At 41.8% G+C, this 72,089-nt stretch overlaps 3 protein-coding genes and 2 pseudogenes across 3 annotated transcripts; 3 read left to right on the plus strand and 2 right to left on the minus strand.

The window, feature by feature from the left end:
- The first annotated feature begins 6,698 nt into the window (after positions 1-6,698).
- On the plus strand, positions 6,699-7,649 carry LOC124959035 (olfactory receptor 5A1-like; annotated as a pseudogene).
- Positions 7,650-19,765: 12,116 nt separating this feature from the next.
- On the plus strand, positions 19,766-26,060 carry LOC124960360 (olfactory receptor 5AN1-like). Its single transcript, XM_047519092.1, has 2 exons — positions 19,766-19,779; positions 25,136-26,060. The coding sequence occupies exons 1-2, from the start codon at positions 19,766-19,768 to the stop codon at positions 26,058-26,060; spliced, it is 939 nt and encodes a 312-aa protein (XP_047375048.1).
- A 14,868-nt stretch (positions 26,061-40,928) lies between these two features.
- On the minus strand, positions 40,929-45,270 carry LOC124960316 (olfactory receptor 5AN1-like). Its single transcript, XM_047519039.1, has 2 exons — positions 45,257-45,270; positions 40,929-41,853 (listed from the first exon to the last, which is right to left on the minus strand). The coding sequence occupies exons 1-2, from the start codon at positions 45,268-45,270 to the stop codon at positions 40,929-40,931; spliced, it is 939 nt and encodes a 312-aa protein (XP_047374995.1).
- A 194-nt stretch (positions 45,271-45,464) lies between these two features.
- On the plus strand, positions 45,465-47,523 carry LOC124959036 (pre-mRNA 3' end processing protein WDR33-like; annotated as a pseudogene).
- An 8,393-nt stretch (positions 47,524-55,916) lies between these two features.
- On the minus strand, positions 55,917-56,869 carry LOC124958216 (olfactory receptor 5A1-like). The gene is given in 2 exon segments (XM_047516045.1): positions 55,917-56,476; positions 56,479-56,869. Coding segments are annotated over 2 exon segments (951 nt in total).
- Positions 56,870-72,089: the final 15,220 nt, after the last annotated feature.

A 72,089-nucleotide genomic window follows, 5' to 3' on the forward strand; every position in this document is an offset into this window, starting at 1 on the left:
GATACATTATCATTTATCATTTATTATTATTATTATTTGGCTTTATTCTGCTGCAGCAAACCAAGAAGCCAGTAGCTCAAAACAGCCAGTAGGCTCATTTCCTACACTACATAAGGGTCAGTTACCCCATTCAACTCCAATACCACCCCTAATAGAGCAGCCACTGCCTTCAACATTACCCATTCCAGTGGCCAAGGGGAAAAACAAACATGACAAGTCTGAACTATCTCTTAGGGCTTTTACCTAGAAGCTACCTAACATCTCTGCTCATATTCCATTGACCAAACATATCTCAGAGGCACAAGTTGTTCTGAGCATTTACAAATTGTTACTCTGACAAAAGAGAAGAAAGTAAATATGGAGGAACAGTAGTCCGACGTCCTCCCATCTGTCCCTCTAATCACATACTGTTTGTTTCTTCCAACACTGTTCATGTCCTCTAGGAAAGAGAGAGCCCAAACTCCTCTCAGACACTGCTTTGTGCTCAGGGTTCAGGATCTTTGAGGATTCCTAGCAGGCTCTGGTGGTGCCTCTGTAGTTATTCTAGGTTTGCAGAACTGTCAATGAAAAGAAAAATTATTTGTCTTCTGCACACTTGATAGTCAATTGTGGAATCTGAATAGAATAATAACCATAAGACTTCTCTGCAGAAAGTGAAAGACTGCAGACGTAGCCCTCAGGGGTCTATGGCAGTTCCAAATGTCACCAGGCAGATTGCACTAGGAACCGCCCACATCAGGGTGTAGATTATTGGGTGATTCGAGACTCTTCATTCTCCATAGCCTCCTACTTTCCATGCCACTTAGCTCCACCTTCTGTAGAGCTCCTACTTTGACATTTTCCCACCTCGGTCACATTTGAAGAGGAAATTGAAGAATCTCTACCTGTTGGGCATCTGAGCACCTGAGTCTGCTCGCTGGTCATTGAGAACTGCTCACAGATATTTTTGTTTTGTTTTGTTTTAATCAAGGATTTTTTTCAGTCTAACATAGTAAAATTTTTGAGTGTTCAGATTAATAGTTGTTTTCTTTGCTACTTTATACAAATCAGCCCTAGAGGTCAATAGCCATGTATAGAATTCTTTTCCTGACATCTCTCATCTCTCTTCTCATTTCTGTTCTCTCTCCATCTCTCCCTCTCCCTCTCTCTCCTCTCTCTCTCATAGAGATATATCTATATACAGAGATAAATCTCTATTTCTTTGGATCTTGCTTGTTCCCCTGAATTTCAAGTACCTGAATAATATCAGAGAGTGTTACACTCTTTGAATATGTTTTCTATAAACCATTTTGTCCTTTTGAAGAGATAACTGAGCATCACAGAAGTTTCACTAACAGACTTCAGGATCATATTTGACCACATGCTTGAGTTGTCCATTGCTGCCAGACTGAGTCAAAATGGACTTTTCCGATCACAGTTCCTTTCATTTTTTTCTTTTTTCATTAGAGAAGATCAATTTTCTTTTCTAACTTCCCAAGTCCCTAGATATCTTAACATGGTCTGCCATCTCATTCATTCTTGCTTACAAACTGTTTTGTGAGCTTGCCTTTTGTGGGGCCTTGTTGAACACATACAACAGAAACCGGTGCGTGTCACAAGCATCCTGATGCCCCTGCCAATGTCACTTGCAAAGGTGTTCTTCACAGTCTCAGCCTGGAAGCAATGTGGGCACACGGCCAACACTGCGGGTTTGTCTCTGTCCCGTATCTCAACCTTGCCCTTGGCCCTCAGGAGAGCAGAAAGCAAAGGCATGTTTCCAACCAGGAAGTCTCTTAAAGGTGTCCTGAGGGGCCAATGAGAAGAGAGAAGCAATTAGTAGAAGACAACATTTTCCACTAATTATTCTCAAGAGTGTTGGTTGAAGGAAGTGAGTGGGAAAATTTCTCAGCAGGTTCCATTTTTGCATTGTTATATGGGCCCCTCAAGATCCAATTAAGAATCATCAGCCACTGAGAGCTTCAAATGCATAGACAGTGTGACCACTCCACATGTATTAACTCAGTACTAAAAGACTGGGTGCTGATTTTTATGTTGACTTCATAGCTGTGAAAACTTGAGACAGAGGGATCTTAAGTGGTCTGCCCTAGACCACCTCCCCAGTTGCTGGCAGAGCCAGGCATCAAACTTAAGCAAGATAGCTGCAGAGCCTGCTCTCACCCAATATGCTCTCCTGGTTCTCATGCCTTCAAGTTCTTCATGCCTATCAAGTTCCATGTTTCCTTTCTAACTGGAACTAGAAGGGACCTTCTTGGGTTTGATGATTAAGGTTGAGTTAATAGCCACTTGGAACTTAGTAAGTGATACTGTCACTTTCCTAGTGTCCAGTAAAAAGTACCATGGTTACTTTTCTAGTTTTTGGTAGGGATTTCCATTATGAATTGGAACTATTCTCTTTCCATGGTCATTTAAAAGTCATTTAAAAGGTTTCATCGCCATGATGCTAACGACTGTGTAATCTGTTATTTGATGCTCATTAACAGTTGAATATCACTCATCATTCACATTACTTTTTTATTTGTTCTTTTTAGATGTACATGACAGGAGTGTGTTTTGAAATATTACACACACGTGGTGTAACTTATCTAATTAGGATCCAGTACCTGTGGTTGCGCATGATGTGGGCTTACACTGGCCACGTATTCATACATGAACACAGGAAAGTTACGTCCAATTCATTCTACTGCACCGTTCATCTTTCTAATCAAATATTGAGTATCATTAATGGTAACTCAGATCTTGGTTCTCAACTCTACATGTATAAGCAGAATTCACCAGGAGAATCAACTCATGTAAGTATGAGATCTGAGGTTATGATTCCTTTTTTCTTCCATTTTTTATTTGTTCTTTCAACATATACATGAATGAGGTTACAATTTCTTTATTGCAATCTACTAAGACACGCTCCCTTCCCGCATGATTGTGTAAATCCAATATTTTCATAGGTTCCCTTTGATAGGACTAGGAACACGCCCCAGAGGGGTTGCAAGAAATGCTAGCATGTCCTCCAGGACATTGCAGTTTGTCATTGCCATCACAGTCAGAATTATGTTCCAGGTTGCAGCCTGTTTTTTTTTTAACCCCTTTATTTTATTCCTAAATTCCAACAGGGATTGTTGATATTAAGTCTTTAATATAATTACCAAAATTTTTACAGGAAGCACAGAAATACTGTGTTGAAGGGAGGTGCAAACAGGAAGGTCTCATTTCCATGAGCCACACCTAGCCACACGGGTCCACTTGCCAGTCATTTCCGCTTGGCCTCCAGGGTCCTGAAGGTAGCACAAGTCAGCTTACTTAATCCAAGGTGGCCACCTGGAATGGACTGTCCTGCTAAGGGAGTAGGTTCCAAATGCCCAAGGCCCACGTAAAAGAAACTATCTGATACTATCGACTGAGTCCGTCATGTCTATCCTAAGAGTCAGGATAAGGGTGAGGGTGAGAGCTCAGGAAGCACCTATTGTGAAAATTTTAATGAAGTTCTCACTGTCAAGATAAGGCAAGTACAGGATTCAGAGTTCTAGCTGCTAGGAATGGTTTCTGTTCACACTGATGGATGTATTAGTCAGGGTTCTCCAGAGAGGCAGAACCTATGGGGGATAAGTAAAAGTGACATATGTGGATGGATTCACTGGAATTGGCTCACGTGACTGCAGGCTGAGAAGTCCCACTGTACGCCACCCACAGGCTGCTGGATCAGTCACACTGGCAGCCTGGCTTCTAATCCAAAGGCCTCTGAATCAGGGAGGGCGATGGTGTAATTTTCTGTGGCCAAAGACTGGAAAAACTAAGGGCCACTCTTGCAAGTCCTGGGGTGCACTGCCCAGAGAACCTAGAGTTCTAACGTTCAAGGGGGGGAGCAAGGGTTGTCCCTGTTCCCAAAGGCAGACAGAAAACATAAACAAGCAAATCAAAGACCTTGTAGTTTTTTAGAAAAACTGGCCAATTTTATGCTGAAAATTAAAAAAAAAAAAAAAAACTTGCAAAAATACTGCTGAATGCATATTTCTGGGACTATGATGGATTATACATTCACAAAATCCATAAATCTAATATGCCTTTTTCACGGTTCAGTAAGTGAGAAAGCAAATAATTCCTGGACTTAGATAAGAAAGCACAGACCTCAGGTCAGTAGACTGGGGTGGGCCTTCTCCCAGGAGAATCTACTAAACCCTAGTGGCCTAAGGCCTGGGTTTTCATAGACATGTGTATGAGCAGCCAAGGAATCTAGTCTGTGGGGTTGGATGCCAGATGACCCCAGGACACTAAAGCAGAGACTCCCTAAAGATGATCATCTCCAGAGAAGAACCTGCACCACAAAATCCGTGATACCACAATGCCCTCAGATTTAGACTGGGAAATAGATAAGAAGTTTGAAAAGAAAGTCCCCCTGATAATCCTGGACCTCAACCACCCACTTATTTAGATATAGAGACCACATCTTATCACTGTTGTGGCCCTGAAAGACCACAAGCACAATTTCTTTTTAAAAAATGTCTAGATTGATATTTCCCCCCAGATACTTGAGAGAATTAATATAAGCCATTTCTGGAGGAACACGTATTGAAGAAACTGAAGCCCCAATGAGTCCTGAAGATAAAGTTCATAAGAACATGAACTTCTGATCCAAATTCATTCAACTCACAAGTAAATAGGGCACCTTGAATTAGAATCAGCCATAACATTAAGATAGAATCAGACTAATAAAATTATACAATTAAATTATTAGGTCCTACTTTAAATTATTTAACATGTTTAAGTTGTTGGATGATTTTTAAATCCTTAAATAATAATTTAAAGTGTTTTAATATGTTTCAATAAATGATGCCTTTAACAGCATGATAAAAGAACATGAGATGGGGCTGGGGAAATAGCTCAACTGGTAGAGTGCTTGCCTCATAAGCACAAGGCCCTGAGTGTTCAATCCCCAGTATCGCAAAAAAAAAAAAAAAAAAAAAAGAACATGAGATGATTGGAATTGAATATTTGGGAAAAGAATAGAATGGAACCCTTCACAGAGAAAGCAAACTATTATGACTGAAATTTACAACTCAATGGAAGAGTTAAATAGGCAATTAACTTATGATATAATGAATTTTTTGGAGTAGAGAACTAAAATTAAACAGAACACAGAAGAGAAATATAAATAATGGGTATGTCAATACTAAGGAGAACACAGCAGGACCCAGCAAAGATCTGATTGGGAGTCAAGAGACAGACACGTAGTAGAAGCATAGAGGCAATTTTTTGAATGTGAGTACTGCGTTTAGCAAACAGAACACAGGGCCTAAGTTTGCATATTGAACGGTGGGAAAGAGAGAAAGTCGTGCAAGTCTTCATGAGCAGATGGGAAAGATGAGAATGTGTTCGAGCTATCCAGTGGGTCACCTTATCTTCACAACTGCTGGTGACGATGATGATGAAAAAGACAATGAAGAGAATTTTCTGCACTTTTCCACAAGGTTCTCTCTCCACTTAGTCTCATTAGGGACCAAATCAGCCCTAAGTCTGGGTGGTGAATGCATTGGCCATCTCCTACCATGACTCCTTCCACATCAAGGACAAGCACCTTGACCTTCTTTTCCAGTTAATCACCTCATTTTCCTGAACACGCCTCAAAATGGTATTTCAGGAAACAATAACTGAACTAATTCTGGGAATACACATTGCTCTTACTTCTCTGGGCATAGCCTTATATTTCCTTGGAGTTTTTCTATTTTTATACACTGTTGGAACTAGGACACTGGAAAATGAATGGAGAGAAGGAAGACATTTTCAATGGCAGATTATGAAAAATAGTTGTAGTTCATAGAGATAATTCATTACAGACATTTCACAGACGTTCTTAAGGTAAATGCCCAAAGTTTCTTCTTGTACCCTCAGACACCCACTCAGACTGTTTGACAGCTATTTTCTCTTTTCAAGGATTCATGTGAGTTTTCTTCCTAACTTGAGCATAACTTGATTGTTTTGGCTTGGGGAGTTTCTACTCTCTAGTCAGCCTGGTACCCATAGCGTTTGGAAGAGAGCATATGGTGTTCCCTGCAAAGTATTCTTTGATTTAGTTACCACTTGGCTTGGAGACCTGGTGCTTCACCTTTCCTAGACTGGCTCCTAGGTTAAAAAGGGCAAAATTTTCTTGAAATGCTGCCTCAGTTTCCTAATCCTGAGCCCTCTCCTAAGGTCACTACCCTTACATGAGTTCAGTGCTGCTCCCTCATAGGTTGAGTTATGAACCTAGAAACCAGAGTGAGCTTCTGGATATGGAGAATCTAAAACCCCTGCATGCAAAGGTGTGAGTCGTTGTACCTTGCTGGGTACAGAGTCCAGAGATCCAAAGGATGTTTTCTAAGTATCAAGAAATTCAAGATTTATTGTTTTAGACAGTTTATGTCAAAATAACTCCCTGCAGGGAGGAGAGCACAATGGTTCTTTCCACCTTGCCTCGCCTACCTCCTCAGGAGACTTCTAGAATGACACGGGTTCGGTCACATCCATCACTTAGCTGCCTCACGGTGTCTGACTTCTCATCATCTCCTACATTATCCTTACAGTTCTCCAGGCTTTATAAAAGCAGAAATGCTCAACGTTCATGACTCAAGTTCATATATTTATTCAGCATCATTACTTGAAAAGAATGGAGTCTTCCTTGTTCAGTTTTGGAGTCCAACCATTTCCTTCTGTCACCTTTTTCTCAGCAGATGACACCCAGCAGGTACATGGAAGGGGATGGAAACCACACCTCCGTGGCCACGTTTGTCCTCCTGGGCTCTCACATGACAAGGAACTGCAGCTCATCCTCTTCTCAGTCTTCCTGGGGATCTACCTTGTGACTCTGACCTGGAACCTGGGTCTTATCATCCTCCTCAGGTTGGACTTCCACCTGCAAACACCCATGTATTTTTTTCTCAGTTTCCTGTCATTCATAGACGTCTGCTATTCTTCCTCCATTGTCCCAAGGATGCTCGCAGACTTCTTAAAAGATGAAAAAACAATTTCCCTCATGGTCTGTGCCACTCAGTACCTTGTGGTGGCCTGGATGGCTGTGGCTGAGTGCTGTCTCTTGGCCGCCATGGCCTATGACAGCAATGTCCCATTGGTAACCTTTGCAGTACTCAGCCGTCATGGCCCCAGGCCTCTGTCAGAGGATGGTGGCTGGGGTCTGTGGCAGTGGTTTCCTCAGCAGTTTAGTTCAAACTTCCCTTTGCTTTCACCTCTACTACTGTGGGCCAAATATTATTCGACATTTCTTCTGTGACATACCTCAGATTATGACCTTGTCTTGCTCTGATCCTTTTATTAGCCAACTGATTCTCTTTCTGGCAGCTGCTTTTGTTGGGTTTGGCTCTTTCCTTCTCATCCTGTTGTCCTATGGCTTCATTGCTGCCTCCATCCTGAAAATCTCCTCACTCCAAGGCTGTGCCAAGGCCCTCAACACCTGCACCTCCCACCTGGCAACGGTGACGCTCTTCTACGGCACAGCCCTCTCTGTCTGCACCCATCACGGCTCCAGCCACACCACAGAGCAGGACAAGGTGCTGTCCGTCTTCTGTGTCATCCTCATCCCCATGTTGAACCCTCTGGTCTACAGTCTGAGGAACAAGGAGATCAAAGAAGCCCTCAGGAGGGTGATAAAGAAAGTAGCATCGTGATCTCAGTAAGAGTAAGAGTGGGCAGGGATGACGGTCCCTAAGAGGAGAAAGGCAGTGAGAATATGTGCTGGATCTTTGACCTCTTCTAGCTACGTAGAGGAATGTGTGAACCGGGCTTCCTTATTTCCTGGAGTCATTGTGCTCAGATGCCACCATGTCTGACACAGTGTCACCAGCACTAAACACTCTTTAGGGTTCTGCTTTTGTTTTTATTTTTGGTACTGAGGATTTACTTCAGAAGCATTTTACCACTGAGCCAAATCCCCAGCCCTTTTTATGTTTTATTTTGAGACAGGGTCTCATTAACCTTTTTGGGGCCTCACAAAGTGGCTGAGGCTGGCTTTGAACTCATAGTCCTCCTGCCTCAGCCTCCCAAGTCACTGTGATGAGAGGCATGTGCCACCACAGCCAGCTGAAACCCAGATTAATAGCCAATTTCCGGGACTAGAATCCTGGTGGATAAAACCCTAACTGGTGGTTGTGTTTCTGAGAACAGAGGTGCTGATGGGTAATTATAGGTCCAGAAATGACCAACACCCAGGGAGCCACACCTCCTCTCGTTTTGTTCACCAATTTTATTTCTTTATATTAGCCAAATAAATTACTCTACCTATTTAAGGTTCACAGCAGATGTTATGGAATAAGGTAGATTAAAATAATTATTACAGTGAAGCAAATCAGCATATTTTTAATCTCACATTTTTACCCATTTCTTTTGAGGCAAGGGACTTATCAAAAATCCCTAATAGAGTACAATTTTATTAACTATAATCCTCATGTATTTCTAGACTTGTTCGCTCTATGTGTCTGCTAACCTGTATCCTTTAACTTGCATCTCCCCATTCCCTTCCTTACTTCCCATTCCCTAAGACTCCCCTACTTCCCACTCTTTTCTTATTTCTCTCTATGTTACCTGTTTTTCCAAGTTTCCACATTCAAGTGAGATTGTGATATATTTTTCTTTCTGTTTCTGCTTTAGCATAACGTGCTCCTGGTCTGCAATGTGGCAAATGGTAGGATTACCTTTTACAAGGGTGAGTAGTGGTCCACTGTAGACATACACCACAATTTCTTCATCTCTTGTCCATTGATAAACACCTAGCTTCTTTGCATCTCTTGACCATGGTGAATAATGAAGCACAGGTAACTTTACAAGGTGGTGATTTTATCTGCTCTGAGTATGTCTTCAGAAGAGGCTGCTGGGTCATGTGGTAGCTCTAATTTCAATTCTTTTGGGAACTCTCTTCTCTTTTCCAAAATGGCCACACTAATCTACACTCCCGTGCATGGTGTACAAGTGCGTCTATTTCCTCCCTGTTCTGGACAGTTTATGTTATCTCTTCTCCTTTGAATGACAGGCAGCACCCTCACCTCTGGGAGGTAATGTCTCATAGTGCTTTTACCTTGCATTTCCCTGATGATTAGCGATCTTGAACAACTTTTCGTATACAAGTCGGTCATTTTTAGATTTCAGATGTGGCTCCTTTGCCCATATTAAAATGTTGTTTGTTTTGTGTTATTAGGCTTTAAGTGTTCTTTATAAATTTTGGATGTTGTTCCTTATTGGACATATGGTTTGTAAATATATTTTCTAGTCTTTAGATGGCTGGTTCGTTGTGTGCTCTGCTTTACAGTATAGTTTTAATCAGTGTGATGACTCCAACTCCTTTTTCATTCTCAGTAATTTTTTATGTGTGGTTCAACACGTTTTAATATTTTTTGTATTTCTGTGAATAATGGCATTGGTAATTTAATTGAATCTTTATATTGCTTTGGGTAATATGGACATTTTTTACAGTATTCATTCTTCTGATCCATGAACATAGGATATCTTTCCATTTATTTGTATTCTTGTCACTTTCTTTCATCAATGTTTTATACTTCTCATGTACAAATATTTCACCTCCTCTATTGTTTATTCATAAGTTTCTATTCTATCATAAATGAAATTGTTTTCTCAGAACTAGATTATTATTTGCGTATAAAAATGCTACTGACTTTTGTGTGTCTATTTTATAACCTTTTGTTTCTTTTACTAACTGAATTCATTTATTAGTTCTAAGAATCCTTTGTGGAACATATGTGATCATGTCATCTACAAATACAGATGATTTCACTTCTTCAATTCCAATTTGGATGCCTTTTTTCTATTTCTCTTGTGTGATTGCTTTTGCAAGTACTTCAAGGACCAAGTTGAACAGAAGTGGTGACACTGGGTATCTCTACCCTATATTGGATCTTAGTGGAAAATATCAGTTGCTCCCACTGATTATGATGTTGGCTGCGAGGTTTTTATAAGTCTTATATTATGTTGAAGAACTTTCCTTTTATACCAAAATACTCACAGTTTTACCAAGAAAGGACATTGAATGTTCTACTGAGATGATGATGTGGTTCTAATCTTTTATTATGTTACAGTGAGGCATCACAGTGATTGATTTGCATATGTTAAACTAGCCTTTTATGCCAGAGATAGATCCCACATGATCATGATCTTTCTGATGTGCCATTGAGTTAAGTTTGCTAGTATTTTATTGGGGACTCTTGCATCAGTTTTCATCAGTGATATTAACCTGTAATTTTGTGTGGCGTTTTTGTCTAGCTTAGTTAACAAGGTGATACTGACCTCATTAAATTTTTTTGCAGTATTTCTGTATTTTTGGAAGAGTTTGAGAAGTATCTGTAATAATTCTGCATCAAATGGTAAAATTCAGCTGTGAAGCCATCTGCTTCTAGACTTTTCTTTGTTGAAAGATTTTTCATGACCGCTTCTATTTCCTTTTCTTCCTTTTTTTTAAATAGGACTGTTCAAACTTTCCATTTCTTCCTGATTCTATCTTGGTAGGTTACATTTTTCTAACATTTTTTCCACTTCCTCTAGAGTGAAATTCTTCCCACCAGTGCTGTGATCCCTTTTACTTCCGAGGTGCTTTGTAGTATCTCTGACTTCTTTTCTGCTTGTATCTGTTTGACTTTTCTCTGTATTTTTCTTAGTCTAGTGAGGGGCATGCTAATTTTGTTTTCTCAAAGACCAACTCTTAGTTCTATTGATTTTCTCCTATGGTTTTTCTGTCTCATCTGTTCGATTCCTTTCTGCTCTGATCTTTATTATTTTTCTCCCCTGTGTTAATTTGGAGTTTAGATTATCTTTTCTTTTTTTTAATTTCCAGTTCCTCGAGGCATATGGTCAGGCAATTCTTGGGGACCTTTCTTCTTTTCCATGCAACACTTATTGCTACAAACTTCAAGAACAAGTTTTCCTGCATCCCACACATTTTGTTATATTGTGTTTCCCTGGTCATTTGTCTCAAGGTTTTTTTTTTTTTTTTCCTTTAATTTCCCATTTTAATTTATTTTGGATTCATTGCTTTTTCTGGAGCAGATTGTTTAATTTTCACATGCTTGTGAATTTTCCAGAACTGATTCTGCAGAGTGGAATTCCAGTTTCACATTGCTGTGACTGGAAACGACACGGGGTATGATTTTAGTCCTCCTGAATTCGTTCAGACACATCTTGCAACATGACATGCGGGCCATCCTGCAGAGCGTTGCCCACGTGCTAGAGGAGAATGCAGGTTCTGCTGCCATTGGACAGAGCGCTCTGCATGTGGCCTCCGGCTGCATGCAGTCCACCCTACAGTTCAAGTCCAGGTGTTCCACATTGACTTTCGGTCTGACTGCTCTATTACAGAAAGCGAGTGGTCACAGCCTCCTCCTCTTATTGTACTGCCTCCTGTTTCTACCCTCACGTCTATTAATACTTATTATTAATATTAATAAACTTTGTCTCTCTTGGCAGTTTTGGGCTGGAAGCCATCCTTGCTGTCCTCTGGGTACTGTTTACATGGAACAGCGTCTTCTATTCCTTCGTTTTCAGTCTCTGTGTGTCCTTGGAGCTATGATGGATCTTTTGTAGGCCACATGTAGTTGGACCTTGATGGTTTTAATCCCCTCCGCCAGTCTATGCTGTTGATTAGAGTGTTCATCCATTTCTATTCAATGTTATCATTGATAATAGAGCAGACTCCTGTCATTTGCAAATTGTTTTCTGGTCATTTCTTTGTTCCTTTCTTACTCGATTACACTCTTGTCTGCCTTTGTGTTTTCTGAACTGTTGAGACTTGATTCCTTTTTTTTCTGGTTGATGAATCTGCTATAGCTTTTGCTTAATGGTTTCTATTGGGCTTACATGAAGAATCTTATGATCTAAAAAAAAAAAAAAACGATCTTATGGTCATAGTAGACGATTTTAAGCTGATTGCAACTTGTTACATATAGATACCCTAGATTTTACCTTCCTACTCAAATTTATATTTGCCTTGCCACAACTTACATATTTCTATCCTATACTATTCCTTCACAACTGAATGTTGCTATAGTTACTTTTGGTCATTTTGACTTCAAACCTTCTTACTAGAGATCTGAAGATGTACACACCACAGTTGGAGTAATGGGGTATTTTGAATTAGATTTTGTATTTACCTGTACTAGGGATATTCAGCTGTTCTATGTTTTCACAGTAGTACTGACTCTTCTTTTGTGTCCAGCTGAAAAACTCCCTTCAGCATTTCTTGTGAAATAAGTCGAGTGGTGATAATTTTCCTCAACTTTTGAATATATTTTCCTTCATTGCTGAAGGACAGCTTCACTGAGCATCCTATCCTGGGCTGGCAGCATGCGGGGTGGATCACTGCATTCTCTCTTGACCAACAGGATTTGCTGAGCAATCCATGGGTACTCCTGTGGGGATTCACTTCTGGGTCGCTTGACACTTTTCTCTTGCTATTCTTAGAGTTCGCTCTTTGTTTTTGACTTTCACACTTGGCTCTCAGTGTGATTTGGTGAAGAACTAGTTGGGCTAAACATGTTTGAAGACCTTTGAACTACGAGGATTTGGATGCCCTTATCTCTTCCAAGATACAGGGTGTTTTCCGTAACTATTTCATTAAATAATATTTCTGTACCTTTTTCACCTGGACCTACCATAATATGAAAATGTATTCAATCAGTGGTGTCCCATAAGTCTGCAACTTGTCTTTGTTCTGTTTCATTGTTTGTCTCATATTTTTATCTGACTGGGTGGTCTTCCAGTACAGTCCGTTCAACTGCTTGAGATACGCTGCTTTCAAGCTATTATACTTTATTTCATTCATTAAATTTTTCAGCACCATGAATTTAGTTTCTCTTTTATGCTATATTTTTGTTGAATTTCTCTTTTTTAAACTCTCAGTGAATTGCCTCCCTGTGTTCATGTGCAGCTTACTAGTTTCCTAATAATCAGTATTTTGAATTCCTTTTCAGGCAATTCATGAATTTCCTTTTCTTTGAGGTCAGTTGTCAGAGAATTCACATACTCCTTTGGTGGTGTAAATTTTTCCTGCTTTTTCCTATTTCTTCAATTCTTGTATTGATGTCTGTGCCTCTGGTGGAACAGTTACTCTTCCCCAAATTCCTAGTGACTTTTAAAGGGAAATTTTCACCTGAGTCCTAGAATGTTGGTTGGGAAGGGTGCCTTGGAACCAGGGCAGGTACAACAGTGTATTATCCATGAGCCTTTCTGGCTGGGATGGTTCTCAGTGATGACTGTGGATACCTCGGTGCCCCTGGGCACAGGAGTTTGATGACAGTGGTTTGGACAGGGCTGTTAGTTGGGGTTCTCAGTGGCAAGACTTGAGGGGTCCTCTTGTTCTCATATTCCCCACATGGGACAGGTAGAGCTGAGGGGATCCCTCTTGCTGTCAAATCTTTTACAGCGAAAAGCAGCCTCTGAGGAGCCAAGTTCCAGGACACAGAGAGCCAGAGAAAACTGCAGATTTGGTGTCACATGGTCAGATTTTGCTAAAGTACTGAGATACCTGTGACGTGAGCTCAGCTTTATTCCCTCAAATGTAGGGACTGTGATTAGGGGCACTCCCCAGTAGCTTTGGGGCCAGAAAGCAAGGGTAGAACTGTGACACTGGTCCTGGGGATTATGGGTCAACAACGGCACGACTCTTGAGATGAAGAAGTGTTTAGAAACTCAGATTCTGGGACATGGGCACCATTGCAATCTGAGTCCTGGAGCCAGCAGGATACAGTGCTACCTTGCGCACTGACTGCATATTGCATAGTGGTGACTCCAGACTTTGAAATCATGGACGTCTTAGTGGCCCAGGGTGTGCAAGGATAAGAGCGTCAGCAGCAAGAACCCAGGAATAATGAAGCCCACTGATGGCTTGTTCTGAAGGAGGTGTAGAGTGTTGGAACAGTGGTCTGTTCCCCAGGGCAGAGAGAAACCTGAGGATCTCAGACCTCAGAAAGCCAGTGCAGACCCAGGGAGGTAGACCCAGTTCAGACCCAGGGAGGCACTGCTGTTGTGTCCAGAGGGGAAGACGGAACGGTTCAGCCAAGCTTGTATTTCCTTGGTTTGGTGGAGACAGCACCCTGGCAGGTTTGGTGCTTGAGGTTAAGGTTGGTCCTTGGCTCTGGGTTCACCATTGCTCCCCCTGGCCATAGGTCTGGGATCCTGAAAGCTGAGCATGTGACTGCATCAGTGGGCAGGGTCCCTAGTCCCTGGAGAAGATGGGTCATTGACTTGGCTCAGGTATAGCTGTATTTCTGGCATGGCATATGGAGCCCTAGAAGATGGGGCACCGAGTGAACTCAGTCGCTAGGAATGTGGTTGTTCCACTGGACCACAGATCAGATTCCTAAGGAGTAACATGTTGGCTGAGGCTCTGGGTTCAGGGCTGCTCTAGGCTGGGACTTCAGGTTCCTGGTGGACAGGGCAGCATATTGGCCGAGTCAACAGGACCTGGCTGCTCTGCTGATTTGGACTCAGAATCCCAGGCGCAGGGCTCCGTGGTGGCTGAAGCAGTGGGGGACATGGTGACTTGCTGGGCCTCGGTTCTGAGTTGCTGGGCTACAGGGGGCGCCTGGGATGGGGCAGATGGGGTACATCTGAGGCAGCCTGTTTCCTGGGCAGCCGCTTTGCTGGTGGACGGCACACTGGTGTTTGTGGTATAGCCATGGCAGGTCAGCAGGGATCAAAGGATGCAGTGACCAGCCCCCCAAACAATGGTTCCAGCTTCATAATGAGGCAGCACAGGAGCAGCTTGGGCCACAGAGGGTGGGACACACGTGGGCTACTTCTCTGGGGTGGTCCAGGCTTTGCACGCTCCCTAAGGGGTGCTCAGGGACTGTGAAGACTGGGGACGCACCAGGAGCTAAGAGTCCAGATGTCAATGCAGCAATGGGGACCTCTGGGGGCCTCCTATTTACTCTCCCCCACAGGGAGAAGTCCCTCCAGGTGCTCGTTGATCCCCAGGGGGCAGTGGGACAGCAAAGCAGGTGTGTCCTCCCTTGTCTACGCGGCCATCCAGAGCTCCATGCTCCCTGGGGTTTCTGCCCCTCCCGTGCTGCACGGTGGCTCTCTCCTGTGGTCACCAGGGTCAGACTGTGCTTATTCATTGTTCTGGCTCTTTCTGGTGGAGTATGAGCATGGGAATTCTCTTACAGACATCCTGCTGATCTCACTGTGAACCTGTGCTGCGTTTCTGGGACTCGTTTCTTTATTGTGTGGCACTGGGTCAAACCCAGGCTCTCCTGCCTGCTGACAAGGATCTGCCACTGTGCTCGTCCCCAACCCAATGCACTTGTTTTTAATTCTTTATTATTTTTATTTATATTCCAGAGAAAAGAAAAGTAAACACAGTATAAACTTAAAATTAAGCCTATTGAAGTTAAAATAAACTTAAAAGGAATATTTTAGGACTGTAGTCTTCAACAGAGACACAGAAAGAGAGTGACCAAGTAAGACAGAGAGGAAATGGAGAACAGAGAGGAGGGAAGGAGAGAGGAGAGGAGGGAAGGAGAGAGGAGAGGAGGGAAGGAGGGGGGCCAGAGACGCCAGGAATTCCAGGGCTTGCAGTCTGAGCAGGGAGGAGTAGACCAACCAAACTACTAATTGGACTACTAGTTGGACTGAATCCAACTAAAATAATTTTTTTCTTTTTCTTTTTTTTTTTCAACTAAAATAATTTTTTTTAAAAACTTTTGGAAAGCAGTATGGAGATTCATTGGAAAACTAGCAATGGAACCACCATTTGACCCAGTTATCCCACTACTCCACATATACCCAAGGGACTTAAAATCAGCATACTATAGTGATGCAACTACATCAGTGTTTATAGCAATAGCCAAAATAAGAAACCAACCTGGGGGCCTTCTACAGATGAATGGATAAAGAAATGTGGTATATATTCAATAGCCTCGAAAAAAATAAAATACTTGGGAATCAATCTCACAAAAGAGGTGAAAGACCTCTACAATGAAAACTACAGAACACTAAAGAAAGAAATTAAAGAAAACCTTAGAAGATGGAAAGATCTCCCATGTTCTTGGATAGGCAGAATTAATATTGTCAAAATGGCCATACTACCTAAAGTGCTATACAGATTCAGTGCAATTCCAATTAAAATCCCAATGATGTACCTAACAGAACTAGAGCAAGCAATTATGAAATTCATCTGGAAGAATAAGAAACCCAGAATAGCTAAAGCAATCCTTAGCAGAAAGAGTGAAGCAGGGGGTATCGCAATACCAGATCTTCAACTCTACTACAAAGCAATAGTAACAAAAACGGCATGGTATTGGTACCAAAATAGACAGGTAGATCAATGGTACAGAATAGAGGACACGGACACAAACCCAAATAAATACAAGTTTCTCATACTAGACAAAGGGGTCAAAAATACGCAATGGAGAAAAGATAGCCTCTTCAACAAATGGTGCTGGGAAAACTGGAAATCCATATGCAACAGAATAAAATTAAACCCCTATCTCTCACCATGCACAAAACTAAACTCAAAATGGATTAAGGACCTCGGAATCAGACCAGAGACCCTGCAGCTTATAGAAGAAAAAGTAGGTCCAGATCTTCAACATGTCGGCTTAGGACCAGACTTCCTCAACAGGACTCCCATAGCACAAGAAATGAAAGCAAGAATCAATAACTGGGATAGATTCAAACTAAAAAGCTTTCTCTCAGCAAAGGAAACTATCAGCAATGCGAAGAAAGAGCCTACAGAGTGGGAGAAAATCTTTGCCAATCATACTTCAGATAGAGCACTAATCTCCAGAATCTATAAAGAACTCAAAAAACTCTACACCAAGAATGCAAATAATCCAATCGACAAGTGGGCTAAAGAAATGAATAGACACTTCACAGAAGAAGATCTACAAGCAATCAACAAACATATGGAAAAATGTTCAACATCTCTAGTAATAAGAGAAATGCAAATCAAAACCACCCTAAGATTCCATCTCATCCCAATTAGAATGGCGATTATCAAGAATACAAGCAACAACAGGTGTTGGCGAGAATGTGGGGAAAAAGGTACACTCATACATTGCTGGTGGGGCTGCAAATTAGTGCAGCCACTCTGGAAAGCAGTGTGGAGATTCCTTAGAAAACTTGGAATGGAACCACCATTTGACCCAGCTATCCCATTCCTTGGCTTATATCCAAAGGACTTAAAATCAGCATATTACAGAGATACAGCCACATCAATGTTCATAGCTGCTCAATTCACCATAGCCAGATTGTGGAACCAACCTAGATGTCCTTCAATTGATGAATGGATAAAGAAACTGTGGTATATATATATACAATGGAATATTACTCTGACATAAAGAATGATAAAATTATGGCATTTGCAGGCAAATGGATGAAATTGGAGAATATCATGCTAAGTGAGATAAGCCAATCTCAAAAAAACAAAGGTTGATGACCTCTCTGATAAGCAGATGATGACACATAATGGGGGGTGGGAGGGTTAGTGTTAGGGTTAGAGTTAGGGTTAGGGAGGGGGGCAAGAATGGAGGAAGGAAGAACTGTATAGAGGGAAAAGAGGGGTGGGAGGGGTGGGGGAAGGGAAAAATAACAGAAGAAATCAAACATTACCCTATGTAAATTTACGATTACACAAATGATATGCTTTTACGCCATGTGCAAACAGAGAAACAACATGTATCCCATTTGTTTACAATAAAAAAAAGAAATGTGGTATATGTACACAATGGAATATTACTCTGTCATAAAGAAGAATGAATTATGACATTTGCCAGTAGTTGAATGGAACTGAAGAATATCATGCTAAATTAAATGAGCCAGTCCCAAAATACCAAAGACCAAATGTTCTCTGTGATATGTGAATGCTAATTCACAATAAGAGAAGATGGGGAGGGGAAGAGTAGTAGTCCACTGGATTAGACAACGGGGAATGAATGGAAGAGAGGGGAGAAGAAATAGGAAAGACAATAGGATGAACGGGTTATAACTTTCCTATCCTTGGATGTGAATACACGACCAGGGTAACTCCACACCATGTACAACCACAAGAATAGGATCCCAATTAGAATAGGTTATCCTCCCTGTACGTACATATGTCAAAATATACTCTACTGCCTTGTGTATCTAAAAAGAACAGATTAAAAAATTGAATTAAAAAAAAAAACTTTTGAAGAGATACTTCTTTCGACCACAGTTAATGGACTGAATTTCATGCGCATTACATTAGTGACTACACACCACTTTTTACTTCATGCAGAAATTACATCACATGGGATATTCTTTTTCTTTTCCCGTGTTCAACTGGCAGGAGAGAAGCTGTTCCCATCTTACTGACAGACCATTGGTCTTATAAAGGCCTGCCATGCTCTTCACCAAGTGAGCAACCAATATCCAGACTCCTTCAAATTATGTGGAACTGGCCAGGATATTTCCTGTTATTGACCATTGTGCCCCAACTTTATATGCTTGGTGCAATTCTTTAAAACTATGCAATAAATTATTCAGTGTGTTTGTCCTTTTTTCCTGTTAAATGAAATTTCAGCTACTCTTGTCACAGAAGCAAACCAGTAACTCTGAGATGATGGATGTGTTAATTTGCTTTACTATATAGTAACTATTTTAATATAATAGACATCTCATACTTTCATGTTGTGTATTGAATACATGAAATACAAATATTAAAAAAAGAAAATATTCAGCTTGAAGCAGTAACTGATGCTGTCCTTATCCGGGTAACATAGGTACAAGTACTAACAGAATCACAAGAACTAAACCACTAACATGTTGCCCCCACCAACCCCTTTCTCCCTGCAAGATTGGTGGAAGTAGATCAAAGACTGGGACCTGTCCAAACATCTCTGTGTTGCTAGTAGCAGGAAGAGCAGATGAGCCCCTCCGTCCTGCTCCATCCTGCTCAGAACCTCATCCGAGAAAAGCCCCAAGGTTTGTAGGAATGACCTTAAGCAGGTTTTTTTTTTTTTTATCCTGCAAATCAATTATATAAAATAGAGGCTTCCCTGGGTGTCTTCATGCATGCACGTGGCACAATGGGATCAGTTTCACTCCCCTCCAGCTTCCCTTCTCCCTCCCCTGGTTCCCTTCCTCCACATAAAGCCTCTGTCTTCTTAAGTAGATATTTTTAACAAAGGATTTTAGTAAGTGATTGGAAACGCAGCATCATGTGCTGGAAAGATTCCCAAATCGCAGCATATAAATTTCACTTTCCACTACTAAGTGGGAGACCTGGTGTGCCTGCCTGCTCCAATGAGTGCCTCAAAATCTGCATCTCCTTTTGTTCTATGAGAACTACTCTATTAATTGGCTACGACCATGAGCCCCATTTTACAGGTGAAAATACTGAGGCTTAGAGAGTTTTATTTGCACAACCAACAAGTGGCAGAGCAAGAGTCCATCACAAAACGTGGTGCTTGTGACCAGGGTCATGATCAGTGTGTCAGGACACTGCCATGGATCTGTGAATCGCTCACTTCCCTGTCATGAATCTGTGTCTACCTTAGCGCCTTGGTGTCCTCGATTACACCTAGGAAACAGGCAGTGTCTGCCTTGGGACCACTGTGATAATGAGTCATATCAGAATCCTGCAAAAATGTATAAAATAAACGTGCATCGTGAGCAGGAAGTGTGTGCACGTGGAATTATGCTTATCAAGCTATCTTACCATTGTGCCATCTTGGGAAAGTCCCTTAACCTCTCAGACCTCGTATCCTTCACCCACTCATTGAGAACTGGAGACTAAAAAACACTGATGTCCTTTCCAGCCCAAATGACTCAAGGTCAGTTTAAAAAATCACAATTTTGAGATTGCAATAGGACCACAGGGAAGTAGGGAGTCAATCCACTTGGCAAAGCAGGGCATGAAATCAGCAGGGACAGAAACTCCAGAGCAACCCCGACCCAAGAGGGAGTCCCTGCAGTTTCCCTCTAATTGGCTTCTCTCCTCTCACCTCTGCTCTTGGTGGCACATTTAAGAGGATCCCCAGTGTGGCCGCCGCAATGGCTGTGAGTGGACGGCCAGGTTCACGGTCCACAGCACCCAGCAAGGAGTGCCGCAGGCCCACTCAGAAACGTCTTTGGAAAAGAAACAGGCAGTTTCAACTTGTGACAACAACTCTCCTCTGTTGGGGGATCTGTGTCAAGGTCAGAAGATCTGGGTCAAGGTCAGAGGGCAAGACTCAGAGCTATCTCCAGAGAGATCCCTGTAGTTTTGCAGTAGGACCCCCGTGGAGCCAGGTTTATGGACGTCAGTCTCTCCCTCCTCTCCCTCACACCCGCGTCCTGCACTTAAGGTTCTTTCTCCTTTTCCTGATCCTCTGCCTTCAGTGAAAAGAATAATCCCAAACCTAAAATTTCGGGTGTTACTCTGGGGCCAGGGGTAGGTGTTGAATTCTTAAGAATGTGACCTTGAACTCTGTTCCTTTCTGCTTTCTCACTGGTACAATGGGGCTCATGGAGTCAAAGAAGATGACATCTATAAAGCCCAATAGATTTTAAATCAGAAATTGAGATTTGGAACAAAAAGAATACTTTACAAGTTTCAGGGGAACTTCCTGAGATGAAAACACACCTGCCTAGGTTTCCTAATTTTCTTCACCCCCAGAACTCTTTTAATGTAATTCGACCCCATCGGGATTCTCTTTTTGAATTAATAACCAATTATTATTAATTCAATTATTATTACTTTTGAATTAATAGTAATTAATTAATTATCATGATTAATAATCTAACTTCATTGACGTTCACAGCGTGGACTCATGACTTGTCACTGAGTCTCAACGACAGCACACAGTATGCATCTCAATTCCTTTAGACCTTTTGGAAGCTTCAGCTGGTTCTCCCTTGTCACCTTTGTTGACCGTGAGGGCTGGAGACACGAGCTGGGGCCACAGAGATGTCAGACATGCCCCTTCCAGACACAGGTCGCATTGAGCTAAATGTCCTCCTTAGCCTTCTTTTACTTATATTTTTTCTCATTCAGCAAAATATCTGATTTTAACTAATTTGATGCCTAGCACATCTCATTAAACCGACCGTGTCCCTAATTAGGTCAGAAGCGGAAAGGGTCTTGATTAGCTATATCCACCTAGTGGAATCTGTAACCTGCATTTACATCAGTCAGCTTTTCTTCTCCAGTTGTCTTAGAAGATGGTGAACACCTGCAAAACATTTATCCAAAAAGTGAGTATATTCAGAGGTGATTTTTCCCCCTTTTCCTTCAGCTTTCAAAATTTTAACAAGTTAAATTGTCGTGATAAATTTTATCATGAATAAGAAAAACAACCCCCATTTTCTCACTGTCTTCTAGGAATGGTGGATCACACAGAAGTCACTCATGGGTGGCTTCCTGTGTCACCAGAATGCAACATAAAAGGGCAGAAATTCAGTGCCGGTGATGGATTTTCGTTAAACTCACTGATTATATTGGTGCTTGGGGCATGTTGTCTGTGAGAATTTCTAATTTTAAAATATTCTTAGGAACTCTATCTCATACTGAGTGAACTAGGACGTTAATTGGCAGCACTCTATTCTAAGAGTAAAGAGAAAGATTTCCAAGTTTTTAAACTCCTAAAGAAAATCAAACAAAGGCAAGAATCTTAGTTTCACATTCAAAACTGGTCAAAGAACTGCTTGTTACTGACTTCAACACATATTTACTGAGTTATGCAAGTGCTAGCGTTCACATGCTTCGTGTTGAGTAGCGGAACATCACTAGTCTGTGTCCTGGGTCTGGTCAGCACTACCTGCTCCGGGGTACTGGGTGGTGGTTGGACATAAAAGTAACAGCAGGAATTTGCAATTCAGCTTGGTAGAGATCACACAGTAACACAAGAGAGAAGTAGGTGGAATGATTTCTTTTTTGTTGTTGTTGTTCTTTTTAGACATACATGAAAGTAGAACGTATTTTAACGTATTATACAAACATGGAGTGTAACTTATTCTAATCAGGATCTTGTTCTTGTGCTTGTACATGATGTGGAGTTACACTGGTCTTGTATTCATACACCAAGATAGGAAAGTGATGACTGATTCATTCTCCTGTCTTTCCTATTCCCATCCCTGGTCCCTTCCCTTAATTCCCCTTTGTCTAATAGAATAATTTTTTAACAGTATTCTTGAGTCTAGGCTTAGAGACCACCTAATTAAGGAAATTGTTTTGTCAAGAGCTCTTTGATACTTTAATATTATAAAGTCTTCCCTTTTCCTCTTTTTACAGAGACAAGTAAAGCTGGGGAATGATAATTTATAACATTTATTGAGCCCTTATTGTGTAAAGGTGTTTATGTCATTTGATTCCTGGAACAATGCTGTAAAGTGGTAAGTAGCATTATCTCTATTTGTATATGAGGCAACTGAGGAACAGAGAGGTTAATAACCTGCCAAAGATTACACAGCCAATAAGTAAATGTCAGAAAAGTATGTATTCTTCTCTCTCTCGCTCGCTCTCGCTCTCACTCTCGCTGTCTCTCTCTTTCTATGCTTTTAATGACTTATGTTCCTTTATAACTTAATATCCCAACCACAAGAGCTGGAGAAAATACAAATAAGTCTGAGGAAAAATATCAAAATCATACCACTTACTACTTTGAATGTTTGGTCTTTAACTTGTGGCATTGTGTGTGGTTAACATAGTGTGTGTGGGTGTGTGGGTGTGTGTGTGTGTGAGACAGAGACGCAGACAGAGAACATGAGAGAGAAGACGTAAGCAGGTCTTCCCCCAGAGAAGCAGAGCGTTCTGTGCACTCCTGAGTGTTGAGGGCTGTTCCTTGGTCATCTTCTCTGTCGCCGCCTTTCCTACATTGTCTTTTGTATTCCGTGGCTATTTTCCCAGTCTGCAGCTGTGTTTCAGCAGGTCTGGTATAAGTGGGGTTTTCTGTCATAACCAAGATTAAACTAACCACATGTTTTCTCTTCATCTGTTTTGGTTCTATGATTCAGACACACCTTTTCCATCCCAAGATGATCCAAATGCATCTCTATTCATCCCAATAACCCTTTTTACCCTGAGTCAGGTCTCACAGACAAGTTTTTGTCTTTATTTTTTTAATTAATTATACCTGACCGTAGAACCCATAGACTATGAGTCTATCTTTTCACTATTGATTTAAAATACTAACTTTATCACATGTTAAATTCTTGCCACGACTTAAATTTAGTTCTGAAATGTCTCCATGTTCTTTTGTTGCCCACCTCCTTTTGCAGGAATGATTGATCATCAATGTTAATAGTACTGCTTAACGTCAGAAGTGGGGGACCTTTCTAATTATCCATCTTTTGCAAAATTTTCGTGACTGCTCTCACTGATTGGATTTTCCATCTCAAGGAAGGACACTTTGGGCTTGGAGGATAGACAATACCTACTATCCATTGAGAACCCGCTAGTGAGCTCTGACCAGCTGGTCGTCTTTACTGGTGTGTGTGCATGTGACTATGTGTGAGTCATGTGTATGTGCATGTGTGTGTGTGTACATATTGCAATTTAGAAACAACATATCCATTTTAACTTTATAGCCAGACCCGTGGCAGTTTGACCCTGGTTGTCCCTTTTCCTTGTGCACCGAAAGTCAAGGGAACTAAATAGAAAATGGGGTATGTGGTTTATACCTTCACCGCCCTTGCTGGGTGACCTGTGTGGGCAGTGGGTCTAATCTACACCTGTCCATCCACAGGCTTTTTGGGCTCAGGAATTCCAAAGAAAGAAAGAAATCTCGCAGCCCTGGCACCCTGTCCACAGGTACAGCGGCCATCCATGATTGCTGGCAAGCAGTGGATGATAAAGCAACAGCCACTGATTGCTGAAGAATTACCGTGTGCCTGACGGTGTGCTCAGCTCACAGTTCAGAGCGCTCACTCTTCTCCTTTATAATGAGCACGTTAAGCTGGACACACGGGCTGGGGGTGTAGCTCGGTTAATAGAGGGCTTGCCTACCAAGCACGAGGCCCTGGGTTCCATCCCAGCACCATTCTAAAAGAAAGTTTGGCCTGTTTATTACATACGCTGTGACAATTTAACGTAGAATAAGAGGGGATCCAAAGTCCAAATTATGTACCTTAAAATTGAGAATCCTTTGGGGCAGGCCAGCTCCCCACGAGGAAAAATGCCTTAATATTGAGGATCCTCATGTGAATTGCCCAGGAATACTTGTTACATAATTTTCAGGGGGCAAACCTGCTTCTTCCACACCAAACTACATCAGAACTATTTATTGTGATATTATGTTTCAGGTCAGGGTAGAGAGGTATTAAGTTCATTTCTAAAATGTTTGAGAAGTGATCATAAATCCAGTGAATGATTTTTTTAAAGGTCAAGAATAAATTTTTAAAATCTGTTTAAGTGACATTCAAAAGGGTTTGGGAAGAAACTATTTCCAATTTATTTTGGAAAAATGCCACCTCTGCTTTCATGAGTCCTCAGCAGCAGTTACAAAATGCATTATCAAAGGATTTTAAAAAGCGTTTTAGTTAAGCAAGGATCTCAGTCTTCTGTATAAAAATCACAGCATTTCATGGCTTTTTTAAAGAATTACCAAATTTTAAATATCTCTTGTCAGAGTTCAGCTCTTAAATGTCGCCAAGGGTCCATACGCTAAAGAACGGGTCGCCAGCTGGTGGTGCTACTGGTAGATATGAAGTCCGGGAGGAAAAGGGAGGCCTGGGTCCCTGAGGGCAGGACCTTCAGGGGTGAACTGGGACCTCTCCCTTGCCTTGGCTCTCATCTCGCACTTCCCAGTCACACTGGCTGAGGAGGCGGAGCCCTCCCCGTCCTGTACTGTGCTGCCTCAGGCCCAAAGACACAGGGCCAAGGAACTGTGGATTAGAAACTCTGAAACTGTAAGCCAAACACAACTTCCCTTCTGTAAATAGTTTGTCTCAGGCATTTTGTCACAGTCATGGAAATCTGACACATCTCTTTTAATTCACTCAAGACCACAAATCGAGCCTAAAACAATGAGCAGTCGCTCGATGATTTAAGAAGAAAAGGGACATTGCAAGACGGAGAAGCACCTCCCCTTTCCCAGCGCTCCCTAAAGGAAAAGGTGATGCATATGAAAGTGGTCACGCTGTCCTTCCTCCCGAGTCACCACCGCCTTCTTTGTCTCCTTTCTCACACCAGGAGCAGTGAGGCCATGACTCACAGGAACCTCACAGAGATCACGCAGTTCATCCTCCTGGGATTCTCAGACTTTCCCAGAATCACAGCAGTGCTCTTTGTGACCTTCCTGCTGACCTACGTGACGACGCTGACCTGGAACCTGGCCCTCGTCGTGTTAATCAGGATGGATCCCCACCTCCACACGCCCATGTACTTCTTCCTCAGCAATCTGTCCTGCATAGACCTCTGCTATGTCACCTCCACAGTCCCCAAGATGCTGTCCAACTTCTTCCAGGAGCGGCAAACCATCAGCTTTGCAGGCTGCATGGTTCAGTACTTCTTCTTCTCAACCATGGGGCTGAGTGAGTCCTGTCTCATGACGGCCATGGCTTATGACTGCTACGCTGCCATTTGCAACCCTCTGCTCTACTCTGCAATCATGTCGCCCTCCCGCTGTGCTGGCATGGTGCTGGGATCCTACACGGCCGGACTCACTGCCTGCTTATCCCAAATATGCTCTCTGCTTCAGCTCCACTTCTGTGGGCCTAACGTCATCAGCCACTTCTTCTGTGACATGCCCCAGCTGCTGAAAATCTCTTGCACTGACACGTTCTTCGTGCAAGTCCTGACCGCGATACTAACCATGTTCTACGGGATCGGGAATGTCCTCCTTATCGTGATCTCCTGTGGCTACATTGTCAGGTCCATCCTGAAGATCACGACTGCCAAAGGCAGGTCCAAGGCCTTCAACACCTGCGCGTCTCACCTCACAGCCGTTTCCCTCTTCTATACATCGAGTATCTTTGTCTATTTGAGTTCCAGTTCTGGTGGTTCCTCCAGCTTTGACAGATTTACATCAGTCTTCTACACTGTGGTGATTCCCATGTTGAATCCCTTGATTTACAGTCTGAGGAACAAAGAAATCAAAGATGCCTTAAAGAGACTGCAGAAAAAGATAGGCTACTGCTAAGGACCCAGATCCTCAGCTTTTGACAGATTTGGGCTAAAGGGCACTAAAGTGCAAGGGACTGGAACCTGCAAAATTCACATCAGGCTAGATGAAGGCTTAATGGGAAATGGGCAGCGTGCCCTTTTGAACCAGCAGCTGACTCCGTGCTGCACCGTCACGTGTTTAAATCCTGGAGGTCCATTATTTTATGTTACACCAGGGGTGCCCTCATCATTCATTATTCTATCCACAGGTACTTGTGAAACACCATGATCTGGAAACTAGTTGCTTCTCTTTGCTGCTGCAGTTGAAGATTCCTCTAATCAGGACTCTCACTTTCCAGAAGAGATGCTGGCTGGGGCCCTTGGGAGCCAGACTCTTTGTCTTCCTGTTGATCGGCTGCAGCCTCCTAAGGACATGGTGATGGCCATTGATGACTGTGTCTTTCTGAACATACAATGGGGAACTCCTTGTGAGAAATGCAGCAATACATTGTCCTGGTTCTGACTCCCAGAGAGACCAAGCTGTGACACCAAACTCTTGTCTTAGGCAAATCAGTGCTAATCCTCTATATGTTTTTGCCTTGTATTTGTCTGCACCAACCACAGCCTGAGGAAAGAGGGATATGGCTTCTTCAGTTCCATGTGCTTAGGAATCTGATGACTTGACTTCTCTCATCCAGGGTCCAAGGAGGACTTGTGATGGGATTGATAGTCAAAGCCCAAGTGACGGCCAACACAATACCTCATATGGTGCCACCCTCCCCTCCCCCATCCTCCCCCATTACATTCAATTTACCCTTGATTGACATGACCAGTGGGATCTCAAATTGTATCTGCTATTTCATGCACCTGTTCAAGTCTGGTGTTAAGTAGAATACGTGAGTTCATTGTAATAACAGAGTCATTGAATATGAAATGTTAGAGACCAGCAACAAATGTGGTAAATTGGTGTACATTCTTTATGCTGCCGATGCACATTTGACGCTTTTTGTTCTAGAACTTTATGGTTGTGTGAGTGCGTTATGGTCCATGGAGGAGAATGACCGTTATTCTAATGCTGATATTTTTTCAGGGAGCTCCAAGAGCCCCAGAGAGTAAATAGATTGGGCTCTAGACTGGGTACCCATTTCTGATCAGTCGTTTTCTGGTTCAAAAGAGAACCAAGGTATCTAAGAATACCAGCTATTGTTTATGTCAGATTCTGCATGCTTGGACATATTGATATAAACAGGCCACTACCTTTACATATCATCTTTGGAGATTTTGTTAGGTTCTCAATACTGCCTACAGGTCTCAATTCCAAAGACAGTCACATAAGTTATTCTGTTGTAGGTAAAGAATTAAGTGGAAAGATATTTGAAGATTTTCCCAAATCTTCCATGAGTTTACATTTGGAGGGGGTTGAGGGAAGGGGGAATTGTAGCTCTGAGAGAATGTCAAGTTCACACACACCAAGGCCGCAGTGCATTATGACCAAAGGACGTGTGCTAGCCCTCAGGCATAAGATGTGCTTAGAAGTACTGCTCTTTTAAGGTGTATAAAAATGTATGGGTCTGTTCCTAAAGGATCATAAGGGCTTCAGTGGGTGATGTACACATGTTAGGTTTCATTTGAGAATTCTTACAGAATATCAAACAAACTTTAATCTGCAATTTTGGATTTTCACATAATATCTGTACATATGTATGGAGTACAACATGTTTTTTTAACATGATATTTTAAAATATGCACACATTGCATTATGCTCAAAGCAGGGTAATTGGGATATCCATCACCTTAAACATTTATCACTCCTTTTTTTAAACATTCTTTTAAAGTTTTACTAAAACATTAATTGTACGTATTAGTGGGTTGGAATGTGATAGTTCTTTTTTAATTTTTTAATTTTATTTGTTCTAGTTAGTTGTTCAGGACAGTAGAACGCTACAATACTACTGTTTGGAAAGAACACCTGAAGTCCTCTCTCCTAGCTATTTTGAAATCTTAAGTACATATATTGTTCTCAGTATAGCTAACCATGCTCCTGTGCAATCGAAGGCCAGAACTTCTTTCTCCTCTCTGTCTGTAGCACCGTTTCTGTTGATCGACCTCATTCCACCCCATTTCCTCTGTCCTCCCCAGTCTCTCCTCCCCATGCTTGGCTTCTACAAGATCAACCTTTTTGGATTCCACCTGTGTGTGAGATGGATACTTATCTCTCTGTAACTGGCTTATCTCACTCCATATGATGTCCTCCAACTTCACCCATCTTGTCACAAATGATAGAAGCTCCTCCTTTTTTACATTTGAGTGGTATTCCACTTTCTACTGCACAGAAGTCTGTCACATGTACCACATTCCTTTTATCCATTCGTCTCTTGATGGACACTTCTGTTGATTCCATATTCTGGCTATTTTTACTAGTTCATTTTAGTTATACATAATATTAAGGTTCATTATGACATAATTATACAAGCAGGGACTATACTTTGCTCTAATTCAGTCCCTAGTACTTCCCCTTTCCTTCCCTTTTTCTTACCTTTTCCTTTCCTTTACTCTATTGATCTTTCTGCTACCCAATTTTTTAAAAATCAGGGCCTTGTGTAAATACATGATGGTGAGATTCACTGTGGTATACTCATACATTGACACAGGAAAGTTGAGTCAGATTTATTCCATTGTTCTTTCCTTATCCTGTTCCTTCTCCCTCCCCCTCAATCCCCTTCCACTACTTCACTGATCTCTCTTCTACTCTCTTGGAATTCCCACCCACCCCCATTTCTTTTTTCTCCCCGCTTCCTTATTTTAGTCTAACATCCATATGTTAGAGAAAACATTCAACCTGTTACTTTTTAGGACTGTCTTACCTCATTTAGCATTGATAGTCATCCGGTTCCATCATTCTTTTATATGGCTGAGGAATGTTCCATTGTGTGTATACATCATATTTTCTTTATCCATTCACCAGTTGAAGGGCACCTAGGTTGTTTCCATAGCTTAGCTAATGTGAATTGAGCTGCTATAAACATCGATGTGACTGTATCACTGTTGTGTGCTCATTTTAAGTCCTTTAGATATATACCAAAGGATTATATAACTGGGTCAAATGGTGGTTCCCTTCCTAGTTTTTGAGGAATCCCCATACTTCTCTGCAGAGGGGTTACTAATTTGCAGTCCCACCAACAATGTATGAGTGTACCTTTCCCCGCATCCTTGCCAACATTTAGTATTATTTGTATTCTTGATATTTGGGCTGTTTTGAATAGTGAGAAAATCCCTGTGGAATGTAAATGACTCTTGGACATGCCAGTCTTATTTCCATTAGCCATATGTCCAGCAGTGGTATTTCTGGATCATGTAGGAGTCCTATTTAATTTACTGAGGAACTTTTTACTATTTTTCATAATGGCCATGATAAGTTACATGCCCGCCAACAAAGAGGATCTCTTTTCTCCACATCGTTGCCAACACGTCAACACTTGTTTTTTCCTTGTTTCTGATGGCATTTCCAACTGCAGTGATGTGATCTCATCATGGTTTTGATCTGCACCTCCTTGAGAATTAGTGATGTTGGGCACTTTTTTTGTATGCCTCTCAGCCATGTTCTCTTTTGAGGAATGTCTGTTCAATTGTGGGCCCATTTTAAGTTGATCTACCTCCTCGTTCTTCTCTGTTGTGTTCCTTATATGATTTAGACATTAACCCTTTATCGGATACATAGTTGGCAAGCATCTTCTCCCATTCTCTGGGTCATCTCTTCACTCTATTGATGGTTTTCTTTGCTGTGAAGAAGTTCTTTAGTTTGAGGTTCTCTTGGTCTAATTTTGCTTTTGTTGCACATGCTTTTGAGCTTTTCTCCATTAAATCCTTTCCTAAATGAACGTAACATAGCTTTCCCTATGTTTTCTTCTGGTAGTTTCATAATTCCACGTCTTATGTTGACTTCTTTACTCCATTTTAGTTCATTTTTGGATGGTGAGAGACAAGCATCACTTGGCTTATTTCTTCTGCACATGCACACCCGGCTTCCCCAGTGCTGTTTATTGAAGACTTACCATTCCTCACGGGGTGTATGTGACGCTTTCATTGGAAATCTGTTGGTTATCAATGTGTGGATTTACTTCTGGGCTCTTTTTCCTGTTCAGTTGGCCACTATGTCAGTTTCTATACCAGAATCATGCTATTTTTCCCACTCTAGTGGTGTAGTTAAGGTCAGGTATCATGATACCTCTGCTTAAGACTGCTTTTTGGCATACTCTCGTTTTGGTTATTTGGGGTCATTTGTGATTTTGTATGAAATAGATTCTAAAGAAGTTAAATGTGAAAAAAATCTCACCAGCACATTTTATTAAAGATCTTAACTGATGCTACGATGGAAAAAAAAAAAAGAGTCAAATTTTGAAATCCACCTTAAAAAGTAAAAATAACATAAATTTATACATAATTATATTACATACATTTATGCATAATAAAATCAATCAATCGTGAGTGTGCAGGTGAGTAATTTGTTCCCTCATTTGCACACCACAGCAGTAAAGATATACATTTGATTCTCATCAAACTACTCTCTTTTGTCCTATAATCCCAGCAACTCAGGAGACTGAAACAGGACAATCAAAAGTTGGAGACTCTGTTTCAAAATAAAAAAAATATATAAGGGGCTGGGGGCGTAGCTTCGTGGTTAAGTGTCCCTGAGTTAAGACTGAGTTAAGGTTTGTTGATACTTGGATTCTTTGTTTTATTGTTATTTCTCAGCCTCATGGTACTGAGCACCTGTCATGGTCTTACTCTATATGGGCTGTTTCCTGCAGAACTTAAGTCCATCTTCTACCTTGCTGTTTTAGTCAGCTTTTTCATCGCTGTGACTAAAATACCTGACAAGAACAATTTTAGAGGAAGAAAAGTTTATTTGGGGACTCAAGGTTTCACAGATCTGAGTCCCCAGACAGCTCTCCCCACTCCTTGGGACTTGTGGTGAGGCTGAACATCATGGCGGAAGAGTGTGGTGGAGGAAAAGTAACTGGGAACATTGTGTCTGGAAGCAGAGGGAGAAAGTTCCACTCACCAGATACAAAATGTATACCCCAATGACCCTCCTCCTCCAGCCACACTCTACCTGCCTTCAATTACCACTCAGTTAATGCCATCAGGTGATTAATTCACTGATTGAGTGGAGACTCTCCAAATCCCATCATTTCTCCTCTGATCCTTCTTGCATTGTCTCACGCATGAGTTTTTGGGGGACACCTCATATCCAATCCATAACACCAGCTCTATTATGTGGTTCCACTCCCAGCCCCCCTTTTTTATTTCTACAATTATTACTTATTTAAATTGACAAGTAAAATTTACATATTTATCGTGTACAACATGATGTTTCGATATGTGTATACACTGTAAATGACTATGTCAGGTTATTTAATGAGTTCAACATATTTATTATTTCTGTGGTTAGAACACTTAAAATTACTCTCAGTGATTTTCAAATATATGTTATTATTAACGACAGTCACCATGGCATACATATTGTGCATACCTCTAACAGAAACTGTGTCCTTTGACAAACATCTCCCCAATCCCTCACTCCCTAGCATCCAGCAGCCAACATTGCCTCTGTTTACCTGAGTTTGACTTTTTTTACACTCTACACATTCAGTGAGATTGTGTGATATTTGTCCTGTGTGACTGACTATTTCACTGAGCATGACGTCTTCCCCATTCATCCACGCTGTTGCAAACAAAAGGATTTCCTTTTTAAAAGCAATGTGTGTGAACTGAAAAATAAGATTATATGTTCATGAGGCACATTGTGATGGTTTGATGCATGTATACATTGTGGAGAGATGGAGTCAGGCTAATTAACATCCACCACCTCAAATACTTGGAATTTCTTTGTGCTGAGGACATTTAAAATCCAATCTTAGCGCTATATTAAAGCATGCAGCATATTATCGACTTTGCTCACTGTGCCGTGCATCAGGTCACCAGACCCTATTCTTTCTAACTGAAACTTTGTACCTCTTGTTAATATCTCACCTCTTCTTATCTACCTGCCTCCGCCCCTAGACTGCAATAATCAGCTTGATTTAATCATTCCACACTGGAAACATCCATCAGAGCATCATGGTGTATCCCATAAATATATACGGCTGCTACTTGCCAGTTAAAAATAAATTTAAAAATCAAAATGAGATAAAGCAAGACTACCTTTCCTAGGCCTTGTCTTTTTCCACATTGATTTCCTAAGCGACCGTTAGTCTCTGCAAACAAATGCGTTGGCATTTTGATCGGTATTTCACAGACCCCAAGTTCTAATTGGGGAGAATGGAACTCGTGACAATACTGATTCATCCCATGACATTAGGCAGTGACGGGAACAAATCAGCTTCAGTAAGTAAAAACCCGTGACACTGGGCTCATGAATAGGCTTCCTCTCTCCTGCCAGGGTCGTTTCTATCATGTGCTCAATCGTCAAGGCTGGCTCACCTCCAAAGGCCGAGTTGGTCTATGCACTGGCTGTTGAGTTTTTCTTCTGTGGTGAATTACTTTATTGGACACAAAATTTTCCATGCTCATATCTGCTCCCATGTGTCAGTCTCCTGACTCGACCCCTCCCCAGCCTGCCTGGTCTTCAGTCTTCCAACTTTCCTCCTTCCAGGTCTCTGGGCAGCCATTCAGGTCTTTTACCACCACCCACATGGCCATGTGTATATTCTTCCCTGGGGCTCTTCTTCCACACAAAATAAATGACCTGGTTTTCTCCTCCAACCTCCACCCACGGAGCAGGATTTCTGACCTTAAAACTGACTACCAGGATTGATGCCAGATCCGTTTCCCTTCTTCCCCAACTTCTTGTTTGTTTCTATTGAACCTATATTTTGTCCAAGAGGACACTCTACCTGGATAAGAGACATGCAATTTTAAAACACATTGGTATATGATTACATGAATGGTATGAATCTACATTGTGCACAACCATAGAAACAAAAAGATGGACTCCATTTGTGTACAATGAATCAAAATGCAGTCTGTAAAAATAAAAAAATTACTTAAAAAATAAAATAATAGAATTAAAAAAAAAAAAAAAAACATTGGTAGGCGACTGTTAGTGCATACCTGTAATTCCAGCAGCTTGGGAGGCTGAGGCAGGAGGATTTAGTTTGAGGCCAACCTCAGCAACTTAGCAAGGCTGATGAAACTCAGCAAGACCCTCTCTCTAAATAAAATACAAAATAGGGCTGGGGATGTGGCTCAGTGGTTAAATGCCCCTGAGTTCAATCCCTGGTACCAAACCCCCCCTCCCCACATTGGTAGTTTTAATCCTTTTAATTTCCTGGAAATTTCCCATAAATGAGCACCCATAAAACCAACAAAGCCTTTTAGCTCAAGAGCCTCTTTACAGAAAGTTATTTGATAGCTTCCATTTTTATCTTCCTGTTATAGGTACATTTTTAATTTCTAGTTTTTGAGTCGAAATTTTATGAGATGAAACAGACATTTTTACCTCATGTACATTGACAGCTGCATGACTGATGTGATCCTACAATATGAACAGAGGAAATTACACTCCATTTAAGTGTGATCTATTAAAATGTATACATGCATTCTATAGTCATGTGCAACTAAGTCGAACAAATAAAAAATCAAACAATATTTATGAGAATAATAATGGGAATAATTTTGGTTTTCTGGAAAATCAGGAAAATTAGCATCAATGATTTTTGAGAAAACTGTTATTAACTTACAGGACTTATAATATTCTAGAAAATTACTATCATTTTCTTCCATTTTTATCTTATCCTACCATCATGAACACTTTCTCTTCAAATTTGAAATCTTATTCATACTTAGCTCTTTCTCTAAATTTGGATGTTGTCTATAGTCTTTGCACAATATTTCATGAGCCTATGTACTTCCTTGAAGACCTGCCTGTCACATGTAATTATAAATTTTGTTCTTCTCTTTCTGCATACTATTTTTTTTCCTTCAAGGTTTGAATTGATGTTCTTCTTTCAAATGCTTCAGTTGAGAACTTTGTGATATTATTTTATTTCTTTTCAAATATGATTATTTCTGATTTTAGTATTGGCCACATCTCTAAGTATTGCTAAATTTTATTCATTTTCAGTATCTTGAGAGACAATTTGTACATTACACTGTCTTACACATGAACTTTTGGGGGATACCTCATATCCAAACCATAACAAAAGTGTGCATGGTTTTTGTCTCTGTCTAAAAAATTGTCTATAACACACTCACCTCTTAGCCCTAAATGCCTTAAATACTAAATTTAATTTTTGTTCTTGCTTCTTTTTCCACAACTCCTTCTGGTGGGCTGGTGTTCGTTAGTGACTTTGTTTTCTCTGATTGTGTTGCGATAGCTTTCCTGCTTGCTCTGCAGCTTGCATTCACTCGGTGTGCTTCCAATTCTACATGGAGATCTGAGGTTTCCCCTCATTTCTAAACATGACCATTGAATCCAATACCAGCAGTATGGTGACTATGAAGTTCTCACATTTCCTAGTATGTGGGTTCTTACTCTCTTACCTCTACTGATAATAGACATGGTTCTCTCTTTGTAATTTTTGAAAGTCATTTTTTTCATATCTTATTTATTTATTTATTTTAAAATTTTGAGCTAGGGTCTTGCTATGTCCCCTTCCCTCATTTTACAGGATGGCCTGGAACTTGATGATCCACCTGCCTCAGCTTTCTGAGTTGCTGGGATTCCAGGCACGTTGCAAGTCATTTTGCTGGGAATAAGCAAGACACTTGGGTAAAACCTGTCATCCTGTCCAGAAATTTCTAATACTTACTTTTTTAGACAATGTGTTTTCAGTTTAACAAGATTACAATAGGCTTTTAATATAATATATTCTTTCTTAACTCAAATCTTGCAAACCTTTGAAACAAATTCGAATGACACTGTTGGTATGGTTAGAATTCACAAGGAACCACCGAACGGCAGAAAGCACAATCTGAATCATCTGTCTCTCACCCCTCAGGGACTGAAAATCAAATTCTCTTCTTGGTGTGCACAGACCAGCTGCACACCAAGCTGGATCTCCAAGCTGGAAGCATTGGGAGCCAGGAAGTGGAGGCCACACACATCTTGCCCCAGGCCTGTCCTCCTCCAGGGCTCCGTTTCCCCTGTTATTTAGATCATGACAGTGTAAGGGGACAGAGAGGCGAGGTTGGTGGGAACGTGAGGATAGGAGAATAATTCTATGAAACGGGCCCACAGCTGACCCTCACATGCTTTCTTTGCCTGCAGCCCTGCCTGTCCTGGTGAATGGGACATGTCACATTCCTCAGCAAGCTGAGGCAGTGGGGGCAGTCAGGCAGTCAGAAGATGAGGGCTGGTTACCACTGGTTATCATGGAGAGAGGGCAATGGGCTGTTAACCTCTGCGATCCCGCTCCTGGACACCTGGGTTGCTAACAGTTAACCCTGCGTCCTGTCCCTGCTTCTAGACAAGTACATGGAGAAGAGAGAGAGGGCGATAATTAAAAGGAGGTCCTGGGGTTGATAGAGGAGCAAGACACAGCCTCCCCCATGGACTCCCAGCTCTGGGTCCCCTTCTCTTTGGAGAAGTCTATCTCTGTCTTTTTCCTAAATAAAATTTGCTTTCTATGCTTTGCCTGGGGCTTTCTTGGGCATTTAATCTTCAAAGTTGGGGAACAAGGACCTGCTCCTGATTTCCATTCATGATCTCCAAGGCCCGTATCAACAGTGTCTGTGAAAAAGCAAGAATTAAATGGATGATACCAAAGTTTCCTAAGGTTTAAATTTCTGCTTATTCTCATAACTAATTTCCTGGTCCAAATAGTCCTTTAAACTAATTCCTTAAGGGGCACATTATAATTATGTACAATAGTGGGGTTCATTGTGACATTTTCATGCACGCACATAATTTGATCAATTTAGTTCCCCAGTATGGCCCCTTTCCCTCACTTCTCCTTCCCCTGGCCCCCTTCTTCCACTTTACAGGTCTCCCTTCTATTTTCACGAGATACCCCCTGTAGCATAAACTTTTTTCTTCTTTTTTCTCTTTAGCCTCCACATATGAGAGAAAACATTGGACCCTTGACTTTCTGAGTCTGACTTATTTCACTTAACATAATGGTCTCAAGTTCCATCCATTTTCCTGCAAATGACATAATTTCATTCTTCTCTATGGCTGAATAGAACTCCATGGTGCATATATACCACATTTTCTTTATCTGTTCATCTGTCGTTGGACACCTAGGCTGATTCCATGGCTTCACTATTGTGAATTGTGCTGCTGTTGACATTGCACACATGGTATTGCCACAGTATGTGGCTGGTCCAAATAGTCTTAATTCTAATAAATAATGTCTTTGATATATATTTCACACTATTTGAAAGTATTTGAAAAGACAAAAGCCTTCAGCACCTCAGAAAGATTGTTAGGTTTATTCTAAGAAGATTATTTGGGCCAAGAGGTCCAAGAGGTATGAGAGTGATTGAAATGACCAACTCCTAGAGTCTCAATGTTCCTGGCTCTTTGATTCTTCGTTATTTCAAAGTGAATTTGAGTTATGGCATTAACACTCAGGCTGAAGTGTTCGTTCCTTTTGTTCCACGGTTCTGAATGACACCTCTCTGCATGCTCAACTCACTTGCCGCTGCTATGTACTTGTCTCCCAAGAATGTGACTTCTTTTATTTCAAACTTATCTTGTAAAAACAAGTTCAAGTTCCTCTTCCTGACGGGACCTTCTGCTGCACCCTGTCAATTCACGTGAGCTCCTCTTCTCACATGTCTTCGCCTATAAGTCTAGTTCAATCATCTTTTGCATTGAACTACCCCTGAAATGTAGAATTTAGTACTTCAAATGTGGGTCTGGCTGCTAAGTAGATATGAGGACAGGGACCCTCTCTTATTTTTCTTTTCATCCTTACCCTACCAAACCCTTAGTGATAGCTGGTAGGTTGACTCTTTCTCTGAATATATTATATAGCTATACTTCTGTGCAGTTACTGTGGGCGAGTTAAACCATTTTATTTGTCCCACAGGTGAGTCTGCAGAATACATTTTCAAACTGTGTGGTGGTGCACACCTGCAATCCCAGTGGCTCAGGAGGCTGAGGCAGGAGGATTGCAAGTTCAAAGCCAGCCTCAACAACTTGGTGAGACCTTGTCTCAGAAAAGAAAAAAAAGAAAAGGAAAAAAACACATTTTTACAATGTGTAGAATCTGGAACATACCACTGGTCTAAGTCTTTTTCATATCCAAGTTAGCAGAACTGTTTTTCTCCAGTTTTGCTCCTTAACTGAACGGCAGCCCATGGAGTCAGTTCCTGGAAGGCAGCAGTCCCCGAGACCCTCGCCCACCCAGTGCAGCTCCCGGAAGCCCACTTCCATGAGCAGCTTCTGTTCTCAGCTCCTGGGCTTGTGTGAGTTCCTCAAGAGGTGGATCTGGAGTGACTTCACAAGATGGCGCACTGGAGGTGGTCAACATTCATCCCTCTCAAAAGGACCAAAACAATGACCGACTGGAGCGTCTCAGGGAGACGGGGGAGGGGGGGATGCAGCAAGAGTGGTATCGACTCTGTAGAGCACAGAAACTCAGGCTGGCTGCAGAGAGCAGGGCGTGAGCCACAGTTGCCATTTTTCTGGAGTCAGGACAAACACTGTCGGGAAAAGGTCAACGGGAGGCCCCCATAGCTAGCCCCCTTCATTGCTGTGGACATCTGAAGTTTTTGTTGCCGGAGAATCCAGCAGTTTTCTCAGACCCTGAGTCCAGCTTGTGGGTCTTTCCCTAGTACATGGCTGTGTTGATTCAGAGGAGGATTCCACACTGCCCCTCCACCCTCCATTGCTCATGCTACACAGTGGCGTGTCCATGAATCTGGAGCCTCCGCTGGAGTGTGTCTTGTTCTGGTCCAATAGCCACTGCATCTTTCCATCTTTGAGACTCTGCCATTATTCTATCATGATCCCACGAAGGGCTGCAGGGTCCTAATCCAACGCCAACAGAACTCACAATACCCCCTGCTTCCTGAGAACCAAGTACTCCACACAGCTGAGGAGCCAAGGCTGGGTTGAAGCAAACATCTTGTACCCTGTAGCTAGAAAACCAGCCAGCCTAACATTCCCCACTCCTGTGAGGCTGTCCCTCATTTTGGTCGACCCAGTGCATGCATCCCTGTCTTTGGAACTAGCCTGTTGCCTTCCACACCTAGCCTCCCCCTAACCAGAGCTTGTGGACTTACTGTGCTGCATGCTCCCTCAGCTAGATAAGCAACCTGGCACCCACGAGCTGGCAGGCATGCCTTAGTGTGCACCCCCATCTTAAGAACAAGACTGGAGCCCTCCCTCCAACAAGGCCACCCCAGAGCTTCTACAGACTCCTGCAGTCTAGGCCACTGGGTCACTCCCAGGCCTCACTGACAGGCCAACACTTGAAGAATCTTCATGGAAACTACCGTGTTGTGCTGACTCAGAACCAAGGCCACTGCATCTCTCCAAACCTGAACCCTAGGAGCCACATGAAGGAGAAAACCTTTCCCTCAGAAAGCCCCTCTATGGAATCAGAAGGCATGACCATTCCAGGAGGGAACAGATGTCAAGGTAGGGATGCAAGAAACATGACAAAGGAAGAAGAGCTGACACCACCCAAGGAGCACTGTGACTCCCTAGGAACTGTCCCCAGGGAAGGGGAAATTTCTGCACTACCTCAAAAAGAATTAAACACACTGTTCTTCAGGGAACTCAGCAAGATACAAGTGAATACATATAGGTGATTCAGTGAAATCGGGGAATCACTTTACTATCTAGATGAAAAATTCAACAATGAAGGAAGCCATCAGGTCCTAGGCTTTTCTTTGGTGGGAGATTTTGGTTTCTTATCATTACTGCTTTAATTTCTTCACCCAAGTGTTCCTTAACATTCCATCTTTAAAAAGGACGAAACCCTGTCATTTGTGACAACATGGATGAGCATGGAGGACCCTGCGATAGTGCAGACACAAAAAGACACAGACCTCATGAGCTCACTCATATGTGGAATTGAAAAAAGAGAGACCCCACAGAAGCTGAGGGGAGAGCAGTGGCTACGAGCCTGGGTGGTCAGGAGGGCCGTGGGTGGACTAGGTGGGCGCAATGTCACAGAGAGGAGGAATAAATTCTGGTCTTCTATTGCACACCAGGATGACTACATTATATATTTCAAAACAGATGATGTTTGAATGTTCATCTCACAAAAAATGCTGAATGTTTAGGGTGATGAGTAAGACAGTTGCCCCGATTTGCACATTGCCCTATGTGTACACATATCAAAACATCATGTTTAAAATTTTAAAAAGTACTTTAAAATTTAAGATATTAAAGAATTAAATTTGTGCAATATTATGGAAAAATCCTCCACTTGCCTCTAAAACATGTCTGTCTCCTATTGAAGCACTAGTGGTCCTTTAGGAACAGATTTCTCACCCATGTTTACACATCTGTGAAGAGCGTGCGTCTAAGCACAAGCCGCTGTCTGGAGGGACGTCCATGCCCTTTACTCTATGGCACTGTTTCCTTGGCGTGGGGTGAGTCTTCACATTCTCTCAGAGCTTCTGCCACACCCCCTTCCCAACCCTTGTCAACTGTAAACTCATGAAGATTTGGCAAAACCTTTGAGCATCTCTTCCTTTACAATCCTTTATTAAACTGAAGAACGCATGTGACCCATATCAGAATTGAATTTCCTAGGCAACATTAAGAATTCAATAAATCTCCAGAGATGATACATAAATGGATTATCTGGTTTCTATCCGTATGCCCAGGCCTGGACAAACTGGGATAACAATAATCACTATTTCACATCTGATCTTCTTTTTAACTCAGAGAGCTAGAACCACATTCTCCTTAAGACAAGGATAAGTGGTCAGAAAGAACCCCATGTGAGTCAGTAACTCTGAGCTCTTGAAACTTCCTAAAAGATATCAACATTCAAATAACAGTTACTCTGTTTTATCCATTGTATCAACTCACTCACCTTGAAACTCTGGAATACAAAATGTTGAACATAGGCAGTAGAAAGAATGTATACCAGTTCCATTTACTTACCGTTAGTCTTTATTATTAGAGCAAATTCACACAGGTTTCTATTATTCAGTGACTATCCTAACGATCGATTCATACAGGTCTTATACCAAACTTGAGCAGATTCCTGAAATATTCAACAGATGAGATCCCACTGGTTATGTCAGTCAACCAAGTGCTCCAGTCTGGATTGAATGGGAGATGGTAAGAGAGTCCCACAGCAGATCTTGCTATAGCCTGTGGTATGGACAGTGAATATCCTCTCCTGTTGTACGTTCTTACAAGACTCTGGGTGCAGAAATCAAATCCTAATTAAGTGGCACTGAATAGATCATATCCTTCTTTCCACCACTCCTCATGAATCAGATCACTTCCTTCCCACTTAGAAAACAGGTGGTGGAAAAAGGAAATGACCAACAATGTATCAGACGATTAGCAATGAGGAATGCCTTAGACAAACATAGACTACCATAGTGTTAGCACCATGAAGAAATAGCTTCAGAGTAGTTATGAGAAAATGTTTCTGGATCTTGCCAAGGTTTTTCCAAGGGGCAGAGTTCTGATGAGAGCAATCTTCAACTGCAGAAGCCAAAAGAGGTAAAAAGTGCTGTTTCATAAATACTTGTGGACAGCTTAACAGTTTAAAGGCCACCCCTGAGATAGGGTGAAAATAATGGACCTCCAGGATTTAAGCACATGACGTTTTGCAGCACGAGCCAGCTGCTGGTTCAGATGGGCACGCTGCCCATTTCCCATGAAACCTTCATCTAGCCTGATGTGAATTTTGCAGGTTCCAGTCCCTTGCACTTTAGTGCCCTTTGGCCCAAATCTGTCAAAAGCTGAGGATCTGGGTCCTTAGCAGTAGCCTATCTTTTTCTGCAGTCTCTTCAAGCCATCTTTGATATCTTTGTTCCTCAGACTGTAAATCAAGGGATTCAACATGGGAATCACCACAGTGTAGAAGACTGATGTAAATCTGTCAAAGCTAGAGGAACCACCAGAACTGGAACTCAAATAGACAAAGATACCTGACGTGTAGAAGAGGGAAACGGCTGTGAGGTGAGACGCGCAGGTGTTGAAGGCCTTGGACCTGCCTTTGGCAGACGTGATCTTCAGGATGGACCTGACAATGTAGCCATAGGAGATCACGATAAGGAGGACATTCCCGATCCCGTAGAACATGGTTAGTATCGCGGTCAGGACTTGCACGAAGAACGTGTCAGTGCAAGAGATTTTCAGCAGCTGGGGCATGTCACAGAAGAAGTGGCTGATGATGTTAGGCCCACAGAAGTGGAGCTGAAGCAGAGAGCATATTTGGGATAAGCAGGCAGTGAGTCCGGCCGTGTAGGATCCCAGCACCATGCCAGCACAGCGGGAGGGCGACATGATTGCAGAGTAGAGCAGAGGGTTGCAAATGGCAGCGTAGCGGTCATAAGCCATGGCCGTCATGAGACAGGACTCACTCAGCCCCATGGTTGAGAAGAAGAAGTACTGAACCATGCAGCCTGCAAAGCTGATGGTTTGCTGCTCCTGGAAGAAGTTGGACAGCATCTTGGGGACTGTGGAGGTGACATAGCAGAGGTCTATGCAGGACAGATTGCTGAGGAAGAAGTACATGGGCGTGTGGAGGTGGGGATCCATCCTGATTAACACGACGAGGGCCAGGTTCCAGGTCAGCGTCGTCACGTAGGTCAGCAGGAAGGTCACAAAGAGCACTGCTGTGATTCTGGGAAAGTCTGAGAACCCCAGGAGGATGAACTGCGTGATCTCTGTGAGGTTCCTGTGAGTCATGGCCTCACTGCTCCTGGTGTGAGAAAGGAGACAAAGAAGGCGGTGGTGACTCAGGAGGAAGGACAGCGTGGCCACTTTCTTATGCATCACCTTTTCCTTTAGGGAGCGCTGGGAAAGGGGAGGTGCTTCTCCGTCTTGCAATGTCCCTTTTCTTCTTAAATCATCGAGCAACTGTTCATTGTTTTAGGCTCGATTTGTGGCCTTGTGTGAATTAAAAGAGATGTGTCAGATTTCCATGACTGTGACAAAATGCCTGAGACAAACTATTTACAGAAGGGAAGTTGTGTTTGGCTTACAGTTTCAGAGGTTCTAATCCACAGTTCCTTGGCCCTGTGTCTTTGGGCCTGAGGCAGCACAGTACAGGACGGGGAGGGCTCCGCCTCCTCAGCCAGTGTGACTGGGAAGTGCGAGATGAGAGCCAAGGCAAGGGAGAGGTCCCAGTTCACCCCTGAAGGTCCTGCCCTCAGGGACCCAGGCCTCCCTTCCCCTCCCGGACTTCATATCTACCAGTAGCACCACCAGCTGGCGACCCGTTCTTTAACTTATGGACCCTTGGCGACATTTAAGAGCTGAACTATGACAAGAGATATTTAAAATTTGGTAATTCTTTAAAAAAGCCATGAAATGCTATGATTTTTATACAGAAGACTGAGATCCTTGCTTAATTAAAATGCTTTTTAAAATCCTTTGATAATGCATTTTGTAACTGCTGCTGAGGACTCATGAAAGCAGAGGTGGCATTTTTCCAAAATAAATTGGAAATAGTTTCTTCCCAAACCCTTTTGAATGTCACTTAAACAGATTTTAAAAATTTATTCTTGACCTTTAAAAAATCATTCACTGGATTTATGATCACTTCTTAAACATTTTAGAAATGAACTTAATACCTCTCTACCCTGACCTGAAACATAATATCACAATAAATAGTTCTGATGTAGTTTGGTGTGGAAGAAGCAGGTTTGCCCCCTGAAAATTATGTAACAAGTATTCCTGGGCAATTCACATGAGGATCCTCAATATTAAGGCATTTTTCCTCGTGGGGAGCTGGCCTGCCCCAAAGGATTCTCAATTTTAAGGTACATAATTTGGACTTTGGATCCAGGGATGGGAATAGGAAAGACAGGAGAATGAATCAGACATCACTTTCCTATCTTGGTGTATGAATACAAGACCAGTGTAACTCCACATCATGTACAAGCACAAGAACAGGATCCTGATTAGAATAAGTTACACTCCATGTTTGTATAATATGTTAAAATACGTTCTATTTTCATGTATGTCTAAAAAGAACAACAACAACAAAAAAGAAATCATTCCACCTACTTCTCTCTTGTATTACTGTGTGATCTCTACCAAGCTGAATTGCAAATTCCTGCTGTTACTTTTATGTCCAACCACCACCCAGTACCCCGGAGCAGGTAGTGCTGACCAGACCCAGGACACAGACTAGTGATGTTCCGCTACTCAACACGAAGCATGTGAACGCTAGCACTTGCATAACTCAGTAAATATGTGTTGAAGTCAGTAACAAGCAGTTCTTTGACCAGTTTTGAATGTGAAACTAAGATTCTTGCCTTTGTTTAATTTTCTTTAGGAGTTTAAAAACTTGGAAATCTTTCTCTTTACTCTTAGAATAGAGTGCTGCCAATTAACGTCCTAGTTCACTCAGTATGAGTTAGAGTTCCTAAGAATATTTTAAAATTAGAAATTCTCACAGACAACATGCCCCAAGCACCAATATAATCAGTGAGTTCAACGAAAATCCATCACTGGCACTGAATTTCTGCCCTTTTATGTTGCATTCTGGTGACACAGGAAGCCACCCATGAGTGACTTCTGTGTGATCCACCATTCCTAGAAGACAGTGAGAAAATGGGGGTTGCTTTTCTTATTCATGATAAAATTTATCACGACAATTTAACTTGTTAAAATTTTGTAAGCTGAAGGAAAAGGGGGAATAACCACCTCTGAATATACTCACTTTTTGGATAAATGTTTTGCAGGTGTTCACCATCTTTCAAGACAACTGGAGAAGAAAAGCTGACTGATGTAAATTCGGGTTACAGATTCCACTAGGTGGATATAGCTAATCAAGACCCTTTCCGCTTCTGACCTAATTAGGGACATGGTCGGTTTAATGAGATGTGCTAGGCATCAAAATAGTTAAAATCAGATATTTTGCTGAATGACAAAAAATATAAGTAAAAGAAGGTTAAGGAGGACATTTAGCTCAATACGACCTGTGTCTGGAAGGGGCATGTCTGACATCTCTGTGGCCCCAGCTCGTGTCTCCAGCCCTCACGGTCAACAAAGGTGACAAGGGAGAACCAGCTGAAGCTTCCAAAAGGTCTAAAGGAATTGAGATGCATACTGTGTGCTGTCGTTGAGACTCAGTGACAAGTCATGAGTCCACGCTGCGTACGTCAATGAAGTTAAATTATCAATCATGATAATTAATTAATTACTATTAATTCAAAAGTAATAATAATTGAATTAATAATAATTGGTTATTAATTCAAAAAGAGAATCCCGATGGGGTCAAATTACATTAAAAGAGTTCTGGGGGTGAAGAAAATTAGGAAACCTAGGCAGGTGTGTTTTCATCTCAGGAAGTTCCCCTGAAACTTGTAAAGTATTCTTTTTGTTCCAAATCTCAATTTCTGATTTAAAATCTGTTGGGCTTTATAGATGTCATCTCCTTTGACTCCATGAGCCCCATTGTACCAGTGAGAAAGCAGAAAGGAACAGAGTTCAAGGTCACATTCTTAAGAATTCAACACCCACCCCTGGCCCCAGAGTAACACCTGAAATTTTAGGTTTGGGATTATTGTTTTCACTGAAGGCAGAGGATCGGGAAAAGGAGAAAGAACCTTAAGTGCAGGACGCGGGTGTGAGGGAGAAGGGGGAGGGGAAGGGTGGGAGAGACTGACGTCCATAAACCTGGCTCCACGGGGGTCCTACTGCAAAACCACAAGGATCTCTCTGGAGATAGCTCTGTGTCTTGCCCTCTGACCTTGACCCAGATCTTCTGACCTTGACCCAGATCCCTCAACAGAGGAGAATTCTTCTCAGAAGTTGAAACTGCCTGTTTCTTTTCCAAAGACGTTTCTGAGTGGGCCTGCGGCACTCCTTGCTGGGTGCTGTGGACCGTGAACCTGGCCGTCCACTCACAGCATTGTGGCGGCCACACTGGGGATCCTCTTAAATGTGCCACCAAGAGCAGAGGTGAGAGGAGAGAAGCCAATTAGAGGGAAACTGCAGGGACTCCCTCTTGGGTCGGGGTTGCTCTGGAGTTTCTGTCCCTGCTGATTTCATGCCCTGCTTTGCCAAGTGGATTGACTCCCTACTTCCCTGTGGTCCTATTGCAATCTCAGAATTGTGATTTTTTAAACTGACCTTGAGTCATTTGGGCTGGAAAGGACATCGGTGTTTTTTAGTCTCCAGTTCTCAATGAGTGGGCGAAGGATACGAGGTCTGAGAGGTTAAGGGACTTTCCCAAGATGGCACAATGGTAAGATAGCTTGATAAGCGTAATTCCACGTGCACACACTTCCTGCTCACGATGCACGTTTATTTTATACATTTTCGCAGGATTCTGATATGACTCATTATCACAGTGGTCCCAAGGCAGATACTGCCTGTTTCCTAGGCGTAATAGAGGACGTCAAGACGCTAAGGTACACACAGATTCATGACAGGGAAGTGAGCGATTCACAGATCCATGGCAGTGTCGTGACACGCTGATGATGCCCTGGTCACGAGCACCAGGTTTTGTGATGGACTCTTGCTCTGCCACTTGTTGGTTGTGCAAATTAAACTCTCTAAGCCTCAGTATTTTCACCTGTAAAATGGGGCTCATGGTCGTAGCCAATTAATAGAGTAGTTCTCATAGAACAAAAGGAGATGCAGATTTTGAGGCACTCATTGGAGCAGGCAGGCACACCAGGTCTCCCACTTAGTAGTGGAAAGTGAAATTTATATGCTGCGATTTGGGAATCTTTCCAGCACATGATGCTGCGTTTCCAATCACTTACTAAAATCCTTTGTTAAAAATATCTACTTAAGAAGGCAGAGGCTTTATGTGGAGGAAGGGAACCAGGGGAGGGAGCAGGGAAGCTGGAGGGGAGTGAAACTGATCCCATTGTGCCACGTGCATGCATGAAGACACCCAGGGAAGTCACTATTTTATATAATTGATTTGCAGGATAAAAAAAAACCTGCTTAAGGTCATTCCTACAAACATTGGGGCTTTTCTCGGATGAGGTTCTGAGCAGGATGGAGCAAGACGGAGGGGCTCATCTGCTGTTCCTGTTACTAGCACCACAGAGATGTTTGGACAGGTCCCAGTCTTTGATCTACTTCCACCAATCTTGCAGGGAGAAAGGGGTTGGTGGGGGCAACATGTTAGTGGTTTAGTTCTTGTGATTCTGTTGGTACTTGTACCTATGTTACCCGGATAAGGACAATAGCAGTTTACTACTTCAAGTTTAATACTTTCCTTTTAAAATATTTGTGTTTCGATTGGGGAAGATGGCGGCTGCAGTTTTGCAGAACCGGGATTAGGAGGGGAGGCGGAAGGAGTCTGGAGAGTAGAGACGTTCCCAACTGTGAAGTTGAATGCTTCGCTCGCATTTAGGAGCTCTGCTCAACACCTGACGGGGGTACTAGAAGGACAACATCACCGTGGTCACAGAAATTGGTTCTCCTCCTTGTTTTTTCCATATGCCATGGTTCTAATCCCAGGCACCTCGACAACTGTTTTATAAACGACCTGACTTCGCACAGCAGCAAGCAATGCAGCAGCTTACCTTTGATGGAAAACGAATGAGAAAAGCTGTAAACCGAAAAACCACAGACTACAATCCATATGTAATTAAGTATTTAGAGAATAGAATATGGCAAAGAGACCAGAGAGATATGAGGGCAATTCAACCTGATGCAGGTTGTTATAATGATCTGGTTCCACCTATGGGAATGTTGAATAAGCCTATGAATGCAGTAACAACTAAGTTTGTTTGGACATCAACAAATTAAGTGTCCAGTATTTGTTGTCAGGTGGACTCCAGAAGGAAGATGGTTGGTTACTGGAGTTTCTAGTGGAGAATTCACCTTGTGGAATGGACTCACTTTTCAATTTTGAAACAATATTATAAGCTCACGATAGCCCAGTGAGGGCCATGACTTGGTCACATAATGACATGTGGATGTTGACAGCAGTCCACGGAGGATATGTGAAATATTGGCAGTCAAACATGAACAACGTCAAGCTGTTCCAGGCACATAGGGAGGTGATTAGAGAGGCCAGGTTTATACACAATATAGCATTTTCTGTAGTCTCTACCATCATGGTTAAATTATTCTCTCAGTGTATTTTGAGTGCAGAGATGCATGCGCTCTGTCAGATTCTGGGAAACTTTCTGCACCCTATAAACACAATATTTTTCCTTGTTTCACACATTCACTATTTTGCTGGCAACTTTCTGAAGTAGTGTTGTCCTGGTATCAGCCTTTGCAATATGATGGAGATGTATTGTCTGCTGCATTTTGCACTGGTTTTCTCTTTTCATTTATGGTTAATAAGGTGTATACATTACTCCTTCCTATTATCTACTGTGTAAGACAAGACTATTTCATTCCAAATAAAGAATTCAGTCTTTAATCATAAAAAATTTGTATTTCATGTATTCAATACACAACATGATAGTATGATATGTTTATTATATTAAAATAGTTACTATAGTAAAGCAAATTAACACATCCATCATCTCAGAGTTACTGGTTTGCTTCTGTGACAAGAGCAGCTAAAATTTCATTTAACAGAAAAAAAGGACAAACACACTGAATAATTTATTGCATAGTTTTAAAGAATTGCACCAAGCATATAAAGTTGGGGCACAATGGTCAATAACAGGAAATATCCTGGCCAGTTCCACATACTTTGAAGGAGTCTGGATATTGGTTGCTCACTTGGTGAAGAGCATGGCAGGCCTTTATAAGACCAATGATCTGTCAGTAAGATGGGGACAGCTTCTCCCCTGCCAGTCGAACACGGGAAAAGAAAAAGAATACCCCTATGTGATGTAATTACTGCATGAAGTACAAAGTGGTGTGTAGTCACTAATGTAATGTGCATGAAATTCAGTCCATTAACTCTGGTCCAAAGAAGTATCTCTTCAAAAGTTTTTTTTTTTAATTCAATTTTTTAATTTTTTCTTTTTAGATACACAAGACAGTAGAGTATATTTTGACATATGTACATACAGGGAGGATAACCTATTCTAATTGGGATCCTATTCTTGTGGTTGTACATGGTGTGGAGTTACCCTGGTGGTGTATTCACATGCAAGGATAGGAAAGTTATAACCTGTTCATCCTATTGTCTTTCCTATTTCTTCTCCCCTCTCTTCCATTCATTCCCCAATGTCTAATCCAGTGGACTACTACTCTTCCCCTCCCCACCTTCTCTTATTGTGAATTAGCATTCACATATCACAGAGAACATTTGGCCTTTGGTATTTTGGGACTGGCTCATTTAATTTAGCATGATATTCATCAGTTCCATTCAACTATTGGCAAATATCATAATTCATTCTCTTTTATGGCAGACTAATGTTCCATTGTGTACATATACCACATTTCTTTATCCATTCATCTGTAGAAGGCCCCCAGGTTGGTTCCTTATTTTGGCTATTACTATAAACACTGATGTAGTTGCATCACTATACTATGCTGATTTTAAGTCCCTTGGGTATATGGGATAACTGGGTCAAATGGTGGTTCCATTGCTAGTTTTCCAAGGAATCTCCATACTGCTTTGAAAAGTTTTTTAAAGAAATTATTTTAGTTGAAAAAAAAAAGAAAAAGAAAAAAATTATTTTAGTTGAACTCAGTCCTACCAGTAGTCTAATTAGTAGTCCAATTAGTAGTTTGGTTGGTCTACTCCTCCCTGCTCAGACTGCAAGCCCTGGAATTCCTGGCGTCTCTGGCCCTCCCTCCTTCCCTCCTCTCCTCTCTCCTTCCCTCCTCTCCTTCCTCCATTTCCTCTTGTCTCACTTGCTCACTCTCTTTCTGTGTCTCTGTTGAAGACCACAGTCATAAAATATTCCTTTTAAGTTTATTTTAACTTCAATAGGCTTAATTTTAAGTTTATACTGTGTTTACTTTTCCTTTCTCTGGAATATAAATAAAAATAATAAAGAATTAAAAACAAGTGCATTGGGTTGGGGACGAGCACAATGGCAGATCCTTGTCAGCAGGCAGGAGAGCCTGGGTTTGACCCAGTGCCACACAATAAAGAAACGAGTCCCAGAAACGCAGCACAGGTTCACAGTGAGATCAGCAGGATGTCTGTAAGAGAATTCCCATGCTCATACTCCACCAGAAAGAGCCAGAACAATGAATAAGCACAGTCTGACCCTGGTGACCACAGGAGAGAGCCACCGTGCAGCACGGGAGGGGCAGAAACCCCAGGGAGCGTGGAGCTCTGGATGGCCGTGTAGACAAGGGAGGACACACCTGCTTCGCTGTCCCACTGCCCCCTGGGGATCAACGTGCACCTGGAGGGACTTCTCCCTGTGGGGGAGAGTAAATAGGAGGCCCCAGAGGTCCCCATTGCTGCATTGACATCTGGACTCTTAGCTCCTGGTGCGTCCCCAGTCTTCACAGTCCCTGAGAACCCCTTAGGGAGCGTGCAAAGCCTGGACCACCCCAGAGAAGTAGCCCACGTGTGTCCCACCCTCTGTGGCCCAAGCTGCTCCTGTGCTGCCTCATTATGAAGCTGGAACCATTGTTTGGGGGGCTGGTCACTGCATCCTTTGATCCCTGCTGACCTGCCATGGTTATACCACAAACACCAGTGTGCCGTCCACCAGCAAAGCGGCTGCCCGGGAAACAGGCTGCCTCAGATGTACCTCATCTGCCCCATCCCAGGCGCCCCCTGTAGCCCAGCAACTCAGAACTGAGGCCCAGCATGTCACCATGTCCCCCACTGCTTCAGCCACCACAGAGCCCTGCGCCTGGGATTCTGAGTCCAACTCAGCAGAGCAGCCAGGTCCTGTTGACTCAGCCAATATGCTGCCCTGTCCAGCAGGAACCTGAAGTCCCAGCCTAGAGCAGCCCTGAACCCAGAGCCTCAGCCAACGTGTTACTCCTTAGGAATCTGATCTGTGGTCCAGTGGAACAACCACATTCCTAGCAACTGAGTTCACTCGGTGCCCCATCTTCTAGGGCTCCATATGCCATGCCAGAAATACAGCTGTACTTGAGCCAAGTCAATGACCCATCTTCTCCAGGGACTAGGGACCCTGCCCACTGATGCACTCACATGCTCAGCTTGCAGGAACCCAGACCTATGGCCAGGGGGAGCAATGGTGAACTCAGAGCCAAGGACCAACCTTAACCTCAAGGACCAAACCTGCCAGGGTGCTGTCTCCACCAAACCAAGGAAATACAAGCTTGGCTGAACCGTTCCGTCTTCCCCTCTGGACACAACAGCAGTGCCTCCCTGGGTCTGAACTGGGTCTACCTCCCTGGGTCTGCACTGGCTTTCTGAGGTCTGAGATCCTCAGGTTTCTCTCCGCCCTGGGGAACAGACCACTGTTCCAACACTCTACACCTCCTTCAGAACAAGCCATCAGTGGGCTTCATTATTCCTGGGTTCTTGCTGCTGACGCTCTTATCCTTGCACACCCTGGGCCACTAAGACGTCCATGATTTCAAAGTCTGGAGTCACCACTATGCAATATGCAGTCAGTGAGCAAGGTAGCACTGTATCCTGCTGGCTCCAGGACTCAGATTGCAATGGTGCCCATGTCCCAGAATCTGAGTCTCTGAAACACTCCTTCATCCCTAGAGTCGTGCCATTGTTGACCCATAATCTCCAGGATCAGTGTCACAGTTCTACCCTTGCTTTCTGGCCCCAAAGCTACTGGGGAGTGCCCCTAATCACAGTCCCTGCATTTGAGGGAATAAAGCTGAGCTCACATCACAGGTATCTCAGTACTTTAGCAAAATCTGACCATGTGACACCAAATCTGCAGTTTTCTCTGGCTCTCTGTGTCCTGGATCTTGGCTCCTCAGAGGCTGCTTTTCCGCTGTAAAAGATTTGACAGCAAGAGGGATCCCCTCAGCTCTATCTGTCCCATGTGGGGAATATGAGAACAAGAGGACCCCTCAAGTTTTGCCACTGAGAACCCCAACTACCAGCCCTGTCCAAACCACTGTCATCAAACTCCTGTGCCCTGGGGCACGAGGTATCCATAGTCATCACTGAGAACCATCCCAGCCAGAAAGGCTCATGGATAATACACTGTTGTACCTGCCCTGGTTCCAAGGCACCCTTCCCAACCAACATTCTAGGACTCAGGTGAAAATTTCCCTTTAAAAGTCACTAGGAATTTGGGGAAGAGTAACTGTTCCACCAGAGGCACAGACATCAATACAAGAATTGAAGAAATAGGAAAAAGCAGGAAAAATTTACACCACCAAAGGAGTATGTGAATTCTCTGACAACTGATCTCAAAGAAAAGGAAATTCATGAATTGCCTGAAAAGGAATTCAAAATACTGATTATTAGGAAACTAGTAAGCTGCACATGAACACAGGGAGGCAATTCACTGAGAGTGTAAAAAAGAGAAATTCAACAAAAATATAGCATAAAAGAGAAACTAAATTCATGGTGCTGAAAAATTTAATGAATGAAATAAAGTATAATAGCTTGAAAGCAGCGTATCTCAAGCAGTTGAACAGACAATACTGGAAGACAACCCAGTCAGATAAAAATATGAGACAAACAATGAAACAGAACAAAGACAAGTTGCAGACTTATGGGACACCACTGATTGAATACATTTTCATATTATGGTAGGTCCAGGTGAAAAAGGTACAGAAATATTATTTAATGAAATAGTTACGGAAACACCCTGTATCTTGGAAGAGATAAGGGCATCCAAATCCTCGTAGTTCAAAGGTCTTCAAACATGTTTAGCCCAACTAGTTCTGCAGCAAAGCACACTGAGAGCCAAGTGTGAAAGTCAAAGACAAAGAGCGAATTCTAAAAATAGCAAGAGAAAGTGTCAAGCGACCCAGAAGTGAATCCCCACAGGAGTACCCATGGATTGCTCAGCAAATCCTGTTGGTCAAGAGAGAATGCAGTGATCTACCCCGCGTGCTGCCAGCCCAGAATAGGATGCTCAGTGAAGCTGTCCTTCAGCAATGAAGGAAAATATCTTCGAAAGTTGAGGAAAATTATCACCACTCGACTTATTTCACAAGAAATGCTGAAGGGAATTTTTCAGCTGGACACAAAAGAATAGTCAGTACTACTGTGAAAACATAGAACAGCTGAATATTCCCAGTACAGGTAAATACAAAGTCTAATTCAAAATACCCCATTACTCCAACTGTGGTGTGTACATCTTTAGATCTCTAGTAAGAAGGTTTGAAGTCAAAATGAGCAAAAATAACTATAGCAACATTCAGTTGTGAAGGAATAGTATAGGATAGAAATATGTAAGTTGTGGCAAGACAAATATAAACTTGAGTAGGAAGGTAAAATCTAGGGTATCTGTATGTAACAAGTGGCAATCAGCTTAAAATCGTCTACTATGACCATAAGATCGTTTTTTTTTTTTTTTTAGATCATAAGATTCTTCATGTAAGCCCAATAGAAACCATCAAGCAAAAGCTATAGCAGATTCATCAACCAGAAAAAGAAAGGAATCAAGTCTCAACAGTTCAGAAAACACAAAGGCAGACAAGAGTGTAATCGAGTAAGAAAGGAACAAAGAAATGACCAGAAAACAATTTGCAAATGACAGGAGTCTGCTCTATTATCAATGATAACATTGAATAGAAATGAATGAATACTCTAATCAACAACATAGACTGGCGGAGGGGATTAAAACCATCAAGGTCCAACTACATGTGGCCTACAAAAGATCCATCGTAGCTCCAAGGACACACAGACACTGAAAACGAAGGAATAGAAGATGCTGTTCCATGTAAACAGTACCCAGAGGACAGCAAGGATGGCTTCCAGCCCAAAACTGTCAAGAGAGACAAAGAATATCAATATTAATTACAAGTATTAATAGACGCGAGGGTAGAAACAGGAGGCAGTACAATAAGAGGAGGAGGCTGTGACCACTGGCTTTCTGTAATAGAGCAGTCAGACCGAAAGTCAATGTGGAACACCTGGACTTGAACTGCAGGGTGGACTGCATGCAGTTGGCGGCCACATGCAGAGCATTCTGTCCAATGGCAGCAGATACTGCATTCTCCTCTAGCATGCGGGCAACGCTCTGCAGGATGGCCCGCATGTCATGTTGCAAGATGTGTCTGAACGAATTCAGGAGAACTAAAATCATACCTCGTGTCATTTCCAGTCACAGCAATGAACTGGAATTCCACTCTGCAGAATCAGTTCTGGAAAATTCACAAGCATGTGAAAATTAAACAATCTACTCTAGAAAAAGCAATGAATCCAAAAGAAATTAAAATGGGAAATAAAGAAAAAAAAAAAAAAAACCCTTGAGACAAATGACCAGGGAAACACAATATAACAAAACGTGTGGGATGAAGGAAAACTTGTTCCTAGAAGTTTGTAGCAATAAGTGTTGCATGGAAAAGAAGAAAGGTCCCCAAAAATTGCCTGACCATATGCCTCGAGGAACTGGAAATTTAAAAAAAGAAAAGATAATCCAAACTCCAAATTAACACAGGGGAGAAAATAATAAAGATCAGAGCAGAAAGGAATCGAATAGATGAGACAGAAAAACCATAGGAGAAAATCAATAGAACCAAGAGTTGGTCTTTGAGAAAACAAAATGCCCCTCACGAGACTAAGAAAAATACAGAGAAAAGTGAAACAGATACAAGCAGAAAAGAAGGCAGAGATACTACAAAGCACCTCGGAAGTAAAAGGGATCACAGCACTGGTGGGAAGAATTTCACTCTAGAGGAAGTGGAAAAAATGCTAGAAAAATGTAACCTACCAAGATAGAATCAGGAAGAAATGGAAAGTTTGAACAGTCCTATTTTAAAAAAAGGAAGAAAAGGAAATAGAAGCGGTCATGAAAAATCTTTCAACAAAGAAAAGAAACAGAATAGAAACATGAATAAACAGTAGAGGAGGTGAAATATTTGTACATGAAAAGTATAAAAGATTGATGAAAGAAAGTGACAAGAATACAAATAAATGGAAATATATCCTATGTTCATGGATCAGAAGAATGAATACTGTAAAAAATGTCCATATTAAATAAAGCAATATAAAGATTCAATTAAATATCTATTAAATTACCAATGCCATTATTCACAGAAATACAAAAAAAATTAAAACGTGTTGAACCACACATAAAAAATTACTGAGAATGAAAAAGGAGTTGGAGTCATCACACTGATTAAAACTATACTGTAAGCAGAGCACACAATGAACCTGCCATCTAAAGTCTAGAAAATATATTTACAAACCATATGTCCAATAAGGAACAACATCCAAAATTTATAAAGAACACTTAAAGCCTAATAACACAAAACAAACAACATTTAAATATGTGCAAAGGACCCACATCTGAAATCTAAAAATGACCGACTTGTATAGGAAAAGTTGTTCAAGATCGCTAATCACCAGGGAAATGCAAGTTAAAAGCTCTATGAGACATTACCTCCCAGAGGTGAGGGTGCTGCCTGTCATCGAAAGGAGAAGAGATAACAGAAGCTGTCAAGAACGGGGAGGAAATAGAAGCACTTGTACACCATGCACGGGAGTGTAGATTGGTGTGGCCATTTTGGAAAAGATAAGAGAGTTCTCAAAAGAATTGAAATTAGAGCTACCATATGACCCAGCAGCCTCTTCTGGAGACATACTCAGAGCAGGTAAAATCACCACCTTGTAAAGTTACCTGTGCTTCCATGTTCAATGAGGCGTTATTCACCATGGTCAAGAGATGCAAAGAAGCTAGGTGTTTATCAATGGACAAGAGATGAAGAAATTGTGGTGTTCGTCTACAGTGGACCACTACTCACCCTTGAAAAAGGTAATCCTGCCATTTGCCACATTGCAGACCAGGAGCACGTTATGCTAAAGCAGACGCAGAAAGAAAAATATATCATAATCTCACTTGAATGTGGAAACTTGAAAAAACAGGTAACATAGAGAGAAATAAGAAAAGAGTGGGAAGTAGGGGAGTCTTAGGGAATGGGAAGTAAGGGAGGGAATGCAAGTTAAAGGATGTAGGTTAGCAGACACATAGAGCGAACAAGTCTAGAAATACATGAGGATTATAGTTAATAAAATTGTACTCTATTAGGGATTTTTGATAAGTCCCTTGCTTCAAAAGAAATGGGTAAAAATGTGAGATAAAAAATATGCTGATTTGCTTCACTGTAATAATTATTTTAATCTACCTTATTCCATAACATCTGCTGTGAACCTTAAATAGGTAGAGTAATTTATTTGGCTAATATAAAGAAATAAAATTGGTGAACAAAACGAGAGGAGGTGTGGCTCCCTGGGTGTTGGTCATTTCTGGACCTATAATTACCCATCAGCACCTCTGTTCTCAGAAACACAACCACCAGTTAGGGTTTTATCCACCAGGATTCTAGTCCCGGAAATTGGCTATTAATCTGGGTTTCAGCTGGATGTGGTGGCACATGCCTCTCATTGCAGTGACTCGGGAGGCTGAAGCAGGAGGGCTGTGAGTTCAAAGCCAGCCTCAGCCACTTTGTGAGGCCCCAAAAAGGTTAATGAGACCCTGTCTCAAAATAAAACATAAAAAGGGCTGGGGATTTGGCTCAGGGGTAAAATGCCTCTGAAGTAAATCCTTAGTACCAAAAATAAAAACAAAAGCAGAACCCTAAAGAGTGTTTAGTGCTGGTGACACTGTGTCAGACATGGTGGCATCTGAGCACAATGACTCCAGGAAATAAGGAAGCCCGGTTCACACATTCCTCTACGTAGCTAGAAGAGGTCAAAGATCCAGCACATATTCTCACTGCCTTCCTCCTCTTAGGGACCATCATCCCTGCCCACTCTTACTCTTACTGAGATCACGATGCTACTTTCTTTATCACCCTCCTGAGGGCTTCTTTGATCTCCTTGTTCCTCGGACTGTAGAGCAGAGGGTTCAACATGGGGATGAGGATGACATAGAAGATGGACAGCACCTTGTCCTGCTCTGTGGTGTGGCTGGAGCCGAGATGGGTGCAGACAGAGAGGGCTGTGCCGTAGAAGAGCGTCACCGTTGCCAGGTGGGAGGTACAGGTGTTGAGGGCCTTGGCACAGCCTTGGAGTGAGGAGATTTCCAGGACGGAGGTGGCAACGAAGCCATAGGACAACAGGATGAGAAGGAAAGAGCCAAACCCAACAAAAGCAGCTGCCAGAAAGAGAATCAGTTGGCTAACAAAAGGATCAGAGCAAGACAAGGTCATAATCTGAGGTATGTCACAGAAGAAATGTCGAATAATATTTGGCCCACAGTAGTAGAGGTGAAAGCAAAGGGAAGTTTGGACTAAGCTGCTGAGGAAACCACTGCCACAGACCCCAGCCACCATCCTCTGACAGAGGCCTGGGGCCATGATGGCTGAGTACTGCAAAGGGCTACCAATGGGACATATCTGTCATAGGCCATGGTGGCCAAGAGACAGCACTCAGCCATAGCCATCCAGGCCACCACAAGGTACTGAGTGGCACAGGCCATGAGGGAAATTGTTTTTTCATCTTTTAAGAAGTCTGCGAGCATCCTCGGGACAATGGAGGAAGAATAGCAGACGTCTCTGAATGACAGGAAACTGAGAAAAAAATACATGGGTGTTTGCAGGTGGAAGTCCAACCTGATGAGGATGATAAGACCCAGGTTCCAGGTCAGAGTCACAAGGTAGATCCCCAGGAAGACTGAGAAGAGGATGAGCTGCAGTTCCTTGTCATCTGAGAGCCCCAGGAGGACAAACATGGCCACGGAGGTGTGGTTTCCATCCTCTTCCATGTACCTGCTGGGTGTCATCTGCTGAGAAAAAGGTGACAGAAGGAAATGGTTGGACTCCAAAACAGAACAAGGAAGACTCCATTCTTTTCAAGTAATGAAGCTAAACAAATATATGAATTTGAGTCACGAAAATTGAGCATTTCTGAATTTGTAAAGCCTGGAGAAATGTAAGGATAATGTAGGAGATGATGAGAAGTCAGACACCGTGAGGCAGCTAATAATGGATGTGAGAGAACCTGTGTCATTCTAGAAGTCTCCTGAGGAGGTAGGCGAGACAAGGTGGAAAGAACCATTGTGCTCTCCTCCCTGCAGGGAGTTATTTTGACATAAACTGTCTAAAACAATAAATCTTGAATTTCTTGATACTTAGAAAACATCCTTTGGATCTCTGGACTCTGTACCCAGCAAGGTACAACCACTCACACCTTTGCATGCAGGGGTTTTGGATTCTCGATACCCAGAAGCTCACTCTGGTTTCTAGGTTCATAACTCAACCTATGAGGGAGCAGCACTGAACTCATGTAAGGGTAGTGACCTTAGGAGAGGGCTCAGGATTAGGAAACTGAGGCAGCATTTCAAGAAAATCTTTGCCCTTTTTAACATAGGAGCCAGTCTAGGAAAGGTGAAGCACCAGGTCTCCAAGCCAAGTGGTAACTAAATCAAAGAATACTTTTGCAGGGGACACTGTAAGCTCTCTTCCAAATGCTATGGGTACCAGGCTGACTAGAGAGTAGAAACTCCCAAGCCAAACACAATCAAGTTAGGCTCAAGTTAGGAAGAAAACTCACAGGAATCCTTGAAAAGAGAAAATAGCTGTCAAACAGTCTGAGTGGGTGTCTGAGGGTACAAGAAGAAACTTTGGGCATTTACCTTAAGAACGTCTGTGAAATGTCTGTAACGAATTACCTCTATGAGCTACAACTATTTTTCATAATCTGCCATTGAAAATGTCTTCCTTCTCTCCATTCATTTTCCAGTGTCCTAGTTCCAACAGTGTATAAAAATAGAAAAACTCCAAGGAAATATAAGGCTATGCCCAGAGAAGTAAGAGCAATGTGTATTCCCAGAATTAGTTCAGTTATTGTTTCCTGAAATACCATTTTGAGGCGTGTTCAGGAAAATGAGGTGATTAACTGGAAAAGAAGGTCAAGGTGCTTGTCCTTGATGTGGAAGGGGTAATGGTAGGAGATGGCCAATGCATTCACCACCCAGACTTAGGGCTGATTTGGTCCCTAATGAGACTAAGTGGAGAGAGAACCTTGTGGAAAAGTGCAGAAAATTCTCTTCATTGTCTTTTTCATCATCATCGTCACCAGCAGTTGTGAAGATAAAGTGACCCACTGGATAGCTCGAACACATTCTCATCTTTCCCATCTGCTCATGAAGATGTGCACGACTTTCCCTCTTTCCCACCGTTCAATATGCAAACTTAGGCCCTGTGTTCTGTTTGCTAAACGCAGTACTCACATTCAAAAAATTGCCTCTATGCTTCTACTACGTGTCTGTCTCTTGACTCCCAATCAGTTCTTTGCTGGGTCTTGCTGTGTTCTCCTTAGTATTGACATACCCATTATTTATATTTCTCTTCTGTGTTCTGTTTAATTTTAGTTCTCTACTCCAAAAGATTCATTATAACATAAGTTAATTGCCTATTTAACTCATACTGAGTTGTAAATTTCAATCATAATATTTTGTTTTCTCTATGAAGAGTTCCATTCTATTCTTTTCCAAAATATTCAGTTCCAATCATCTCATGTTCTTTTATCATGCTGTTAAAGGCATCATTTATTGAAACATATTAAAACACTTTAAATTATTATTTAAGGATTTGAAAATTATCCAACAACTTAAACATGTTACATAATTTAAAGTAGGACCTAATAATTTAATTGTATAATTTTATTAGTCTGATTCTATCTTAATGTTATGGCTGATTCTAATTCAAGGTGCCCTACTTACTTGTGGGTTGAATGAATTTGGATCAGAAGTTCATGTTCTTATGAACTTTATCTTCAGGACTCATTGGGGCTTCAGTTTCTTCAATACGTGTTCCTCCAGAAATGGCTTATATTAATTCTCTCAAGTATCTGGGGGGAAATATCAATCTAGACATTTTTTAAAAAGAAATTGTGCTTGTGGTCTTTCAGGGCCACAACAGTGATAAGATGTGGTCTCTATATCTAAATAAGTAGGTGGCTGAGGTTCAGGATTATCAAGGGGACTTTCTTTTTAAACTTCTTATCTATTTCCCAGTCTAAATCTGAGGGCATTGTCGTATCTCAAATTTTGTGGTGCAGGTTCTTCTCTGGAGATGATCATCTTTAGGGAGTCTCTGCTTTAGTGTCCTGGGGTCGTCTGGCATCCAACCCCACAGACTAGATTCCTTGGCTGCTCATACACATGCCTATGAAAACCCAGGCCTTAGGCCACTAGGGTTTAGTAGATTCTCCTGGGAGAACGTCCACCCCAGTCTACTGACCTCTGAGGTCTGTGCTTTCTTATCTAAGTCCAGGAATTATTTGCTTTCTCACTGACTGAACTGTGAAAAAGGCATATTAGATTTATGGATTTTGTGAATGTATAATCCATCATAGTCCCAGAAACATGCATTAAGCAATATTTTTGCAATTTTTTGTTTTAAATTTTCAGCATAAAATTGGCCAGTTTTTCTAAAACACTACAAGGTCTTTGATTTGCTTGTTTATGTTTTCTGTCTGCCTTTGGGAACAGGGTCAACCCTTGCTCCCCCCCTTGGACGTTAGAACTCTAGGTTCTCTGGGCAGTGCACCCCAGGTCTTGCAAGAGTGGCCCTTAGTTTTTCCAGCCTTTGGTCACAGAAAATTACACCATCGCCCTCCCTGATTCAGAGGCCTTTGGATTAGAAGCCAAGCTGCCAGTGTGACTGATTCAGCAGCCTGTGGGTGGTGTACAGTGGGACTTCTCAGCCTGCAGTCACGTGAGCCAATTCTAGTGAATTCCATCCACATATGTCGCTTTTACTGATACCCCATAGGTTCTGCCTCTCTGGAGAACCCTGACTAATACATCCATCAGTGTGGACAGAAACCATTCCTAGCAGCTAGAACTCTGAATCCTGTACTTGCCTTATCTTGACAGTGAGAACTTCATTAAAATTTTCACAATAGGTGCTTCCTGAGCTCTCACACTCTTCCTTATCCTGACTCTTAGTATAGACAAGAAGGATTCAGTCGATAGTATCAGATAGTTTCCTTTACGTGGGCCTTGGGCATTTGGAACCTACTCCCTTAGCAGGACAGTCATTCCAGGTGGCCACCTTGGAGTAAGTAAGCTGGCTTGTGCTACCTTCAGGGCCCTGGAGGCCTTGCGGAAATGGCTGGCAAGTGGACCCGTGTGGCTAGGTGTGGCTCATGGAAATGAGACCTTCCTGTTTTCATCTTCCTTCAACACAGTATTTCTGTGCTTCCTGTAAAAATTTTGGTAATTATATTAAAGACTTAATATCAACAATCCCTGTTGGAATTTAGGAATAAAATAAAGGGGTTAAAAAAAGCAGGCTGCAACCTGGAACATAATTTCTGACTGTGATGGCAATGACAAACTGCAATGTCCTGGAGGACATGCTAGCATTTCTTGCAACCCCTCTGGGGCGTGTTCCTAGTCCTATCAAGGGGAACCTATGAAAATATTGGATTTACGCAATCATGCGGGAAGGGAGCGTGTCTTAGTAGATTTCAATAAAGAAATTGTAGCCTCATTCATGTATATGTTGAAAGAACAAATTAAAAAATGGAAAAAAAAGGAATCATAACCTCAGATCTCATACTTACATGAGTTGATTCTCCTGGTGAATTCTGTCTCATACATGTAGAGTTGAGAACCAAGATCTGAGTTACCATTAATGATACTCAATATTTGATTAGAAAGACGGATGGTGCAGTAGAATGAATTGGACGTAACTTTCCTGTGTTCGTGTATGAATATGTGAACAGTGTAAGCCCACATCATGCGCAACCACAGGTACTGGATCCTAATTAGATAAGTTACACTCCACGTATGTGTAATATTTCAAAACACACTCCTGTCATGTACATCTAGAAAGAACAAATAAAAATGTAGTCTGAATGATGAGTGATATTCAACTGTGAATGAGTATCAAATAACAGATTACACAGTTGTTAGCATCATGGCGATGAAACCTTTCAAATGACTTGGAAAGTGACCATGGAAAGAGAATAGTTCCAATTCATAATGGAAATTCCTACCAAAAACTAGAAAAGTAATCATGGTACTTTTTACTGTACAGTAGGAAAGTGACAGTATCACTTACTAAGTTGCAAGTGACTGTTAACTCAACCTTAATCATCACACCCAGAAAGGTCCCTTCTAGTTCCAGTTAGAAAGGAAACGTGGAACTTAATAGGCTTGAAGAACTTGAAGGCATGAGAACCAGGAAAGCATACTGGGTGAGAGCAGGCTCTGCAGCTATCTTGCTTAAGTTTGATGCCTGGCTCTGCCGGCAACTGGGGAGGTGGTCTTGGGCAGACCACTTAAGATCCCTCTATCTCAAGTTTTCACAGCTATGAAGTCAACATAAAAATCAGCACCCAGCCTTTTAGTACTGAGTTAATACATGTGGAGTGGTCATACTGTCTATGCATTTGAAGCTCTCGGTGGCTGTTGATTCTTAATTGGATCTTGAGGGGCCCATATAACAATGCAAAAATGGAACCTGCTGAGAAATTTTCCCACTCACTTCCTTCAACCAACACTCTTGAGAATAATTAGTGGAAAATGTTGTCTTCTACTAATTGCTTCTCTCTTCTCATTGGCCCCTCAGGACACCTTTAAGAGATTTCCTGGTTGGAAACATGCCTTTGCTTTCTGCTCTCCTGAGGGCCAAGGGCAAGGTTGAGATACGGGACAGAGACAAACCCGCAGTGTTGGCCGTGTGCCCACATTGCTTCCAGGCTGAGACTGTGAAGAACACCTTTGCAAGTGACATTGGCAGGGGCATCAGGATGCTTGTGACACGCACCGGTTTCTGTTGTATGTGTTCAACAAGGCCCCACAAAAGGCAAGCTCACAAAACAGTTTGTAAGCAAGAATGAATGAGATGGCAGACCATGTTAAGATATCTAGGGACTTGGGAGGTTAGAAAAGAAAATTGATCTTCTCTAATGAAAAAAGATAAAAATGAAAGGAACTGTGATCGGAAAAGCCCGTTTTGACTCAGTCTGGCAGCAATGGACAACTCAAGCATGTGGTCAAATATGATCCTGAAGTCTGTTAGTGAAACTTCTGTGATGCTCAGTTATCTCTTCAAAAGGACAAAATGGTTTATAGAAAACATATTCAAAGAGTGTAACACTCTCTGATATTATTCAGGTACTTGAAATTCAGGGGAACGAGCAAGATCCAAAGAAATAGAGATTTATCTCTGTATATAGATATATCTCTATGAGAGAGAGAGGAGAGAGAGGGAGAGGGAGAGATGGAGAGAGAACAGAAATGAGAAGAGAGATGAGAGATGTCAGGAAAAGAATTCTATACATGGCTATTGACCTCTAGGGCTGATTTGTATAAAGTAGCAAAGAAAACAACTATTAATCTGAACACTCAAAAATTTTACTATGTTAGTTAGACTGAAAAAAATCCTTGGTTAAAACAAAACAAAACAAAACAAATCTCCAGTTCTCAATGACCAGTGAGCAGACTCAGGTGCTCAGATGCCCAACAGGTAGAGATTCTTCAATTTCCTCTTCAAATGTGACCAAGGTGGGAAAATGTCAAAGTAGGAGCTCTACAGAAGGTGGAGCTAAGTGGCATGGAAAGTAGGAGGCTATGGAGAATGAAGAGTCTCGAATCACCCAATAATCTACACCCCTGATGTGGGCGGTTCCTAGTGCAATCTGCCTGGTGACATTTGGAACTGCCATAGACCCCTGAGGGCTATGTCTGCAGTCTTTCAGTTTCTGCAGAGAAGTCTTATGGTTATTATTCTATTCAGATTCCACAATTGACTATCAAGTGTGCAGAAGACAAATAATTTTTCTTTTCATTGACAGTTCTGCAAACCTAGAAGAACTACAGAGGCACCACCAGAGCCTGCTAGGAATCCTCAAAGATCCTGAACCCTGAGCACGAAGCAGTGTCTGAGAGGAGTTTGGGCCCTCTCTGTCATAGCGGACAAGAACAGATTCTTTGTGCCTATGGAAGTTGGAAGAAACAAACAGTATGTGATTAGAGGGACAGATGGGAGGACGTCAGACTGCTGTTCCTCCATATTTACTTTCTTCTCTTTTGTCAGAGTAACAATTTGTAAATGCTCAGAACAACTTGTGCCTCTGAGATATGTTTGGTCAATGGAATATGAGCAGAGATGTTAGGTAGCTTCTAGGTAAAAGCCCTAAGAGATAGTTCAGACTTGTCATGTTTGTTTTTCCCCTTGGCCACTGGAATGGGTAATGTTGAAGGCAGTGGCTGCTCTATTAGGGGTGGTATTGGAGTTGAATGGAGTAACTGACCCTTATGTAGTGTAGGAAATGAGCCTACTGGCTGTTTTGAGCTACTGGCTTCTTGGTTTGCTGCAGCAGAATAAAGCCAAATAATAATAATAATAAATGATAAATGATAATGTATCAGACTATAGTAACTAAGCCTTGATGACTATATATTTGGAACTAAAGCAATCTGATTCTGTAGACTCATAAAAACTGAAGATCATGGATTCTGAGTCCTAAATATTTTTTTCACCCTCTACCAAAGTCTAACCAAAAATTAATCAATTATTCTTTGAGTATTTGTATGACTAACTACCTTGAATATCTCCCATAATTTTCTTTTGGTAGATAAGAATATACAAATAGAACTTCATGATGCTCTCAGTTGTCCCCAGCTTGGATATGTCAAGGAATGTAAGATAAATGGATTCCCAACAAATAGAGAGGGGATATTTCCAGCAAGTTTATCAGTCATCTGGGATGTGAAAGGGTCTTTAATGTATTCTCACTTAAAAGCATAGCAGAAGACTTTTTTGATATCACCCAAATTCTTCTGGATCATATCAGAGTACATCTTTTAAGTAAATTAAAAATAAATTATTGGATAAAATTTACTGCCAAAATATAGAAAAGACAGGAAAGCACTATTTCCCCTTCAACTTAAGGACACCTATTTTTAATATCCTGACTTTTTTTGTGCACCCCAAAGTCACTAGACTATGTCTACCCACAGCCAATGACATACTTGGTGGTGGAAGTTGAAAGCTTTTCTTGTGATCAGGAATAAGACCAGGATGCCCACTGTTAGTGTTTGGATATGAGTCTGACGACTCAGGGATTGAAGGCTCGGTCCCCAATGCAGCAATATCCAGAAGTGGGGCTCTTGGGAGATGATTGTGTCACAAGGGCTGTGACCTATGACCTTCTCAGTAGATTAGTAACTAGAAGGAACTCTTGGGAACTATAGGAAATGGGACTTGGCTGAAGAAAATGTCACTGGGTATATGCATTGGTGGACTGTATCTTGTACCTAGTGACTTTCCTTCTCTCTCTTCTTCCTAGTCCACCATGTTGTTCTGCCTCACCTAAGACCCAAAGCTATGGAGGTAATTTCACGACAGAATATTATTCATAAAGAAGAATAAAGTCCCATCATTTGTAGCAAAATGGATGGAACTGAAAGTTAGACCCAGAAAGACAAATACTATGTGTCCTCTCTCATATATGGAAGCTAAAAAGAGATCACAATACAGTATAGTGATATGTCTATGCAATGACTCACAAAAATTTATCCCCAATGTTCTTATTTAGGAGACAAAAATCACAAGACCATCCAAAGGTCCAACTGCAGATAAATGGGTGAGCACATTGTGGTGTGTGTATATGCAATGGAATAGTACTCAGTCATTAAATGGAAGAAATGGCTGAGGAGTTCAAGTGCATGGATGACTCTCAGAAATATACTGAATGACACTAGAGATAATGAGGACATGCTGTTTGAGTTGATTTAATTTGAGAGTCTAAAGGAAGCAAACCTAATACAGAGTAACAAAAACCAGATTGGTAACTCCTCAAACTAGGGATAAAGAGAGAAATCGACTGAATAAAAGGCAAAAGGTAATAGTTTTTATGGGGGTTGGGGTCAGGGGTAGTTACTGAAGTCTTAACTCAGGGACACTTAACCACGAAGCTACATCCCCAGCCCCTTATATATATTTTTTATTTTGAAACAGAGTCTCCAACTTTTGATTGTCCTGTTTCAGTCTCCCAAGTTGCTGGGATTACAGGTGCATGACACTGCATCTGGCAAAAGAGAGTATTTTGATGAGAATCAAATGTATATCTTTACTGCTGTGGTGTGCAAATGAGGGAACAAATTACTCACCTGCACACTCATGATTGATTGATTTTATTATGCATAAATGTATGTAATATAATTATGTATAAATTTATGTTATTTTTACTTTTTAAAGTGGATTTCAAAATTTGACTCTTTTTCTCCCATCGTAGCATCAGTTAAGATCTTTAATAAAATGTGTTGGTGAGATTTATTTCACATTTAACTTCTTTAGAATCTAATTCAAACAAAATCACAAATGACCCCAAATAGCCAAAACGAGAGTATGTCAAAAAGCAGTCTTAAGCAGAGGTATCATGATACCTGACCTTAACTACACCACTAGAGTGGGAAAAATAGCATGATTCTGGTATAGAAACTGACATAGTGGCCAACTGAACAGGAAAAAGAGCCCAGAAGTAAATCCACACATTGATAACCAACAGATTTCCAATGAAAGCATCACATACACCCCGTGAGGAATGGTAAGTCTTCAATAAACAGCACTGGAGAAGCCGGGTGTGCATGTGCAGAAGAAATAAGCCAAGTGAGACAGCCAGCTTCTCCAGGTTCTCGGAACGGAACTGGCCCGCTAGTGAGAGCCTGTCTGAACAGAGCACGCTCCGAGTCCCGGAGCCCCTGCAGTGCAGTGTACTCCTGCAAAGAACCAGCGGAGAGGCTCGATCTGCAGTCAGCCTCAGGGATAAGGTCAGGGCAGCCGGAGACCTCTTCAGGCGGCTCTGCCCACTCCGGCTGCGGGCTCTCTTCACGGGGCGATCCAAGATGGCGGCCTAGAGGGAGACTGCACCCCCAGTCGCTCCAGAACCCAGGAGTTAAGAAGGGGAGGCATTGAGAGACTCGGACTGAAGTGGAGCCACGGGTGAGTCTGCCCACTGGGTAAAGCTCGGCCCGGGTGGCAGGCCCAGATAGAGGTGGCTTATCGGAGCCGGGCAGGGCAGCTAGAGTCATCCACAGGCAGTCCTGCGCACTCCGGCGGTGGGCCCCGCCCACACAGCCAGCTTCTCCAGGTTCTCGGAACGGAACTGGCCCGCTAGTGAGAGCCTGTCTGAACAGAGCACGCTCCGAGTCCCGGAGCCCCTGCAGTGCAGTGTACTCCTGCAAAGAACCAGCGGAGAGCCTCGATCTGCAGTCAGCCTCAGGGATAAGGGCAGGGCAGCAGGAGACCTCTTCAGGCGGCTCTGCCCACTCCGGCTGCGGGCTCTCTTCACGGGGCGATCCAAGATGGCGGCCTAGAGGGAGACTGCACCCCCGGTCGCTCCAGAACCCAGGAGTTAAGAAGGGGAGGCATTGAGAGACTCGGACTGAAGTGGAGCCACGGGTGAGTCTGCCCACTGGGTAAAGCTCAGCCCGGGTGGCAGGCCCAGATAGAGGTGGCTTAGCAGAGCCGGGCAGGGCAGCTTGAGTCTTCCCAAGGTAGTCTTCCACACTCCGGCAGTGGGCTCTTCCCACACGGCCAGCTGCACGGTGCAGGCCCACAGTGAGAGCATTTCCGCACAGAGCCAGTTCCAAAACGTGGAACCAGTAGGGGGCTAGGGGCAGTATTCTTCGAATGAGCTGCTTTATCAGATTCCTCCAAGACATCAGGCTACTGAAGGCTGGGAGGTGATACACTGGAAATCTACTGGGACACTATAAGCCAATAGTGGAAAACTGCAATATCTCAGGGTCCCACTGACAACTGACCATTATGAGAAAACAAGGGAAGAAAATGTCCCAAACAAACCTAGATACTACATCAATAAAACCCAATGACAGCAGAGCAGAAGAAATGTCAGAAAGAGAGTTCAGAATGTACGTAATTAAAACGATCAGGGAAGCTAATGAGGAGATGAAAGAGCAAATGCAGGCATTGAAGGAGGAGATGAAAGAGCAAATGCAGGCATTAAATGATCGCACCAATCAACAGTTAAAAGACCAAATACGGGAAGCAAGAGATCATTTCAATAAAGAGTTAGAGATACTGAAAAAAAAACCAAACTGAAATCCTTGAAATGAAGGAAACAATAAACCAAGTTAAAAACTCCATAGAAAGCATAACCAATAGGATAGAACACCTGGAAGACAGAACCTCAGACATTGAAGACAAAATATTTAACCTTGAAAACAAAGTGGAACAAACAGAGAAGATGGTAAGAAATCATGAACAGAATCTCCAAGAACTATGGGATATCATGAAAAGGCCAAATTTGAGAATTATTGGGATTGAGGAAGGCTTAGAGAAACAAACCAAAGGAATGAACAATCTATTCAATGAAATAATAACAGAAAATTTCCCAAATCTGAAGAACGAAATGGAAAACCAAGTACAAGAGGCTTATAGAACTCCAAACATACAAAATTACAACAGACCCACACCAAGGCACATTATTATGAAAATACCTAACATACAAAATAAAGACAGAATTTTAAAGGCCGCGAGAGAAAAGAATCAAATTACATTCAGAGGGAAACCAATAAGAATATCAGCAGATTTTTCAATCCAGACCCTAAAAGCTAGAAGGGCCTGGAACAACATATACCAAGCCCTGAAAGAAAATGGATGCCAACCAAGAATCTTATACCCAGCAAAACTTACCTTCAAATTTGACGATGAAATAAGATCCTTCCATGATAAACAAAAGCTAAAGGAATTTACAAAAAGAAAGCCAACATTACAGAACATTCTCAGCAAAATATTCCATGAGGAAGAGATGAAAAACAACGATGCAAATCAGCAACAGGAGGCGCTAGCCTAAAGGAATAGCCAAATAAAGGAGAAACCAAATCATGTCAAAAACAAATATGAGTCAATTGACTGGGAATACAAATCATATCACAATAATAACCCTGAATGTTAATGGCCTGAATTCATCAATCAAAAGACACAGACTGGCAGATTGGATTAAAAAGAAAAATCCAACAATATGCTGCCTGCAAGAGACACATCTCATAGAAAGAGACACCCATAGACTAAAGGTGAAAGGATGGGGAAAAACATACCATGCACACGGACACAGCAAAAAAGCTGGAGTATCCATCCTCATCTCAGATAATGTGGACTTCAAACCAAAACTAGTCAGAAGGGATAAAGAAGGACATTACATGCTGCTTAAGGGAAGCATAAATCAGCAAGACATAACAATCATAAATATCTATGCCCCGAACATTGGCTCATCCACGTACGTCAAACAAATCCTTCTCAATTCCAGAAATCAAATAGACCACAACACAATAATACTAGGCGATTTTAACACACCTCTCTCACCACTGGATAGATCGTCCAAACAAAAATTGAATAAAGAAACTATAGATCTCAACAACACAATCAGCAATTTAGACTTAACGGACATATATAGAATATACCATCCAACAAAGAATGAATACACTTTCTTCTCAGCAGCACATGGATCCTTCTCTAAAATAGACCATATTTTATGCCACAAAGCTACTGTTAGTAAATACAAGAAGATAGAGATACTACCTTGTACTCTATCAGATCATAATGGATTGAAATTAGAAATAAATGACAGAATAAAAAACAGAAACTTCTCCAATACCTGGAGACTAAATAATACACTATTATATGATGAATGGATAACAGAAGACATCAGGAGGGAAATAAAAAAATTCTTAGAAGTAAACGAGAACAAAGACACATCATATCAAAATCTCTGGGACACTATGAAAGCAGTACTTAGAGGAAGATTTATTTCATGGGGTGCATTCAAAAAAGAAGTAGAAATCAACAAATAAACGAGTTAACACTACAGCTCAAAGCACTAGAAAAAGAAGAGCAGACCAATACCAAAAGTAGTAGAAGACAGGAAATAGTTAAAATCAGAGCCGAAATCAACGAAATCGAAACAAAAGAAACAATCGGAAAAATTAATAAAATAAATAGTTGGTTCTTTGAAAAAATAAATAAAATTGATAAACCCTTAGCCACACTAACAAAGAGAAAGAGGGAGAAAACTCAAATTACTAAAATTCGGAATGAACAAGGAAACATCACAACAGACACGAGTGAAATACAAAATATAATTAGAAGCTATTTCGAAAATCTATACTCCAACAAAACAGAAAACCTTGAAGACATCAACAAATTTCTAGAGACATATGAACTACCTAAACTGAACGAGGAGGACATACACAACTTAAATAAACCAATTTCAAGCAATGAAATAGAAGAGGTCATCAAAAGCCTACCAACAAAGAAAAGTCCAGGACCAGATGGGTTCTCAGCCGAGTTCTATAAAACCTTTAAAGAAGAGCTCATTCCAATACTCCTCAAACTATTCCATGAAATAGAAGAGGAGGGAACCCTACCAAACTCGTTCTATGAAGCCAATATCACCCTGATACCTAAACCAGACAGAGACACATCAAGGAAAGAAAATTTCAGACCAATATCCTTAATGAACATCGATGCAAAAATTCTCAACAAAATTTTAGCAAATCGCATACAAATATATATTAAAAAGATAGTGCACCACGATCAAGTGGGTTTTATCCCAGGGATGCAAGGTTGGTTCAACATTCGGAAATCAATAAATGTCATTCACCATATCAACAGACTTAAAGTTAAGAATCACATGATTATTTCAATAGATGCAGAAAAAGCATTTGATAAAATACAGCATCCCTTCATGCTCAAAACACTAGAAAAAATTGGGGTAATGGGAACATTCCTAAACATTATAAAGGCCATCTACGCTAAGCCCATGGCTAATATCATTCTAAATGGTGAAAAACTGAAAGCGTTCCCCCTAAAAACTGGAACAAGGCAGGGATGCCCTCTTTCACCGCTTCTATTCAACATCGTCCTTGAGACTCTAGCCAGAGCAATCAGACAAACCAAAGAAATTAAAGGGATACGAATAGGAAAAGAAGAACTCAAACTATCCCTGTTCGCTGATGACATGATTATATATTTAGAGGAACCTGGAAATTCCACCAGAAAACTTTTAGAACTCATAAGTGAATTCAGTAAAGTAGCAGGTTACAAGATCAATGCTCATAAATCCAATGCATTTTTATACATAAGTGATGAATCTTCAGAAAGAGAAATTAGGAAAACTACTCCATTCACAATAGCATCGAAAAAAATAAAATACTTGGGAATCAATCTCACAAAAGAGGTGAAAGACCTCTACAATGAGAACTACAGAACACTAAAGAAAGAAATTCAAGAAAACCTTAGAAGATGGAAAGATCTCCCATGTTCCTGGATAGGCAGAATTAATATCGTCAAAATGGCTATACTACCTAAAGTTCTATACAGATTCAATGCAATTCCAATTAAAATCCCAATGATGTACCTCACAGAAATAGAGCAAGCAATTATGAAATTCATCTGGAAGAATAAAAAACCTAGAATAGCTAAAGCAATCCTCAGTAGCAAGAGCGAAGCAGGGGGTATTGCAATACCAGATCTTCAACTCTACTACAAAGCAATAGTAACAAAAACGGCATGGTATTGGTACCAAAATAGACAGGTAGATCAATGGTACAGAATAGAGGACATGGACACAAACCCAAATAAATACAATTTTCTCATACTAGACAAAGGTTCCAACAATATGCAATGGAGAAAAGATAGCCTCTTCAACAAATGGTGCTGGGAAAACTGGAAAACTATATGCAATAGAATGAAACTAAACCCCTATCTCTCACCCTACACAAAACTCAACTCAAAATGGATCAAGGACCTCGGAATCAGACCAGAGACCCTGCATCTTATAGAAGAAAAAGTAGGTCCAAATCTTCAACTTGTTGGCTCAGGATCAGATTTCCTTAACAGGACTCCCATAGCACAAGAAATAAAAGCAAGAATAAACAACTGGGATAGATTCAAACTAAAAAGCTTTCTCTCAGCAAAGGAAACTATCAGAAATGTGAAGAGAGAGCCTACAGAGTGGGAGAATATCTTTGCCAACCATACCTCAGATAGAGCGCTAATTTCCAGAATCTATAAAGAACTCAAAAAACTCTACACGAAGAATACAAATAATCCAATCAACAAATGGGCTAAGGAAATGAACAGACACTTCACAGAAGAAGATGTACAAGTAATCACCAGATATATGAAAAAATGTTCAACATCCCTAGTAATAAGGGAAATGCAAATCAAAACCACCCTAAGATTTCATCTCACCCCAATTAGAATGGCGATTATCAAGAATACAAGCAACAATAGGTGTTGGCGAGGATGTGGTGAAAAAGGAACACTCATACATTGCTGGTGGGGTTGCAAATTAGTGCAACCACTCTGGAAAGCAGTGTGGAGATTCCTCAGAAAGCTTGGAATGGAAACACCATTTGACCCAGCTATCCCACTCCTTGGCCTATACCCAAAGGACTTAAAATCAGCATACTACAGAGATACAGCCACATCAATGTTCATTGCTGCTCAATTCACCATAGCCAGATTGTGGAACCAACCTAGATGCCCTTCAGTTGATGAATGGATAAAGAAACTGTGGCATATTTATACAATGGAATATTACTCCGCAATGAAGAATGATAAAATTATGGCATTTGTAGGCAAATGGTCGAAATTGGAGAATATCATGCTAAGTGAGATAAGCCAATCTCAAAAAACTAAAGGACAAATGATCTCGCTGATAAGCGGATGAGGACATATAATGGGGGGTGGGAGGGGCTAGCATTAGGTTTAGGGTTAGGTTTAGAGTTAGGCTAAGGAGAGCAGTAAGAATGAAGGAAAGAAGGACTGTGTAGAGGGAAAAGAGGGGTGGGAGGGGTGGGGGGGAGGGGAAAAATATAATAAACATCATTACCCTATGTAAACGTAAAAAAAATAAATAAAAAAAAAAAAAAAAAAAAAAAAAAAGAAATAAGCCAAGTGATGTTTGTCTCTCACCATCCAAAAACGAACTAAAATGGAGTAAAGAAGTCAACA

Source organism: Sciurus carolinensis, chromosome 11, assembly GCF_902686445.1.
Source record: "Sciurus carolinensis chromosome 11, mSciCar1.2, whole genome shotgun sequence".
Taxonomy (NCBI): domain Eukaryota; kingdom Metazoa; phylum Chordata; class Mammalia; order Rodentia; family Sciuridae; genus Sciurus; species Sciurus carolinensis.